This window comes from Paroedura picta, chromosome 12 (genome assembly GCF_049243985.1).
Source record: "Paroedura picta isolate Pp20150507F chromosome 12, Ppicta_v3.0, whole genome shotgun sequence".
Taxonomy (NCBI): domain Eukaryota; kingdom Metazoa; phylum Chordata; class Lepidosauria; order Squamata; family Gekkonidae; genus Paroedura; species Paroedura picta.
Window position 1 is genome coordinate 18,587,474 of NC_135380.1, and position 72,089 is coordinate 18,659,562.

Genomic DNA, 72,089 nt, shown 5'->3' on the forward strand with positions numbered 1-72,089 from the left:
GTTAAAGGAGACTCAAACTCCTATTGTGGCAAGTGATTTGGAGAACTGACTTTGGACATTAAAATTACTGGACTTCCTGTTACGACAGATTTGTGATAATGCAAATGCTCTCAAGGGTAATCATGTTTTTAATAACATGATGCAGCTTTATAGTCCACTGCCCTCCCACCTACTGCAAAGTCTTGTCCGGTGAATCACCATTATATTAAATTTTTCACAGTCAAGTTGGAATGGAAAGCAATGGTGACATAGACTCCCCACCCTCTCACCCCCACCACGGGTATCAGGTCTATCTCAAAACAGCCTGCTGGCAGTGATCTGCCCTTTGGTTTCTCGTAAACTGAAGTTACTTAGAATAGAACAGGAGAGAGATCTACCTTTCTTTTTCATTTGAGAATGTCAGCTGTGGTTATTCTGTTCTAAGTGAAAGATACTTGGCACAAGGTGAAATACAGCACATTCTCTTAAATTTTCAGGGGCTGAAATTTAGCACCAAAAATTAAGACATACGTCAATAAAGCCATGACTGACCCACACCCAGGGTATAGAAGTTACAGTGCTGGAACTGCATGGACAGAAATGGGTTCAAACCTTTTCCACTAAGCTATGTGTGACCTCTGGTAAAGTTATTGGCCTCAACTCCCTCACAGGGTTGTTGTGGGGATAAACTTGGGCCATTTCACACATTTAAAAAAATAGCATTATGCCAGTGTAATGTCATAACACTATAAAAAAATTACACTCTGGCCATTGGAAGAATAGTCTATGAATTAAGTAAAGCCCCCAAGTGCTAATTGGGGGAGATAATTGGTCTCACATTAAATTTTGTGACTTATTTTATTCTATGAGTTCTCCATTTCTACATTTGCCTGAGAGCAGCTGCAACCCCAGGATTTTCTTCAAGGAAACAGCCCTGCTAGCACAACTCACTGTCAATAAATCTGCCAATTAGCCCTGTGATGGTAACAAATTAATCCATGCAGCTTCATAAATGTATGTTTGGTCTCTTCAATACAAAACTCTCTATAATTCTGAAGGGGCCTGAAAAGTGATGAATGGTCCTTCGCTCTTTGCGAAAGAGGGTGTTTTTCAAGAGACATAAGCAGACCATTATTTTAACGGCGGCACCGCACACACTGTAAAATTAAACTCCTTAATAATCTATACCAGGGGTAGTCAACCTGTGGTCCTCCAGATGTCCATGGACTACAATTCCCTGGAGCCCCTGCCAGCTTTTGCTGGCAGGGGCTCCTGGGAATTGTAGTCCATGGACATCTGGAGGACCACAGGTTGACTACCCCTGATCTATACCATGGGGAGGTTGTTGAGAATAGATAAGGCTGTGCTACACAGAAGTATAAAACAAAGACTAGGCACCTAGTACTGCCTAAGAATTTTGTGCTTGGTATTAGGGGTGATGTCAAATTTTCTGTCCAAGCTAATGTTTTAATTCTATTTCTCCCTCGTGTAAATTCAACTGGTGATTCTTCATTTTTGTGTACTTTCCTATTTCCTTATGTCAGTTTTTTTTTCTCTCATAAAATGTCACAGCTCATATAAGCCTTATATTAGTTGGCCAGTATTGATTGCTTTATGTGTGTTGGGGGAGGGGCATGTCAACCAATCCTGCCATTTTGAAAGTGACAAATGATGTTTGAAAGCTATGGACACTTCCAGCTGTATCAACCATCCACCAATTTCTGTCTTTGTCTCCATCCTTTTGCTTGTCTGTTAACATGCTAAATAATCTGTCTATACTGTGAACATTTAAAGTCCTTTCCAACTTCAGCTGTTCTAACAGGATCGGAATTGCACATTAATTCGTGGTGATTTTAAAAGGATTTATTCAAAGTGCGATCTTTCATGTGCATGAGAAAGTGCACATTACACAAAAGCTCATGCCTTGAATGAATTTTTGTTGGTCTTAAAGGTGCCATTTTGTTGGCATTATTTAGGCTTAGCACGTCAATACCAGCACCTTGAATTGCTAAGTAATCTTCAAAATTAACCCCAAATCAACCCATACTTTATATGCTCACTTTAGTCAATAGTAACATATTTATTTGTATCATCATGTAAAGTGATAAATTCTCAGGCTAGACATGGATAAACTGTATGTGTTCCTGCGTGCTCAGTGTAAGTGTGGTGCATGTATATGTGGGAGGGGGGTTTACTTATATTATCTCCCATACCCCAAATGTGTCAAACTAGTACAGTGATGTCACTTTGAGACATTTGATCTAAGTGATGTCCCTCCTGCATCTCCCACCCCTAACATATAGAGAAATAGTGATGGACAGCAGAAGGTAGGAGGCCTTACTACTCAAGCCCCTTACAGAATTCTAGCAGGTTTGGGCATGAGAAGATTTCCAGAAATGTATTTCTCCATGCCATTCCAGTTATTTGCCCCTCTGCTTATGCTGTCTAACAGTAAAACTGATGGTCATGTTCCAAAAAGGTACCCAAAATGGGGCCCAGTCTATGAAGTCAGTTTCCATATCCTCAGTGAATTCCCTAAGTATACAAGACAATATTCGTTTGCAAATTACAAAATCCTCCACTACAGAAGAGGCCCAGCAAAAGGACTGAGCATGATTGTCGTTCTTAAAATATTGAGAACAATTGAGAGTTGGTTAACGATGGGAGGGGCGGAGGTGGAGGAACAGATGAAAATCGGTCTGCTCAGTCTTCTAAGAGTTTATAGTAGCCTGGCAGTTTCTTTCTGTCCATCTTCACGGGTCTTTAACTTGTCAGATCCCGTTAACAAATGTCCAGCATGCTCAAGGATGTTTAGATCCATGGGATTGTTTTATAACATTAAAATAAATAAGCTTCAAGTATGAATTTGGATCACAATCTTGATGTGACTGTGATTATACATGTCTTCTGGAAAAAAAAAATTCCACAGCATTTAAAATCAAACATGAGAAACGGATAAGATTTCCAGGAATGGAAATGTGTGTGTGTGTGATTTCTGAGCATTGTTAATCTTTCATCCTATCATCAAGCTTTGTAAAGCCCATCATTATCAGTTTTGCAAAGAAGGTTGTTAAAGGGGTCTGATAACAGGGAGGAAACCAGCACCTGGCCCTAACAACTTCCAAAAATACTTGGGCAATGTGTTAATGGGTGCCCTGACACTCATAGCCCTGGATTGGGGACCTCTGGTTTATTGGCTTTAGTGTGTTATGATAACTTCCCAGAAACATAGGAAAATATATCCTGGGTCACTTCCGAGCACCTCCACAATATGTTGTAACAGTTTGGAAGAGGGGAATTGTGATTGCTATTTAAAAATCAGGAAATGATAATGAACACAAATTAATGAGCCAGGCATGTGGCTTTGCATATCTTTTCATATCCAGTTAAAATTAGGGGGGGGGTAGTGTTTTGCTGACTTTGATTGGTTTTCTTTAAAAAAAATGGGGGGGGTGAACATTGCTGGCTTTAAATGTCTGTGTTATAAATAACTTATTTTAATTTATTTTGTAACTTACCTTGGGTTCCACTTTGGCCCTGGGATGGAGTACACATATTTGAATGTTTCAATGGATAAATGAGTTATCAAGGTGGCACAGGAAGCTATAGATTTTAGAGTGGTCCTGGGCAAGATGGCTTCCAGCTCTGGCTTAGGATGTACCTAGAAATTTGGAGCCTGAGAAGAGGTGGTTTCCTTAAAATCTATCAATCACCAGTTGCTGTTGGCATTGGAACCTCTCAGAGTTGCAGCTGCCCTGCCATGACCACCCCTGATGCCTTGCGTGCTAGGAATTTAGGGAAGGTGGCTCTCTTTACATCAAAGGCAGATGCTCTCTTGAGTGTGTTTCACAGAACTCTAGATTACAGCCATTATCTTAGTCCCATCAAATAGTACAATTACTTATCTCTTCGAATAGTGAGAAGATTTCCTCTTTGCCAGTCTCTTGGGGAAAATTTCCTGAGCCACTACACAAAAACACCCCCACGCTGTAACGCCAAAGCTCTTTGCATGTCAAAATATGTTGACTTTGTAAATTTAATGAGCATTTCCTTTCCTGGTGAGCATTTCCAGATGAGCATTTGAATGCTCCTCAGTTAGCAATGTTTATTTTGTTTTTCTTCTCTCATGAAATAATAATGTACAGTTATTATAATGCCTTTTATACCCAGTTTGTCATAGGGAAAGAAGGAAACACCTCTGTCTGGGCTTAAGAAAAAGCAAGCTGCTATGTTTTTAAAATGCCCTCCATTTTTCTGAAAATAATGAGTCACCGATAATCTCAACATTCATGTCATGCTCCCCTGTAGCCACAAAGTCTTCCATGCAGAAATAAGAAAAGGATGTACTCCCCAATAGTCAACTCAATTACAGAAAATCAGTGAAAGAAGAAAGGAAAGCTTTTTAAAAATTTTTAACAAAAAATACACTCAAGTCAGAAAATGCCTACAGCCAGAAATGTAATTCTTTGTAATAGAAACACATTTCAAATTGGTCACACAAAATGGATACAGAATAAAAAAGGCAAAAGGCAACCAACCCAAGTTATTTATTTATTTAGCACATGTTTATCCCATTTTTATCCAAGGATCTCTGGGCAGTTTTACCTTCCTCCATTTTACTCTCACAATCAACCTGTAAATAGTGTTGGTGGACAAAATCTGGCCATCTTTGGGAGGGTAGGGAAGTGGGAAAGGGAGGGAGGGTGACATTGCCAAGATCATTAGAACATTTCCGGGTGCAGTGGAAACGGTGCTACCAGAAATTCCTAGAGCAACCCTGAGATGACAGAGCCTTGTGGTATCTTTTTTCTCCTGCCAAAATTGGTGGGGGGTTCCCATGATGACAGCCCTACCTGTGAGATACTGTAGGTTAGACCAAGCTAGAAAGCCTAACCCAAGGTCACTCTGCAAGTTTCATGGCAAAATGGGAACTCTGAAATTTGGTATCCCAGATCGTTGCCCGGTGTTCTGTAGCTACTACTTTTGAACAGAACAATCATATGCAGAATGAGTTTATTTCAATAGGTTTAAGACTGGAGTAACGGCACAGGACTTTTCTATTAATTTCATGGCTTTGTGTGGGGAGAAAATGAAGCACATACTTAATTTGCTATGCCACTAGATTAGGATTCCCAGTTCTCTCCTCTCCAGAGCAGGGTTGGGGGTATTTACCAGGAGAAAGAGGAAGGCCCAAGCACCATCTTTGGAGTCACATGGGTAGTGATGTCATTGTGTGCAATGTTGACATGACATCTGGTATTTGGCCAGGATCTCTCTGGTAAAACCAGCTTCTATGATAGCTTTTTGCCCAAATACCAGTTCATTGCCTGGGCAGTACTTCCTCTTCCTCCATGACCCAGGCAATATGGCCTGGATCTCCTTCTTTATCCTGGTAAGTTCTCCTTCTGGTCAGCTGATCAGCAGCAGCTGGGGGTGCAGGGACTGAAGCAAGGGATCCTTTACCTCCACCAGGGGCCTGGCAACCTTACACTGGATCCTAAATGCTGTTGATTGTACCCAAAATTATTTCCCTTCTGGAAGATGTTTCAGGCACCGATTCAAAAAGTCCAGGTGCTGTAGGCTCAAATGGTGCACAGTGTGATAGCTTCTTGTTTGAAGAGAATGGTTAATCCAGCCTTTCCCTTGGGCCTCACCTGCTTTAAAAGAGTCTAAGACAAGATATATGTTCAGTAAATAATGGAAAACCATATTTCTCGACAAACTTCAATAACGGGCAATACGTTACATCTTTTTCCCCCATCCTGTTTTAAGCACTACCGTGCAATGTTGCTGACACCAAGCAGTTACCCTCAAGGAGCTAATGGCTAAAGTGGGCTATGAATTTACAGGGGTTGTTTTTTTTTTAACAAAATGCCATAGCTCCTTTTGGATGGAAAGCTGTGCCTGTCATATCTAAGTTATTGGCATGCCTTTGGCACTTTAGAAAAATAACAGGGCCTAGTTGCTGCTCCAGCACAATGGTGGAGGAATCGGGTGACAAGACAAGCAGGGACTGCCTGGCAGTGACCGAAATGGAGAGCTGCAAGTTGGGCATTGATGCGTCCAAATGATGAACCTCACAGCCAGCAGGATAACAGAGGACCGGACTAAATCTCAGATCCAGAGAGGTGCTAGCGGTAGATGTTTTTTGTAGAAATGGTCTAGGAGGCAGACCTCAGCAGAATTCCTCTCCAGAGAAGTGGTCCATTGATCACATTTTTAACCTGCCTATTCTTCAAAGAGCTTAGGATGCCCTATGCAGTGTTTCTCTCCCCTGTTTTAGCCTCACAGCAACAATGTCAGGTAGGTTTCCTCCCATAAGAGTGACTATTATGCCAGTTCAAGTGCTGGTTGGAGATTCCCTGGGATTACAATTGATCTCTTAGCAGCAGAGATCAGTTCCCCTGGAGAAAACAGCTACTTTGCAAGGGGGACTCTGTGGCATTATACCCCACTGAGGTCCCTTCCCTTCCCCAAACCCCACCCTCCTCAGGTTTCACCTCCAAGTCCTCCAGAAATTCCCCATCCCTACTCAAGGTCATCAGAAGGAATGCATTGCTAGAAGTTCCATGAATATCAAGAGGGCTTTTGCCCTTTGAAAAAACGAGTATGTGGGGCCTCAGTTCCTATCCATACTGCAGGGGAAGGGAACTTCATCTTCCCCAAACACCCAGCCCACTTTCCTGACCTGAGAAAGAAGCAATTTTTCATATTGGCCTTTTCTGTACACAGCTTACTTCTGATTTTCAGGGTAGCCAATTTGGTAGGGTTTTACTTTTTAACCACATGCCTGCACTCCACTCCTCTTTTTTCCCCTCTGATTTTCTCTTGGGAATCACTGACGATGTTTTCTGCAAACCAATGAGAAAAGCAGAGGGTTTGTGTGTGTGTGTGTGTGTGTGTGTGCCTGTGGTTCGTCTCTTCTTATTGGTCAGTTTCGTGTTGGGCATGTTGCCTTTAAATTTGTAAGTAGAGATTCTTCAAGCTGCGTTTACTGTCCGTAGCCATCTTAGCATAACGTTAGTTGATCTCTCTCGTTTTTACCACAGGATAAGTAAATTCAGACAGCACTATAATGTGACTTCCAGGTAGAAACATCACTGCCTGTCCCTGCTTTTTGCCCCTACTGAACCAAAGAGCTCCAGAATGGCCTGGTGCCTGGGAACATGAGCTGGTCCACTGTTCCTATAAAAATGGAAAGCCTAGGGGGGCAATGGGTGCATTTGCCTCCCTGAAACCCTAAATTTACTGGTGGAAAGACTGCTGTCAGTCAGATGATCTATAGTTACAATTAGCCTCCCCACCTCACCCCACCCTGAATTATTTCTGAGGACATTCTTGATTATAGCAGACATGCTATAGCAGAGGTACAGCATAATAGACAAAAAGAATTAGGCCTAATGCTAGAGGTTGTTGGTATTGATCTTGCCTCTGTGAGGAACTTTGGGAAATCGATCTGTCCGCTGAAAGGCTCCCTTTGCCTGCAGCAAGGAAATATTGGCCTACCTTTCAGGGTCATTATATGGATTACTGACAATGATTGTGATGTACTTTAGACACAGAAAGTACCATTAACATGTCAAGACTTACTACTGAATCACTTTTGACAAATCCATTGAAATTTCTACACCCTTTTCTGATTCAGCTCTCAGCTACTCTTTGTGTCTACTTTGAAGCTGGGGAATACAGGCCTAGCCTTTCCCAAATTAAATACTTCTCTCATGGCGCATAATTAATTTATGGAGCTAACCGAGACAAGGTGCAATGATGTCCTCTAGTTAAAATGGCTTTGAAAGGGGGATTAGTCAAATTGATGGACAGATTCCATCAATGGCTGTTAGATATAATAAGTATATTGAATCTCTTGGGCCAGAGAATGTATTTCTGAACATTGTTTACTGGTGAACAACAACAAAATGAAGCTTTTAACTCTGTGCAGTGCATGGATTTCTTATGGGGGTATCTAGTTGGCTTTGGTGGAAAACAGGATACTGGAAGAGATGGGCCATTGGTCTGATCAGGCATAGATGCTCTCATGCATTCAGTGTGGGAGAATCCTGAAGGTCACCCAAGCCAACTCCCTTCTGCCAACTCTGTTAGCTAGTTTCCAAAAACGTCTAGTTTCATCGAGATTATAACATGCCATAAAAAGCCAGGTGGAGCATCCAAAGTACAGTATGTTCTGAAGAACACCTTGGAATACATTTAGTAAAATTAATTTAGATGTCTTATAACAAGCGAGCAGAGTCATTTGCAAAGAAAATAAAGGTGCATTATTATGACTAAGAACCTAGATGTAGAATAAGCCAGGATCACCACCTATGTGACCTTGAAAAACAAGTCTTCCCCCATTTTTTACTTTTAAAAACTAATTTTAATTGAGTTTTGCCCTAGAGAGGTTGAAATGCCCTTGTCCCACACACACCTTTAATTGTATGCACCGATAAATAGTCCCCAAAATAAAGAAGTAAAATTAGATGAGCAGAAGGCAAAATAAAAACCGCTTCAATTTTGTGCCAGGGCTAAAAGAGCTGGGTAGAGGATATATTTGATAAATGGGCTAGGACACAAGCCAGGCACTACTTAAAGAATTGTTGCATCACATGGAACATTTAGCAGTCCCACCCTTTCAGCACACAGACTCCCAAGATGGCCTCCCATTCTACTACTGTGTTGATGTTTTCTACTTATCGGTGGTACCGATAGAACAGAAAATTAAAATCCGAAACCATCATGAAATCAGTAAAAGAGTCAAATTCCAGTAGCAGTGGAGCCCTTTAAAAAAGGACACACAAGCTATAATGGAGGTTTGTTTTTTGCAGCAGCACCCACAGCAAAGAGAAAGCAGTAAATTATAGCCACATAGTGAGTATGTGGTTTTCCAGACTGATAGAATATTGATACATAGGCCCTGACTCTAGGCATGTTTACTAAGAAGTAAGTCCTACTGAATCCTAATGAGCCTCTTGTGTAAGTCCTAATGAGCCTCTTGTGGCACAGAGTGGTAAGGCAGCCATCTGAAAGCTCTGCCCATGAGGCTGGGAGTTCGATCCCAGCAGCAGGCTCAAGGTTGACTCAGCCTTCCATCCTTCCGAGGTCGGTAAAATGAGTACCCAGCTTGCTGGGGGGTAAATAGTCATGACTGGGGAAGGCACTGGCAAACCACCCCGTATTGAGTCTGCCATGAAAACGCTGGAGGGCGTCACCCCAAGGGTCAGACATGACTCGGTGCTTGCACAGGGGATACCTTTTCCTTTAAATCCTACTGATTAGGGATGTCCTGGAATTATAGCTAATCTCCAGGCTACAGAGATCAGTCCCCCTGGAGAAAATGGATGCCACACTCTGCGGCATTGCACCCCACTGAGGTTCCTGTCCTCCAGAGACTCCATCCCCAAATCTCCACAAGTTTCCCAACTGGATCTGGCAACCCTAACTGAGTTAAATACATCTGATCTCGAGACTCCAGTAAAGGTATCTCAGATTACAGTAAATAAACACCAACCCTGTTTAGATGTCAGATCAGAGGAAAGCTAGAGAGTGTGGGCGGGGTGGAGGAGTTCAGAAAGAAGCAGAAAAAGCTACTGGGAGCTGGCTAACTTGAGCAGAGCTTTATCTCTTGACAGATTTGTTTCAGCAGTGGGTAAAGAGGGAGGGGGAAAAAATCAATCTTCTGAACATTAGCCAGTGGCATACATCTCTCCTGCCTTCAACATTGCCAGACCATCAGACTAATCAGTCATGCCAGGAAAATTCATTAAACCACCCCTTCATGATCTGCATGCAAAGAAATCAGAAGATGCTTTCAAATAACCTAACTGTTCTTTTTTTTTTCCTTCCCTAGGACAACCCCTGCTCTTCACTAAAAATGTAGGCCTATTTTGGTCTTTGGGAAGGTGATAGGGAAGTCTTATTTAAATTTTAAAAGGTAGTCAATGTGCATGCACACACTTTTAATGGAAGATAAATCTTCCAGTGGCAGATGTCCAGAAACATTTTCTTAATTCTAGAGCACATGTATATAAATGCACAGAAACACCGAATGCTATTCTGTGGCCTCCTTTACCTTTAGGTGAAAGGTTTTGGTGGTGCTGGTAGCAGTAGTCATGCAATGTTGGCCCTATAGCTCAGTCCTGGATAGTGTGACTACCAGTGAATCTTCATGATCAAAAAGACAATTCACTTGTTACAAAGTCCATGTGACAGACAACATAGCCAACCATGGATTTGGGGGCAAATGTGAGCCTGCAGTGTCATGCTGGAGATGTAATTCCTAGATACAATTCCAATCCAAATTGGGACTACAGCATGTGAAGTGACTTCATCCTACACTGTTTGCCTGAGCTACAAGAGGAGGGTGGTATGTAAATATAAGAAAATAAAATAAGATATATCTTGAAATAGTCCCAGGGAGCTTGCTACTTGGCCCAAAAGAGAAATATATATGTAGGTTTCTGTGCTAGATTGAACATGCAAACTGTCCCCCTTCTCTGCAAAACCAAGTTCAATTTAGAATCCTCAAGAGAAAAGAAAGAAGGAAAGTTAGTTGCCATAATGGTGGTAGGTGGAGGAGGGGGTTGCTACTGCATTCTATTAAAAAATGGCCAGGAAAGGTAGCAACAGTCAATGACAGAAGTGATGTTTCAGGGGGGATGGGTGAGGGCAGGGAAAGCTCAACTGGGGACAGCCCAGATTCTCTGCTTCCTGACTGCCCAGCCCTGACATGCCTCATTCTGCCCCAGGGCAAAAAAAGGGAACACGGATTTATCCGCATTCCCTTGCCGCGGGAGGAACAGCTTCATAAAGAGACCCATCCCCCAAATCCACCCTTGCATTAAATACTACCATTCTTGGAGGTGCTTTCCATACCTGGAGTTTGCCGGTAAAACATTGCAAGAGCCATTAATCACAGCGGAATGGATAATTACTTAGCAGAGCGCACTCACCAGATACTTTGAGCCAGATAATGCTAAAAAAAAAAATGTCAGCAATACCATTTAAGGACAGATCCAAAAGACATAAATCTTAACCTCCCCTCTGCTTCCCACACTCCCCTTTGCAAGTGTCCGACCCTGCTGAGCAGACAGACGGAGGCAGCCTGCTCCCTGGGAGCTCCCACAACAGGAGTCCCTGCTTTTTCCCCCTGCTTCCCAGCTGCAGGAAGGGAGAAAGGGACAATGGAGAGGAAGTCTGCCTACACATCAATTATGTTCTATAAAGGGAGAGGTTTGAGCCGGAGAAATAAAAAATCTCTGCACCCACAGATGCTGACTTGAATTGCGCATTACATAACCCAAACACATGATTATTTTCATGCCATTCCCCAGCGCATGTTCTAGAGCAGGGGTAGTCAACCTGTGGTCCTCCAGATGCCCATGGACTACAATTCCCATGAGCCCCTGCCAGCTTTTGCTGGCAGGGGCTCATGGGAATTGTAGTCCATGGGCATCTGGAGGACCACAGGTTGACTACCCCTGTTCTAGAGCATCATCTGTGCAGACGTAGAGCTTGTTTTTATACCCTGATTTTCACTACCCAAAAGAATCTCAAAGTGGCTTACAGTCCCCTTCCCTTCCCCTCTCCACAACGGACACCTGGTAGGGGTGAGAGAGTTCTGACAGAAGTGCTCTGAAAGAACAACTCTAAGTGTGACTGGCTCAAGTGTGACTGCATGTGGAGGAGTGGGGAATCAAATCCAGCCCTCCAGATTAGAGGCTGCCACTCTTAACCACTACACCAAGCGGGTTCATTGAGAAACCAAAGCTAATATATAAATTGTATTCATAAATATCTATACTTTCTGCTCCCAAATGTACTAAATCAACACACAGTTCCAAGTAGAGGCAGGAGTCCCCCACTAACATGCCCTTGTACCCCAGCCATCTCTCAGCTGGCCAGCAAGGCCTTACCTGGAGAAAGAGAAAGGACCAGGCCTCATAACTGGTGTCATGCCAGACGTGACATCATGGGTGATGGGGATGAGGGGGAAGTCTGTAGTAGGAGGTGGGGTAATCACCAAAAATTGCCACTCCCTCTTGATGAGCAGCTTGATATTGCCCATCGTGTTAAACTTCCTACATTGGATTGCCAAGTGACAGTTTTTTAAGCAGTGTTGGTTTTTTTTCTCCTTGAGAATCCAGAAAACATCCACATTGACACACGCCGGTCTTATCTCCTGTTCCGAAGTTCATGGTTTTCCTCATTGATGGCAAGCAGTTATCTCAACAGCTATCTTTCCTTTCTGCCTACTTAAACATAATGTTTGCTACTGTGAACATAACACCCAGGGCTTATATCTCACCCCCCCTCCGCTTTTTGCGGGGTGGGGTTATATATTTTGAACATCATCACTTTTACATTTCAAACCTTTGAAAGAAAAGCACTAGAAGAGCTTTTCATCCTCATGGGAAATTATTCTGCAAAATGTTCACACAGAGAAAAAAAATTATAATCTCTCTTCAAGTAGTCCTTACAGGTCTGGGTTGTGTTGTTTTTATCGCATGCTCAATATTTGGAACAGGTGTGCTTGAGTGAGGCAAACATCTTTCATTAAAACAAAATAACCTACATCTCTGCATGGTTCTTATAACCATTGGTAATAGGACATATATGGGGAGGGGAGTTATTCCCGTAGACCAGGGGTAGTCAAACTGCGGCCCTCCAGATGTCCATGGACCACAATTCCCAGAAGCCCCTGCCAGCAAATGCTGGCAGGGGCTTCTGGGAATTGTAGTCCATGGACATCTGGAGGGCCGCAGTTCGACTACCCCTGCCGTAGACCAAGAAGTGCTTTAAGACTTTTGCTTCATACTGCCCAATGTGGATTCATATGTGTTTATTTACCTCCTTTGTATTCTTGCACTCTTCCACCAAGAAATGTAGACCTAATTTATCTTATATTGTAGATATTGGTGTGGGTAGCAAAGCCCTTGCAGGGTTAACCAAGGCGCTGCATGAAAAAAAAGAAAAATCTTTCTCCCATTCTGTTTGATTTAAAGATCCTGGGTCTTCACTTACCTGGGATCACACTTGTTTGGTTTCCTGCTTATTAGACCATTTGTCATTAATTTTTCTCTTCACATATTATGAAGTTGGGTTCAAGGTCCCCAGGATGTGTCCTGCTGTCATATACCACCATTCCCAGTTGGGCTCACGGTGGTTTACGACAATAAAAAGATAAAAATACAATAAAAACCCCACAATTCCTTTAATTACAAACTATTACTGCTAAAAGGCAGCAGGCAAAAAACAAAAAACCCACTAGCTACTCAACTCCTCGTCCAGCCAGTTTTCTTGTTGTCTTACTAGTGAGTAAGGAGACAGATCAGTCAAAACAATAACCATAATAAACAAGATGGACATGATGGGCATGGGGGGATCACAGATCAAATCGCATGTATATGAGTTGCAGATTCTCTTTGGTTTCCAAACATGAAGTTATGGGATATTACAGCCATGACATGCATGAAGAAGAAGCTTTAATTTTGTCTCCACACTACTTTCCTGACTGGGGTCAACGATACGTGTGGATTTCCCCAACAAGTCAAATTGCACCAGATATGCTGTGAATTTCACTGTGAACATGCTCAATATTACTATATTAGAAAGAGGTGACCCGATGGGAACCAATTACCCAGATACGTAATGGGTAGCCATGGAAGCCTGCCAAAGCAGTGTGCATCAGGTTTCCCCCCAACTGAGCAAGTGCAAAAGCACAGCAGATTCAAACTGATTGGCAGCCACTAGCATCACTTGGGAGTATTTAGGGCCAAAGTAGACAATGCTGCATCCCTGGGAATGTCCTTGGGGGCCATTTCTGCTTGAGAACATGAGACAGAACAGGGGGCTCCTGTCTCCCTGTGCAAGCCATTGTCAAGAACCCAAAAAGCCCTGCAGCCTTTGCAAACAGGAAATTCCAGAGGTAAAACAGTAGCAGCCTCTCTAAGACATCCCCAGAGACATTGCAATGTCTATTTTGGCCTTTAGATGACCACTGAAGTGTAGGGTTTTATTGAAAAATGGCATTTATTGATGGCTGGTTTATAAGATTTGTGAGTGATCTAATTATCTCTTTAAACGACTGTCTGTCCAGAAGAGTGGCACAGTGCCAAACATGAGGGAGAAATAGAATTCTGTCCAGCTATGTGAGAATGCAGATGCATCAAAAGCTGGTAGCACTGGACTGCGGCTGGATAGGAAGGGCCCATGTGAGGAAGCGAATCTGCTCTCAATGGCTCACTCTGCCAGGAACCTGGGTGTGATCCTAGATGCTTCCCTCACAATGGAAGCCCAGGTCACAAAAGTAGCACAGTTGGCACTCTACCACCTCCGCCAAGCAAACTATGAGTGTCCTACCTGGCCCCCGGGACACCTAGCCACAGTGATCCATGTTATGGTCACTTCTAGACTGGACTTCTGTAACTCACTCTATGCAGGCCTGCCCCTGGCCTTGATCCGGAAACTGCAACTGGTCCAAAACGCAGCGGACAGGGCCCTCACAGCAACACCATGGAGGTTCCACATTTGGCCCATTCTCCATTAACTACAGTGGTTGCCAGTTGAATTCTGGATCAGGCTAAAGGTTCTGGTAATCACCTTTAAGGCCATACACGGTCAGGGCCCAGTGAACCCAAGGGACCACGTCCCTGCCAATTGGGTCCTTTATAAAGTTTATAACTCCAATATCTGGCCTTACATTTTATGGTACTAATGACCCAGCCCGACACAGTAACATTTGTGTCAGATCATAACTAATGAGGAAACCCCTGGATCAGGCAAATAACACAAGAGAGATGTAAAAGCTGCTTCTGCATGCCACTAGTCAGGCACTGTGAATCAGGCACATTGGCACAAGGGGGGATTGGAGACAACTTGGAAGCATCTTGTGACTGTTATATCAAGACAAGGTGGAAACTTGGGACTTAACCTTTACTGGTATTTGGGGGGGTAGGTATTCAGCCCCCCAAATGTACCTGAGGTTTCTCAGGAAAACTGGGGGAAATCCTGAAAAAATCTTGGATATATTTGGGAATTACTGGGTAGACCCAAAAACGGTAATCTGCTCCTCACTCTAAGCAAGCTCAGGCAGGTTCTCCTGTGCTTGGAAGAACATTGTGCTACATAGAGCACAGCAGCTTCTGGGATGGAATTCTTCTGCAGCCCAGTTTAAACTAGACTGCAGGACAAGCCAGCCCAGCCAGGGTCAGTTGTGCCCATGGGGAGGAGATTGTCCCCCACTGGCTCAGCTTTGTGCTGGCTTCTCCTGCAACCCAGTTTAAACTGGGCAGCAGGAGAAACCAAGTCAGCCCCAAGACCAGACTGACTTTATTTTAATCATTATTTTTCTTCTCGGGTCTATTGAACCTGAAAAAAATTCAGGATTTCAAAAATCTCCCAGATTTGAATACTGTACCATGGTCCAAGTTGTTTCACAGGGGACAGGATACCTGAGCTTTATAACGTATAGGAATGGGGAAAAAATATTCACAAACCTGCAATTTCAGTCTGAATATTCCCATTTGATTTTACTTTCCCTTGGGAGAAATGAGCCTTTCGGGCTCTGGTTTTCACATCATTTTCTCTTTCGTTTACTCATATTGTCCCCTTGAAAAATGAACTCATTTCAGCATTATTAGTTGTCTCACGCATGACACAAAAACAACAAGCAAATATAAAAGTTCAAATGAGGCATAAAAGAAACAAAGGATTCATCAATGACAGACAGAAACAGATTAAACTGACAACAGATGGAACTGAAAAGACTACTTTTTCGGTCACAAGTCATCTAAATATTATAGTCTTAATGTTTCTTTTTCCAACAGACAATGTACAGAATTGTCAAAGTCTTTAGCTTCTGCATTTCTCTACCGTAATTCTCTGTATACTTTCTCAGAACTTTCACTCCACAGATACAGTCCTTGCAGCTAACCCCAAGATTATCATTCTCTGTAGGTATCCTTTTTCCTTGCAGCTTCTTGCCATTGAAATGTCTCTCTGTGCGATATTTGATTCCCTTCATCTCTTATTACATTCAAGAACACCTCCTTAAGACCCATCTGTTTATCCTCTCTTCCCCTGCATGCCCCCCTTTATCCTCTCTTCCCCTGTATGCCCCGGCTTTCTATTCCTTAAAATGGCTTTAGATTATTGTATCCTAGTAGGTAATATCTGCATTATTCTTAATTATAGTGTTGTGTCTAATTGGTAATAATAATAGTGAACTTTTCTTTTGGACTTGTCATGTTTCTCTTTCCTGCTATCGAAAGACAGCCAGGCTCATGCTTGGGCATACTTCCAAGGAGCTGGCTATATCCAGTGGGCTCTCTCTCTCTTTCTCTCTCTGAGCAGAATCACATTGCTCTATGTCTGCTGATTCCAAAGGGGCATAGAAGAGTGTCACTGCGCTTAGGACTGTACTGTTAGAGTCAAAACATAAAGGATTCCGCAAAAGCTGGTTCTCTGGAACTTCCCATTGTTTTCAAGTAGAAATGGAAATTATGCAGAACCCTTTATTGCCCTGGGGCTGCATGCAAGCACAACACAGAAAGAGAGCAGTGCAAGGTGTCTAAGCCTTCCTTGTAGGGTTGTTGGGTTCTCTCTGGCCACTGGCAGGGAGTGGCAGAGTGAGGTTGCCAGTTCTGGGTTGGAGAACTCCTGGAGATTTGTGGTGTAGCCTCTGTTACGAGAAATACGCCTGTCTCCTGAATTTATGGTGGGGGAATTAGCAATTATAGGAGACTATAGAAGCAATGTGGGAGGGAATAACAAGTGAGATACTCCTCTTGTATATACAAAGAAAGTCTCTGGCAAGAAATCTTAAACAGAGGCAGGTCTAAAAATGAATAAAAAGGCAAAAGATTTATACGATCTGAAGAGAAACCAGAGTAATCAACATGGACCCCAACAGCATTCATACAATTTAATCTAGATCAGTTATATAGATGAAATAAAAAGATGATTGTGTATGAAAGAGGGAGAACTTGGGTCAAGTCTTATTTCACCATCCGATGCATCAAGGGGAAAGAAGCAGCCCGTCCAGCAAGCTAGGTCCCATACAAAGTAAAGCCCAGTACAAAAATGGAGAATGCTTGTCTCTGTTCGCTTTTTATAGCAGATTTGTGCCTTGGGGCTAGGGGCAGGGAGCCCTAAAACAAAGCCATAATGTGATCATGAAGGTAATATCAAATATCAAAGAAGTGATGTGTTAATGGGTGATTTTGTTAAAGGAATTCTAATGGGCCATTTGGAGTACCTCCAGAACCAGTGAAAGACTTTGGGTGAGTTCTTGGGAGTAACTTTATTTGCATTCTAGTTGGTAAGGGGTAACCAGTTGTGGAGGACTCTGTAAATGGGAATTTGATGTGCCAATTATTCAAGACAGAAGGAAGCTGCTAGAAACACCAAGAAAAGACATTAAGGTGAAACAATATAGAGTAGTTCATTAGATCTGTCATTGTTCAAGGTGTGGTCCAATACTTTTTTCAGTTGCGCTTTGGGCGGGGATGAACATCCTGCCCTGCCCTTCTGTGCAAATGATTGCATTATTCCTGCAACAGCCAGGAAACCTCTGGCTGAGAATCCTGGCTTTACATAGAATCTTCCAGTTGTCTGTTTTCTGCCACACAAAGTTTTATGGGCAGCCATACTTTCCTTGACCTGTGTTACTTATAGCGAACCAAAAATAAAGATGGAGGATAGCAGCCACTTTTCCTCCTCGTCAAAGGGCCTACCTGGGGCGTATCACCTAGAATGGCACAGGGACCTCAATGAAGTATAATACTATAGAATCCACCCTCCAAAGCACCCATTTTCCCCAAGGGAACTCTTGTGTGTAATTGGAAATAAATGGTAATTCTGGGGGATCCTGGAGGCTGGCATCCCCAATTCTTTGTGTGGCTTCTCTGGTTCAAGCAACACATGTTGCACTTTGATTAACCGTGGGAGGTTTGGGAAACCATCATAAAGAGAGGGTGGCACTCTCTCTTTTCCCCTCTAGAGCTAACCACAATCAAATGGGGAAGAGATCAAGAGTTAAACCCCTTCCTCACATACACACTCATTATTCAACCCCTATTCAAATCAGACCTCTGAACAGCTGTTTTCCTTTTTTTTAAGTCTGGGGAGATCCATGTATGGAGCATCAAAGCTGTTGCCTTACAGAAATGAGTCACCTGGGAGGAAGGAATTCCTTAGCTATGTTATACAGGGCTATTTAAAGTTTTAAAACATCAAAACTGGGCCCTTGATCGCATTGCTTATAGATGCAGATTTGTGCCAAGAGGAAGTGAGGTGTGTGGCTGGTGGACTTCCTTCTGCTGTCATAAAGGCACTGCGAAGGCAGCCAGAAAGAGGGAGGCATTTTCTTACATAGATGGCTTGTCGGCTTCCTTGGCACAATGCTCAGCACTCGGGAAGATGAAAAATGAACTGCACCACGCAAGCATTTCAGGCCCCGCAGATCGCATTCAATGCCCTGTCAGTTGAATGGATGAGAAAAGAACCTCATTACCACTCTGATTCCTCTGCTTTTCCAATAGTTTGATTGAACAGATGTGGTTTGCATCCCCTAGTTATAAAACAGTTTTCAAGAGTTGCTTCCCAGAGTGATTTCAGTGAAAGGAAACCAGTAATTTGGTGGCTGATTAATGGAGCATTGATCCAAGTGGATGAACTTGGTCCATTCCTTCTTTCATTTTTCTGCATCTGTCTGAACAATATTCTTCATGTCAGCTGGACTGTAGGTGTTTTTACACAAGGAAAGCAACATGCAGACAAGATGCTAATAATAATTCCTTTCACTATTTTGCTTTGCACCTTCCAATGCACTTTGTCATTATACATCACGGCTATGCTGCCTTCATTTTCTGTCTGGATGAACAAGGGCAGGACAAGGAGAAGCATACAGCAGATCATCTAGTTATGTGCTAGAAGAGGATAAAGTCTAGTTCCAAAATGCAAGTTAATTTTCATTCATTCCTTGTGTGGCTTCTCTGGTTCAAACAACACAGGTTGAGTTGTTATTAACCCTGGAAGGAGACCTCATCCTTTTGTACAACAAAACTGGGTCATATACCCAACTTGTCATGGGTACTGCATTGCCCACATAATGGCTGCCTCTAGCAGGCATGAGAGGGCATCTGCAGGTGGATTTGGTGGTGGCCAAACTCTTGACCAAGTCTCACTCAAGGCTGACACATTCAATTCCTGGGATAGTTAGGGCATGAGGAAAAAGCCAACTCAAATTCAGCTTCCAGAAACAGATGAAGGTAAAAGTGGTTTCCAAAGAACTGGGGGGGGGGCAGAGAGAGAAAGAAAACAGAACAGAAAGCACACACAAAATGAGAAGAAAAAACTGAAGGCACGGATGTGTGTGTGGAAATCAGGGGATAAATTAAAGTAGTATGAGACCAGAATTAAGGAAAACATACAGAAAAGTCCCTGCTGTTTGTTAAGAGTGCAATTCATTCTACCACCTCAGGGCTCTCTGTCCTCAACCTTAGTCAAGGATGTCCACACCTTAGTCAAGAAAAGGAAAACTAGAAATGTTTAGACAGTTACTATCCATACTTCAAAGCTACAAGAGATCAGAACAGGGTTTTTAGTGCCCAGGAGATGAAACAGCTTGATTCAACACAGATCCTCAATCTCTGCCAAGTGTCTGGATAGTAGACCACCTATGAATTTTTCATCTGCTATTTTGGGCTCCCAAAAGGGACAGCACCAATATAAACAATAGAAATAAATTCCGTCTCAGCCTCAGATTCCTTTCAAGTTCTGTGCCATGGTCCAGAAAATGCTGGGGAATACATTACCCGCATGTTTGTTATTCTCAGCTACACAAAGATCTTTTCGTGAGCACAGTTTGATCAGCCAAATCTAACCTGGCCTGTGGGTCAATATAAGCCATGCTGCAGCAGGACTGTTTGTCTGAACCCAGGTCTGCCAGGCACATGGACACATAGGCTTGATTCAGACACAACGTAGATTTCTTTCCATTATGGCTAGTTTGTAAAACCAGGATTCCACACATAGATAGGCAGTCATATTCTAGTTTGCCTTGAAATGCAGCGGGGTCATTATCATCTCTCTACAGTCTGGAAGGTATTGCTGGAGAACAAGGGATTAAACCATGGTTAAGCCAGGATGCCGGCACTGGAACATTAGATACACCTATAAGTAAGCCTGAGATTAATAAATCAATTTTGAATCCATATTTCTGGTTAAGGTTGACAACAGGCCTGGAGGGGAAATGTCCTTTCCCTTTAATCAAGGCTTATTATCTGGAAATGGAAAGTTGGAATTTTTTTTTACAATGTAAGAGGTAAATAACAACAGTCGGTAAATCGCATCCCATTCATCCTGTACATGAAGCTGCTTTATACTGAATCAGACCAGGTCAATATTGTCTATTCAGACTGGCAGTGGCTCTCCAGAGATTCAGGCAGTGGACTATCACGTTGCCATCCACTGGATACTTCCAAATAGGCAATTCCATGGATTGAACCCAGAACCTTCTACATGCCAAGCACATTTTCTACCTAAGCCAATAGGTTGGACTTCTTTTTCTTCCAGGAGATGACTCTGGCCAAGTGCCTAATACAGGATGGAAGAGGCCTTTCTCTCACACACCCAACAGCCAGCTCAGGCAGAGACCCATTATGCACGGGGGTTTTAGCGCACATTCGGGGTGGAATGGCGGCGACTAAAATCACGGATAACGCACGGAGCCGGCTGCAACCGGCTGCAGCTTCGGTGCATGCCGCCGAAAAAGCCGCGTCAGTGAAACGCGGAAGAAAGCGCAGCTTCCGGGTGAGCGGGGCGCAACCAGAAGCGGCGCCCGGATTGGCGCGTGCATAATCGGTTACTCTGGGTTTTGCCGCCGTCGCGCCCCGCCCTGCCCCGCCCCGCCCCGTGCATAACCGGTATGCGTCGCGTCTTCCCCCTCCGCGTTTTCCATGTGACCCGAAATCGCCGTTTCGGCGGCCGTGCATAATGGGCCATAGTGGCTCAGAGGGATGGAAGTGGGAGTGTTACCAGGTGGCAGAAAGCTTTCCTTCTGCTGGAATGAAACTCTTGTTTTGGGAACAGAAATGGCACACGTTAAAAAGCATTTTTTTTTAAAAAAAAAATCCTAAACAGTGTTTCAGATTGGGTAATAAAACCACAACACCTATTTTGGGAATCCACTGCTACACCCTATTTTGGGCATGGGAATCACATGCAGGGCCATCCTAAACTGAGCTACACCCTTCTAATTCCATCGGCATCATGAGGATTTGTATGTGTGAAGTGCCGTCAACCCCATGGGGTCTACATTAAAACCCCCATTAAGACTTTAAAAATACCAACATGATGGCAGAAAATCCCCACCCCTCCCCTTACTAATAAGGGAGATAATGGAGGAGAGCCATGTACACTTCCCAACTCCCCGGGGGTCTCCCTTGCTGGTCTCCTGTCCAAGGGCTTACCAGGATGGACCTTGCTTAGCTTCCACGATCTGAGGAGATCTGGCTATCACGTTCGAGTCTATGCCATGGATTTGGAAAGATGTAACTTGGGGCAACCTTAGCCAATGGGCAGCAGGCCCCATGCTTGGGGGGGGGAAACCTCCCAGTCTCAACCCCCTCCCCCACAGTAGAGGGATGAAGAAAAGCAGGCCCTGGACATTGCTGGCACCTGCCCAAAGAGCTGGGGACGTGCTCCTGCCCGCCTCACACCAGGTGAAAGCAGCCCCTTGCTCAGCCCTGGCAGGGGTGGCAGAGATTCTGTGGGCCCATCCTGGACTTTTGCTCAGGCTCCCACGAGTATGAAGGCACTGCTGGTGTAGCTCTGTTTCCAAGGGCTTAGCAAAATGGGAGGGAGGGGGCATCGGGCTGTGGACCAGGTACCCCCAGTTGACATTTTCGCCCCACACGTATTTTTTCCTCCAACTAGAAAGAATCTTTTCGCTATCAGTTTACACACACACACAGACACACACACACACACATTTTCAAAACCGAATTTCTGCTGAACCTGCTTTGAACCTGCTACTAATTGCCTCTCCCCACCCCACCCTCCAAAAAAAACCACTCTTGCTATAACATCATTTGCCAGATGAAAGTGTCAGTGCGGCTAACGGGGAGTTTGGCTGTTCACCTTTCCACCCCCGACCGCAAAAAAGAAGTGGTCGGAAGAGTCGGCCGCGAGGACGGGGGGGAGGGGCGGGGGTTAGGGCGCGCGTCCCTCTGTGCTCCGCGGCAATACGGTAATGGCGGGAGATTACGGTAAAGGGACGCGGCAAAGTCGCGGCTTCCCCTCGATCGCTCCCGGGGGTGGCGGGGGGCGTCGACGCGCTGGCGACCCGCCCTTCGCGGCCGTCGGGACGGAGCGAATCAGGGTAATTGTTGTGAGTCAGCCCAGTCTTAGGGAGTTTTTTTTTGGGGGGGGGGGGGTTGTTGGACGACGGTCCTTGGCGATGCGGAGCGTCCCATCATCCGTGGCCGGTGCGGTGCAGAGAGAGGACGGGTGTCGCCCTCGCGGGTCCCCTGCAACAGGCGCTCTCTCTGCGGCTTCCCCGCTGGAGTCGGCGGCTCAGAGAGGAACTCCTCCGGAGGACGCCGGCGGGATTTCGGCGGGTCTTGATTTCCCCCCCCCCCTCTTCCCCATTTGCTGGTAGGTTGCTTTGTACATGTGGGGTTTCTTTTCCTCCTCAATTTCTCACCTTGATCCTCTGGTCCCCCCCGAGCACCAGCGGCAGCCACCAACAGAAGATGTCCCAAAATGTACGTAATGGGTTTGTGAATTTATTGGTGCGTGTGTGCTTGTGTGCGATTAATTTAAATCCATGTTGCGCGGATTCATCTGTGGGCTTATTGAAAGGCGTTCCCGCTTCTGTCCCTGTCTCAGCAATGGGAAAGTTAATATTCCTAATTCCCACTTGGTGTAAAATGTTGAGATGGGGTCCGTTTTCTGTCCCCCCCCTCCCCTTCCTCTGGCTTATTTTCTCCTCCACCAATCACGCCGTTTGGAACCTGGCCTCAAACCCACCCCATCCAGACCCCGGGTTAGAGCGACAGGACAGAGAGGTTTCTGCTGAAAGCTGAGGCTGTAGTTCAAACTATCCGGGAGGAATCTGAAAGCTTGCTGCCCGCTGGAGTCTAGAGGGGGAGCGGGTTTCCCGAGGAGTCTAGGGGGGTCCTCGGAAAGCGAGCCGGTTTGTTGTGGCTTCCGCGGGCTTGGAAACACACACAAACACAAAAATGTCGACACTGGGTCCAAATGTCCACGGAATTGGGGAGGTACAGCCCGTGAGATTTCAACTCAAGGTCCAAAAGTATGCAAGATAAGCAAGAATGAGGGTCCGCTGCAGCAGTATTGGGTGAGCAGCCTACAATCTTCCTAGTTTGGCTAGGTTGGTTTCACACCTGTTGAGGGAGAGAAAGCCTAGTTTCAGTGAGACCCTAAACAGAGAGAATCTAGGAGGTTTTGAGACGTAGCTTCCAAAGAGGCAAGTGTCTTGATTGGTGTCGTGGTGAAAAACTGGTCATTGCTAATTAGAGGAAGCGATGTTGCTGGGTTGCCCCTGGATCGATATTTCATTTAGAATCCCTGCTCGCATTTTTTTAAAAAATGTTTCCATTGCTGTCCGCCTATAGGAAGCCTTCTGGCGTCTCCCTGCAGCACCTTCCTCCAGAATTGTAGCCTTTTGGGTTGACACTTCCCCCCATCCCTGGCTGTTTGGGCTTAAACGTAGCTGCTGCTCGAGGGCACGTGGCCGCCAGTTCAGTCCCTCGACTCAAGAAAGAGAAATCCCAGGTAGTGGAATCTGGTGAAGGGCTAGAGAGATGCTGCATGCCCTGAGCCTCAGGGGAGGGCGGCATATAAATACAGTAAATACAATAAATACAATAGATAAATGCTGGAACAGTCTGGGTGACCTGAATGCATGGGCTCATGCGGAGGGGGTTTGGATGCTTTCAACAAGTGTGAGGAAAAGATCTGTGAGCTGTACGTTCTCCCCTGCCATGTCTTGTTCGGAATGTCCAAATCTGAGCTTGTGCTTATGCACAAACTCCCATTCCCTTTGGAGAGATGATTTTTGTTTGTTTGTTTTGTTCCACAAGAGGAACAAAATGCATAAGATCTGTTTTGAGCCTTTGTGACAGTTATGGCGGGGGGGGGGGGGGGTGGTATGTGTCACAAATCACTTGTTTAGCCTACCTGAATTTTTTTTGCTGATAAACCTTCCATCTCTCCATTGCTGGGTATATCCTGAAGCATTTTCCCTTTCTGATACACAAGAACTAATTGGGGTTCCCCAATTCCGAGACAAGTCCAACCGCACATGTTGATGGTGTTTTTCGTGTGAGCTCAGTTACCTCAAGGGTGTGGAACGTGGGTGCAAGATGCTTGCCTAGAGAAAGGCCACATGTAGGTTGTACAGCAAATACTAATGCATGGCAAGAGAAACCCTGAATACTAGACCACAGTTTTAAATCACCTCTCAGTCTCTTTTTGAATTTAAGACCAATGTTGCCAATTTGCACATGCCAGGTCTTGTATTGCAAACCCCAGTAAGCTCCATGAGTGCAAATATTCATAGATTTGTTTTTAGCTGATAATCACTGATTCTTCTGTCTTCTGTAGACTGAGCAGGCAGACACAAAGGGTGGGGGGGATTCTAAAATATGCAACACTGCTCTTTTCATGCTGACCCTGAAGGGCAGAGAGCAGAAAAACAATTAACCAGAATCACCGACATTGTCTAGGGTTCAGGCAGTTTGTCAGTCAAAAAGCACAGACTTTCATGGACCAAAAAAAAAAACCAAACCAGACAGGATCTATTATGTGAACAGGGCTCCAGAAATCAACAGCGAATATTGTAAATATTTCAAAAAATCTTTGCTTTCCGAAAGATGCAGCTTCATATAGTTTTGAACTGTCTGTTTGTCATCTTTAGGAGAGAGCATCGATGGAGAGTTACCTTCCTCAACGTAAGCCCTAGTCCCTTTTGAGCCTATTGTTAGTAAGCTCACGTCCTGGGGCCAGCTGGCACACCACCGAAGTTCTCACGGCTCCTTGTTCCATATTTCAAGATCATGAAACATGTTACAGATGACTGTGTGAGATGCTCAGCTGAATGAAGTAATATCCATGCAGACTCCTGGTCTTCTATTTGTGAATGAGAGATTGGGTCCAAACAGTAACAGGCCCCAAATGAAGAGGAGCAAGGAATATACTTGTGTCAATCATATACCATCTTCTCCATGAGAAAAAAAAAATAAGTAAGCATACTTTGGATGACTCTGATAGCCTTTCTACAAACTCAGACCGTTCCCCTTGCATATTTGCAGATGTCATTGTATGGCTTTATGGCTATTTCTTTAAAAACCCAGCCGAAACGAAGAAATAAATCTCTGCTTCACTATTTAACACTGTTGCATCAAGCACCCAGCACAGTCTGGAGAACATCAAAGAGGACATGGGTCTATAAATGGAACAGTCGCCAATCATGCCATGGAAGAAGCGTGGATTTTCAGACGTATTCTTCAGTCTAGAGCCTCCTTCTTGAATCTGCATTTAGACAGCTGGACTCAGGTTCTCATTTTGCTTTTTGTCAGCAATGCAGGAATAAGATTTCTCGCGACATTAGCAAACGTTTGAGTTTGGCTCTTTCCAGAAGAGGACAGAGTGAAGCACAAACATTGGATGATCATTAACCAGCATCAAAAATGGGCTTGACCTCTGGGAACTCATCCGACTGCCTAAACTGTACCCAGACTGTGGATCCAGTGGACATTTCTAAGGCCATATTTCTGGGGGTCATCTTGGGGGGGCTGATCATTTTTGGAGTCCTGGGCAACATTCTGGTTATCCTTTCCGTAGCCTGCCATAGACATCTGCAGAGTGTGACTCATTACTGCATTATCAACTTGGCAGTGGCTGATCTCCTCTTGACTTCGACTGTTCTCCCTTTCTCTGCTATTTTTGAGATATTGGGCTACTGGGTGTTTGGAAGAATCTTCTGCAACATCTGGGCAGCTGTCGATGTTCTGTGCTGTACGGCTTCTATCATGAGTCTTTGTGTCATCTCGATAGACCGATACATTGGGGTGAGCTACCCACTAAGGTATCCGGCCATTGTGACTGAGAAGAGGGGTCTCCTTGCCCTACTGTCTGTTTGGGCCCTCTCTCTTGTGATCTCCATAGGGCCCCTCTTTGGATGGAAGCAACCAGCTCCAGACGATGAAAAAATCTGTCTGATCAACACTGATCCCGGTTACGTGTTGTTCTCCGCTCTTGGCTCGTTCTACCTCCCCCTGATCATCATACTGGTGATGTACTGCCGGGTGTACGTGGTGGCCAAAAGGGAAAGCAAAGGACTTTCTTGTGGCCTGAAAACTGAGAAGTCCCATTCAGAGGAAGTGACTCTCCGCATCCATCGCAAGAACACCACGGACTCCAGCAGATCTACCCCCAGCGCGAAGCACAAATCCCACTTCTCCGTCAGGCTCTTGAAGTTCTCCAGAGAGAAGAAAGCAGCCAAGACCCTGGGGATAGTTGTGGGATGCTTCATACTCTGCTGGCTTCCTTTCTTTTTAATCATGCCCATCGGTAAGTAAAGCCATGGCACCGGACAGCTATGGGGGGTGGGGTTGTGTTGCTATGGTGCGTATATGAGGAATCTAAGTATCTGGATGGGATTTTGCACTGACGTAAACAGGATGTGACTGATAGCATTGGTCAGCACTCTTTACTAACTCCTGGATGAGACAGAGAACTACTCACTGAACAAACTGAATGTGAAGGTGGCAGTGATGTTTGTTTAGCCATGTGTCTGCTTCCATCAGCAGCCGGATGATGGCCTGATTTTGACAGAAGGAGCTCACAAGAGGATCTAAGCCCTCCTCTGTCTCCGCTCCTCTGTCCACCCTACTCCCCTGTAGTCATTAGCCCCAGGTAGCTTTCTCAATCTAACTTGGTATTCCCATCCCTTCTGATCTTGAAGGACTTTGGTTAACCAACAGCAAGAGGAACACCCAACCTCCTCTGTGTACCCCATGTGATGAAAACATTTTGTATTCACCCCTTGTTTGAGAATTGATCCCAAATTAGACACGAATGGCTGCCTCCATCATATCCAGTTCAACTTTCAGAGCAAAAGATATAATTCTATATGTAACCAAGGAACCACGGTGGCACTTACTTCTGAGTAAACCTGTAGGTTTACTCAGGGCCAGGCTGCAACCTGTTGACTGCAGCCTGCTTACTATCTAAATAGCAGTCAAAGTGAAACAGTGGGAATCATCAATTTAAGCTAGATTTTCTGGTTTTCAAATGTTTGTCGTGTTAAACTTATGCAAATGAGGCAGGTACTGGTGTTTACACAGAAGTGAAGCTTCTTGATAATGTCAAGTTGGCTGATGTTTTCCATTGATACCAGTTGTTTCTGGATCATAAATGAAATGTAATAATGACCGTTTAAGATTTAAATGGCTTCCTTGCAGTTCGTCAAAAGACTAGCGCCTATTCTGCACACAATAGATAATGCACTTTCAATGCTCTTTAGAAGTAGATTTTCCTGTTCTGCACAGGAAAATCTAGCTGCCAAAGCACATTGAAAGTGCATTATCCTATGTGTGCAGAATGGGCCCAGGACTGTGATCCTGTCTACATTTGCATGGGTATAGTACTCAGTGTTTGAGTATATAAGAGCAGCGTATATTCTATACATTATATTGTTCTCAAACACATTATTTAGGTATAACTTAATTTTAAGACCATTTAAAACATGTATGGCTATCACCAGGATGGCTAAACAAGGATTTGTACAGGAATGTGTGAATGGTATCTATTGAAATTCACTGCATTGATGTAAGGTGAAGATATTCAATTTGTGATGCCTGGCATATGCTGGGTGCACTGGATACTTCAGATGCCAAACTATAAACATAGGTATGTGAACCAGTGAACTTGGTATAGTGGTCAATCTGATGTAGCCTCTAATCTGGAGAGCCGGGTTTGATTCCCCACTCCTCCACATGCAGCCAGCTGGGTGGCCTTGGGCTTGTCACAGTTCTGTTAGAGCTGTTCGCACAGAACAGTTTTGTTCAGAGTTCTCTTAGCCCCACCAACCTCACAGAGGAGAGGAAGGGCAGGTAATTGTAAACCACTCTGAGACTCCCTCGGGTAGTGAAAAGCAAGATATAAAAACCAATTCTTCTTCTTTTTCCAAGCTGAACTAACTTTGTTGTAATTGCTCTCTCCCTCTTTCTCGCTCTCTCTCTGTCTCTCTAGCAAGTTTATTAGCAAGTGGGATAGGGGAGAAAATAAACATCCACTGAGTTTGCCCCTTAACCCACCGCAGGATCTGTTGCTACGTTCATGGGTCAGTGGACTGGGTCTACGGCTGTGTGTAACGTCAAGGCTGATGGATATGGTGGCTTTCTCCTTTCCCCAAGTGGCTTCACGGTCCCTTGCTTCTGAACAAATTCTGTTTGACTTCTCATTTATTCAAGGCACATCTATTTAAGAGCAGACTCTGATAACTTTGGGAAACGTTTCTTTTGAATATATATTTAGATGTTCAGAGATATCCCGCTCGCATGTCTGCAGAATTTGAATCAGAGGTGCTAGTCATTGTCAGTAAATCCTTCAGAGGATACCTCTTTGTAGTTCCAAATAGGTAAAGGAAACCTTTAGGTGTCCCCTATGCAAGCATCGAGTCATGTCTGACCCTTGGGGTGACACCCTACAGCGTTTTCATGGCAGACTCAATACGGGGTGGTTTGCCAGTGCCTTCCCCAGTCATTACCGTTTACCCCCCAGCAAGCAAGCTGAGTACTCATTTTACCAACCTCGGAAGGATGGAAGGCTGAGTCAACCTTGAGTTGGCTGCTGGGATTGAACTCCCAGCCTCATGGGCAGAGCTTCAGACTGCATGTCTGCTGCCTTACCACCCTGCGCCACAGGAGGCTCTTGTAGTTCCAAATACTGATAGGTAAATAGGTTCCAGATACCTAGCACACAGCTTAACGGAGAAATGCTAATGCAGCTAGGAATGTTTCTGACATTTGGTGTCAAAGGAAACTGTATTGAAACGCATTGAACAAAACACTAGAGTATAAAAACTGGAGATGGGCAGGTCTAATTTTGGCTTTTCTTGGGAACACAGACGTGTTGAATAAGCATTTCAAACTGTTCTTCTTCTTATAATTGCTGACATGGGAGGTATCAAATAATGACTTTTAATACTAATGATAAGCCCTATCAAAACCAAATACATATTTCCACAAAGCCAACCATTGGCCAAGGCCGATGCACAATCTTTTCTCCTATTTAGGGAACATTCTGAATGAAAAATAGTTTGTAAATCTTGGATATTAGATTAAGTTCTTGTTCAGACTAGTGACAGCATTTGAATTGCCAGCAAACTCCAGTCATTAGGTGTGAGCCGTAGGAGTAAAGGAGAGAGAGGACAGAACTCTTTTAAAAGTTACTGAACAAAACACCAAGAATGATTGAATAAGGCTAGTCTCCAGTGGTCAAACCCAATTAATTTCAACTAGTGGTTAAAAGGGTTGTTCTTTGTCTTACTTTTTGGGAGGGAATTGCCAAGCCCTGTTGACTCCTCTGTTAATTATTTGCCCTCATCCAATTTCACTACACAGAATGTGATAAAATGGACAGTATTTATCACTAAGTGCAATTCTTTAGTGAGAGGTTTAGTTCAACCAGGAGACAACATAGCTATTTTCTGGATAATTTACTATGTTTTGATTAATATTTCATTGTTTGGCATCCCTAGAATATTCTTTCGCAATGGCTTTTCTGTTCATTTCAGCTTCTTCAACTGAGTATGACTTAAACATCTCTAGGAGCAAGGCTGATGCTACCAAATATGAAGGTTTTCGCCCCAAAGGTTTTCATTTTTTCTATATAAAAATGAGGAAAACTGAAGATATTCTCGAAACTTCTCTTACGCACAAGTTTAATCAAAATAGTAGTGCAATTAACCCTACTGGATTCCACAGCACAGAATTAATAGGGAATTACTCTTTTATTTAGTCTACAGGATGGTAACCTGAGCAAGCAATGAATGGGAGTAAAATTAATTGGATCCAACTCATGGGATGTTCTTCACCGCGAGACCCATTGGAATGAATGAGAGCCAGCGCTCCTGCTCATTTCAGTGTTTCAAAGGGTGTGCATAAGAACATAAGAGCATAAGTGTTTCAAAAGGATGTGCATAAGAACATCCCAATAGACTTGATTCAATTAGTTTTACTCCTCATCAGCAAACCAACATAAAAGATCTGCAATTTTTTTTTTGTTTAACCATTTCAGATTGAAAGATAGCCTTCAATGATCATTTTTAAAAAATCTAACCAGCGACCAGCAGGGAATCATTTACCTGTTGACTTCAGAAAGCCATAATCACATGGGATTCCTTCTCCCTTTAGTATCATCGGTATGTTTTGACAAATGGCTTGTGGACAACGATTGTTAGAGATGCCACAAAAGGTAAAAATCTTGGAAAGACTAGCCGTTCGTGTTCTTGGTGTTATGATGTTGGAATGCTGGTTGCCAAGAAGTCAGAAACAAATGCAAAAAGGATTAGAGAAAGACATAACATCCCACCCCCATCGGCAGAAGTGGAGCTGGCATGAAAGCGGTTGCTGAACAGTCCTTGGGCAAATGTTTCTGAAACTGTTCTCATCTTCAAACTGACCTCATGCCTTGCTTTGATCCCTTTTAAGGGCAGTTACCCAAGCTTTGCATCTTTCCATGACTTCTGGGTAATTTTAGAAACACATCATTAGTCTTCTGGTGCCTGTTTGTCCCCTTTACAATTAAGAAACCCATATTCAAAGTTGCAAACTCAGGGAAATGTACCTTATTAGAAACCAGGCTAATGATGGGTAATTTCTTCATGGACATCTCCCAACTAAAATTCAGAGACATTTGCTGGAGGAAAGAAATAACAATGAAACTATGTTTAGGGAACTCAAGCCTTTAATTTTCTTCCCCACATTTTCTTCCTTCCGTTTTCTCCCCGATATTTCTAACTACTGCTGTAGGGTTCTGTGCCTTTGTGCCTCTAAAGTCCCTTCAAGTCACAGCCAACTTAAGTGCCCCCCCAGCAAAGGACTTTTGAGACAAGCCAGAAGCAGAGGTGGTTTGCCATTACCTTCCTCTGCAGAGTTTTCCCTGGTGGTTTGCCTTCAAGTACTGACAGGGTTGCCAGCCTCCAGCTGGGACCTGGGAATTTCCCAGAATTACAACACATCTGCAGATGAAGGAGATCAATTATCCTGGGGGGGGGGATGGATGCTTTGGAGGGTGGGGTTTATGGCATTGCTGAATTGAGGATCCTCATATCTTAGTGCAAGTGCTCACTAGCCAGTTGGACTAAGGTGGCTGCCACTTGCTCCCAATCAGTGGGATCTGTGAGATCCCTTCTCTTGTTTCTTGACTTGTATATAGGAGACAGATGGGGAAATCATACACATCATGTTCACAGGTCCTCTTTTTCAGAGATTTGAAACCAGGTACCATCTAGACCCAGAGCACTATCTAAGTACAGCATAACATGTTTTTTAAAAGCATAGGTCTCCCGGCTTCTGCCATGGAAAGACTTGGAAATGCCGGAAAGGTTCACTAAGAGAACCACAGCCATAAAAGAGCTAAGATTCCCAAGTTTCCATGGGAATAGGCCAGAATGGAGATACTTTGGTATACTTTGCGCTTCATGTCTGTCTCTAAAAATGCTGCCTCTGGAATCCTGCACATGTGTCTATGTGCCTGGCTGCATCTCAGTTATATCAAGGGTTTCCAGTGAGATTTATGACAATGTTGATTATATATATATTCCATCTTTCTGACAACAAAGAACTAATTATTGGGGAAATTTAAGGAATACCTTGCAATGGCCAGCAACAGGTTCACTAAAGATCAGCCACTAGTATTATTTTCTGATAATGGGGGAGAATCCCATATATGATATATAGGATTCTCCCCCATTATCAGAAAATAACCTGTAAGCAACTAGAAATTAATCTTGTCTGTGTAGCCAACATACATTGGTGATGGACTGGAGTTTGACAACCTGAGCTGTAGCCTGGATGTTTTGTATGTCTTTTAGCTTCTGTTTGCTAATGACATTACAGCTCACATCCTCTGAATCCTTTTAACCCCATAGGGATTTGACAGAATAGCTCGATAGACCTTGTTGGAAAAAACAAGGTCAGCATGGTTCATTATTTATAGACGTATCAGTCACTTGATTAAATTTTCCAGTTGACTTCTGTCCACATAGGCTGTATCACAAATATTCCAAATAGGATGTCTTTGCACGTTGTCCTGTAGGTAGACCAATGGAATGCACACTTCAGAGGACATTTTCTTATGGCTTAGGAATAGCATAATGACGATAAGAAGAGCAAAGAGGAAGAGGACGAGCAGACTGGCAAAATACTCACCGGAGCCAGTTGCAAGAATGGAATAGGCCCAAGTAAAATAGTTTGTTTTCCCAGTTATCACGGGTATTTATGGTTCCAGTCATTTCAGATTCTAGAACACTAAACTGGGATTTCAGATTCCAATACCAATGCCATACGTTGTTTGTTCAGTTTGATCTCTCCCTAGAAGCTACAATGATGAGACTGAGGCTGTTGTGCCTTGGGCATATTATAAGAAAGTAAGACTCAACGGGCAATAATGCTAGGAAAAGTTGAAGGCAACAGGAGAAGCAGAAGACCCAACATGAGGTGGATTGACTCAATAAAAGAAGCCATGGCTATCAGCAAGGCTGTTAATAATAGGATGTTTTGGAGGTCATTAATTCCATAAGTTGGAAGCATCTTGACAGCACTTAACACATACACATAGTTTTATCTTTATTTTGATATGCTTTTTTCCCCATATCCAGAACAGAACTCTGAAGAGAAATATCCTAAAAGAATGAATATCCTTTGAAATGAGAGCGGTCTCATTTCAGAACTTTTCATGTATTAACATTGTTAAGGGGTGGATGGATTTTCCCACATTCCATTTCTTCTTTCAAACTTCCTCTCTCTTGCAGGTTCCTCCTCCTCTTTCAAACTTCCTCCTCCTTAATTGAGATTTAATGAGAGGATTTCTAAATGTGTAGTTTAGAGGAGGATTAAATAGGAATGAGAGAACTATGTTCATTACCCAGAGCTCTTTGAGGAAAGGATAGACTAAAATTCCATATGTGCGTGTGTATGTGTGTTTATGTATGTTTCCAACTTTTATCCTGCCACGTCTCAAAAAGTCACATACACAAACATTAGCCCAAAGCCCACATGTGCATGTGGAATGAATTGTACAATTTCTTCTATTATGTTCTGATCATGCTTATATAAAAATGAAATTCCAGGGGCTCCAAAGTATAATAATCTAGAAAGCTGGAGTTTGCAAATGACCTAGAAAGGCTGAAAGGCTTATCATACAAGTGCAAAGCAGGCCCTGTATCCATGTTGATCTCAGCAGTTGTAGTCAGAGTACTTTTTACTTTAAGGAGTTAGTAACTTCCTTTACCTCTTTTTCATGCTAGGGTGAACTGTAGCAAGCTTTGGAGTTCCCAAAAGATGTCCAATTTATGTTCAGGGTAAAAGGTGAAGGAGAGCACCATATCCCCTGCCCTGAGCTTCTTAGAGAAATGTTAGCAGCTTGAATACCCGCAGTTCTCTAGTTTTGTAGATGTTGTTCATGATAAGGTCTGAATCTTGGGTTATGTACTGTTTAAGTGGGAGCTTTAGAACATTAGATTGTAGGTAAATTTGAGCTGTGTGTAGTCTGACCACTGTACATGTCAGTCCCAATGATTTCATTGGTGTAGATTTAAAATTAGAGTTCCACTCATGTAATTCAGTGCTTCACTTTGGCGAGATGGTCTCCATTGTTTTGGAGTTGACGTCTGTATTACAGTGATGGCGACTGATTAAAGACAAGGATGACTGTTACTTTATGTATGGGTACCTTGTTGCTTTACTCCATTACGCAACATGTGATTTTTCCTCTGTACTTGTGAACTGCCTCTGCTGAAAAGTAATTGGAGATAACTTGAAAGCTCTTGCTGTGGTGCTTGAATATTGATCAGCTAATTTGCGCGTACAATTCCGCTGTTCAGTGCTCCAGCCATTGAATGAGGAAGATGCATGCGTGAACCAATGCTTATAAAAGGGCTCATAAATTTGCAGAACAAAAACTCAATGTCTATTTTAATGTCTGTTATTGCAGTGGCTTCATTAAGGGATGTGGGAGTAATGAGAAAGAGCCAACTGCAATTCAGGACTAAGATGGTGCAATCATTCATTTCTGAATGTTTGCGTCTAGCTGATTCTACTAATTGAACTATTTTTTTTCTAAACAGAAGTAGGGCAAGTCATTTTTAGCATGTCATTTTTTTAGGATGAGAGAGGATTTTAAGGAATGAAAACCACTACCAAGAGTCAGGGGTTTAATGTAGCCAGACAGAGAGGAATATGGGCCAAGGTACATGATGAACTTGTAGAATCAGAAAAAAAAATGTCTTACGGAATGACCTTGTGAGAAACTATTTGTAATGCTGCTGGTGCTAACATAGCATGATCATGCTTTTTTGTTCTGTAGATCCCAGAGATTCTCAACGTGGCACCCTGGGTCATCATGTCACCTGGCAACACCATTTTTTTAGGTATGGGCATGAACTGGTTCATGAGCTAAAACTCAGCACAAACCTGGCCCAGTGTAGAGCCCCTGAACCAAACTTTTGTCCGGTCTTTTCAGACCATTTAAAACTAATGGCTGAGTAGCGTGGTCCACCTGTTAGATTTAAATGGCTCCCAGCCATTCCAGCTTAACAACTGATGGGCATACCTGTCCTGCTGTTAGGCTGAAATGAGCCATTCCACCAGGTAGTTTTGTTTTCCCCTCCTTCCAAGAGAAGGGAAACAGACCAGTGAAATGGCTGCCAGCCATCTAAACCTAACATTCAACCCATCACTTTCTCTCCCAGTTCAAAGCAAAAAGGATGGGTTAAATGGCTGACAGCCATTTAACTCGTTCTGGGTGATCCCTCCTTCTCCCACTTTAATAATAACCCCCTTTTAATAGTAATCATTTTATCCACTTCATCTTTCCCCAATATAATAAAAGGCACATGCGTGAGGAATGGTCACTCCCTATCTGATTGGCCATCCATGGACCTAGGCCCCCAATAGGGAATGTACACTCTCCCATGGATGGCAATGGTGGGTCTGCCCTGATCCCAGCCTCCTCCCCCATCCTTCTGCCAGTGGGTGGACAAGTCAGCCCACTGTGCTGGCCCACCTCCGAAAGGTAAGCTAGCCAGAGAGACTCTTGGAGGCTGTTTTCTAGTGTTCCCAGTATTTTAAAAAGGAAATAGCCACTGTACTGGGGTCCCTGCTTGGAATGAGCATTAGACAGCTGTTAATGGCTTGTTTTTACATTGTTACATGGTTGTAATGGTAAGCTGCCTCCAGCAGAACTCTGAAGGGGAAGCATAGAAATATCCTAAATAAATAAACTTAGTGCAGGGAAAGTAGTTTAACCAATCAAAATAATTAGAAGGAAATCAGAGACTCTCTCTTTTCCTTTATTTTTTCTCTATGTCAAGGGCTTGAGAGAATGGAGTCAATCAGTTATACTGCAAAGGAGAGGGTTAACTACTCTCTCCCCCTACATCATAGTTTTGATCCAGATTAAAGGTAAAGGTAAAGGTATCCCCTGTGCAAGCACCGAGTCATGTCTGACCCTTGGGGTGACGCCCTCTAGCGTTTTCATGGCAGACTCAATACGGGGTGGTTTGCCAGTGCCTTCCCCAGTCATTACCGTTTTACCCCCCAGCAAGCTGGGTACTCATTTTACCGACCTCGGAAGGATGGAAGGCTGAGTCAACCTTGAGCCGGCTGCTGGGATTGAACTCCCAGCCTTATGTGCAAAGCTTTCAGACGGCTGCCTTACCACTCTGCGCCACAAGAGGCTCTTTTTGATCCAGATTAAACCCCCCATAAAACTACTGTTTTCTAAAATCCCATAATGGAAGATTGGATCATGGTGGCTCTCCCACCATCTAATTGATTTTTTTTGTTGTAATACTGATGAGGCGTTAGATTCAAGAAGCTTTTCTGTTGATGACAAAGAAGACCCCTTGACCATTCGGAAAGTTTATGCTGGGGATTATGTGGCCTGACTCTAGCTGGGTCCAACCCTCACCTTACTGTTCCTTTGCTAGAATTACATATGAAAAGTTAACCTCACTTGAAAGTACTATAGAAATGCTAAGTAGTTATTATCTGGCAGATCTATATATAGTTAAATCAATGCATGTGAGTCAGATAAGAGCCTGCTTTGCCTCCAATCTTTGCACATAGGAAACCTTAGGAGACTCGAATAGCAGTTCTGAATGTAGAAAACCTTAGAGGACCTGGATGATGCAACTTTCAGATGTGCTGTTTATTTGCAGATTTCAAACAGACATTGGAACAAAAGTGTCAGCGCCTGACATGGTTTATCATTTGTAAACAAGATGACTGGAGGAGGTATGCCAGCAACTGGACATTTGTCTAAAATCAGCCATGAGCACACAGTTCCATCACTTTTTCAACTTGAAGCAGATAAAAACCCTGAATATTTCATAGGGCAATGTTTTCAGTGCAAGGAGAGAGAGAGAGAGAGAGAGAGAGAGAGGATAATGCACTTTCAATGTGTTTGAGCAGCTGGATTTTCCTGTGCGGAACAGGAAAATCTACTTCTAAAGTGCATTGAAAGTGCATTATCTAATGTGTGCAGAACAGGACAGAGAGTTTCAGGGGAAAGAGTTGAAATATCCTTTGAGAGATCATCCAAAGGTTTTCCCTTTTTTTCGCACCGTTTTTTCCTAACTCCTTGGCAATTGTGTTGGCTTTCTCACTTCTCTCTGCACCCCCCCCTCTTTAAATATGTTTCTTTATGGCTGGTTACATGAATAGTGCACAAAGCTCCATCTTTTCCACCACCCCTCTTTTGTAGGCCCTGTATTACCCTGAAAGATATTCCATGGTGATTTCACCTGTTAGAATGTTAAAAGAGAAGTGGCACTTTTTTCCTTCACAAAGGCTAATAGGAGCCCACATTTTCATATTACCACTCTCCCTTTTTCTGTTCTTCTCTGTCTGCCATTGACAGTATATGCAGCCTCTTCCTTTTCCTTCTCTTCCCTTACTCAAACAACATATTTTTACCTGTGTCTCTCCCTTTTAGACTCTCCCCCACCAATTCATTCACCTGCCCATCTTTTCTTGTTCTCCACCCCCATCTTCAATTTTCCTTTGTGAGACGCTGAGATTCCTAGCCATTAGCATTATGGGAAATGCCCCGCCATGTGTTTAAATATTTAAATATGCAGAACTTAAATATGCTGTTTAAAGAATAAATAGCTTTGCCGAGAATTGAAACAACTTTGTAAAGAGAGAGACAAGAGAGAAAGAGTCCCAACAGTCTTAATTGACTAACTCAGCCTTTTTCAACCTCTTGACTATGAAGAAAGACCCCAAAATATTTTTTAGGCTTTATTGAGGCCTGGAAATGGTGACATGCCCTTCCAGAAATGTGGGCACAGAAGTAAGATGCAGAAGCCAGCCAATCAATCAATTATTTACCATTTCCATTGTGGAGAAAGAGACCAGGCCTGTAGAGCAACATGGGAAAAGGGCTCCAGTGATGTTTGGTGTTATCAGCAGCCGTCCGGACTTCTGAGAAAGGCTGTGCAACACCTGGGAGATCTCATATAACTCCAGGGTTCCCCAGAATCCCTGGACTAACTGTTCCTATTTATTATTAATTAATATTATCATTTGTTAGGTTTATAACCACCTCTCTCCACATCTGAATGCAAACAGGGAGGAAGTGTGCTCAAAAGACCAGAAAGTCTCCGACTGATCCAATCAGGATACAGGGAGATTATTTTTAAAGTATCAGGAAGTTCCGGATCTAAATATGCTAACTACAGTTCTCTGATGCCCCTGTAGGATATTCTTCATATATGCTGTTGAATCATGCACCCTACAGATCTTGTGTATTCTAACACCATATCCTTGGGTTTCATATTTTACCAATCTGGGGCTTCCCCAGGCTTGTAGAAAAACAGTCCCTATTTACATTAGCCCATTTTGCAACATTTTTGATCCACATTCTGAAAGCATAGATGAGAATTTGATATCATATATTTATAGAACTTCCATATTTCTTTTAAAAAATGATATTCTGAGCCACTATTTTATGTTTCGGTAGTGAGAGGAGGTTTTCGGCAAGGGAGTCAAAACAAGCAAGTTCTAAATTCCCACTCTTGGTTCAAGTGAAAAGCAACATACTAATTTTTTTAAGGGTCTTGGTTGTAACTTTTCATGAGACATAGTAATTACGCTCTTCTTATTATTATTGTCAAAATAGCATGACCACGAGTGCACATACCCTTTTGTTCGAATTAAAGGCATTTGTGTTTTTAGACTGCCTAGCAAACAGGCCTATTTCATCATCTATAACAACACAGACTGTGCAGAGTCCAAGCTATTCAGAGATGTAAGCACTTACATCTGGACTGCAACATGGTGGGTAAGGGCGAGAATTGCCCTACTTCCCAAACAGTCTGCTCTTAAGAAAAGCAAACCCTAGAAAACACACTGGGGCATCCATTCCTAGAAGTAACAGTCTTTTTCCAAACGAATTTCCAGTTGGGCTTTTGCATCTCTGACAGCTGAGTTTTATTAAGAGTTATTATTAACACAGTTCAATCTGTTCTTACCCGCCCCCAAACAGAAATGCGCTCCATTTGGTTATTAGTACATCAGTTCCTTCATTTTCTTCAGGGGGTTGATGGATGCTGACAACTCCCCTCCTTCCCCAAAAGCGGAGGGGATGGATTTTTGTTTGTTTGTTTCTTGCAGCTCAAAGAGTTTGTGGATTTTGCTACACTCGAGGTGACAGCTGCAACGTTTCCGTCTGCCTCCCGCTGATTAAGTGCCAATTCGGCAGCAGAGGCAGCCCTTGATTCCTCTGTAAATATATTACACAGAAGCTGTGATTATGGCTTATTCAATAATCAGCCCTTGTCCCACGGAGAGAGGAGTTAAAATGACAAAAGAGTGACACGCGAAGCAGCAGCCACCATGGAGATTCCATCTCACAGAGCAGCATGTCCACTGGAGGCGAGTTGATGGCAACCAGTGGCCCATTTGAGTAGCCTCGGGGCCTTCCTCTACTGCAGGGGAAGCAAACGCTGGCAGGGGCTCATGGGAATTGTAGTCCATGGACATCTGGAGGACCACAGGTTGACTACCCCTGGTGATGGGGAACAGCACCTCTACCACTCTTGTGTCGCATAAAGCCTGCCACAGGCCTGGGATTGTACATATAGGGCCTACGGGGAATGCCTTTTCCCTTATATCTTGATGAGAGAAGCAGGGGTGGCCAACTGTGCCTCTCCAGATGTCCATGGGCTACAATTCCCATTAGCAAATGTTGGCAGGGGCTTATGGGTATTGTAGTCCATAGACACTTGAGGTGCCGCAGTTTGGCCACCCCTGGACTAGTGTCTTACTTTTATTTTTTATAAGGTGAAAGCTGGAAATTCAGAAAACCTGCTTAAATTATCACCTTATACCCAACTGATTTGCATTGATATATAGGGTGCTTTTGAAAAAAAATAATAAGTGGACGTTGTGATGACAACGCTGAGGATGATACAGAACCCTCTCTTGAAAACCCTCATTATTACACTTCCTTTGGTTTACTACAGTATTTTCTATGGTGAACTTCTCACCTTCCAGATGGCAAAAATTAAAAATATGCAATGGCCGTGCAGGGGACAGCAATTTGCAGCGCTCTCTCAAGTATTACAATTTTTCATTGAGAAAAAGAAAGATATTTTTACTTTCAATTTCATAGTATTATTTTATATGCTAAGTCATAAGTGATACATTTTATGTTTTTAAATCGGTAAAAAGAAGCATGGGGTTCTTTGACATGATGAAGGGGCGAGCTAGCCTATTGCAGAGGCACGGCGATGGGTTAGAAGCATGGGGTTAGACCCATCGTCGTGCCTCTGTAATAGGCTAGCTCGCCCCTTCGTCACGTCCAGGAATGCGTTGTTGTTAGTAGAAGTATGGGGTTGGCAGACAAGTAAAAACTGCATATATTTTAATTTTCCCCCCCAAACTTCTGTCCCCCCACCCATGGCTTTAAAATTTCCAAAACGTTTTTCATTCCAAACTTTTTCTTTCTAAGGGCGAAAACCAAAATCTAATGTTTCTGCTCTCCCCAGTAATTCCTTTATGTCGTGTTTCCAAAATCAGCATTAGAAATTCAGAGGCAGTAAGCTAGCAGGTAGCTGCACCTCCGGGGGGCATGAAATATGGTGAATTAAGATGACTTTTTCTTTGCAGAAGAGACACGTCTTAATGGCTTGCATGACAGGTGACTCATAAATGAGAGCCACAGAGAATTCGAGCCATTTCGTTACGAAAAGTAAAACTCTGAACTTTCTCCCCTGTCTGTTCAATTGAATGCATGACAGCAGTTGGCTCAACTTTGAATAATAACACTCTCAAGATATCTGTCACTAAAAAGAGCCTCCTTATCCAGATGTTGACAAGATAGACAGGTGATGATGCAGAAACAGGGCAGAAAATTTCACATGAGAGTCGCTAACACTCTCCCATTTAAATGGGAATAGGAAGCTGACCAGAATCCACAGGCACAGCCTTCATTTATTTCAGAATACACAAGAATCTTCTTTGTGTGTTTTTCATGGGAGAATGTATGTCAAGAGAAAGCAAATGATTTCATGGAATCAAGGTAATCTTAGAATCAGTTCCCACTTTATATTTCAACAAAACAGAGAGAAACAGACCTATCCACTGGCAATATGATAAATATACTCGTAAAATACAGAAAAATGTCCTATTTTTGTCGTTTTCCTTGTTTCTTTATTCTTTAGGACTTCTGTCAAAATGGAATCCAGGTAATCTCCGTTTTCAGTTCTTTCATCAGTGACTTATATATATTAATAGTATAATACTGGCTACAGGCTCAAATAGGACATTTTCCTTTATTTTACGAATATATTTATCATATTGCCAGTGGATAGGTCTGTTTCTCTCTGTTTGGTTTAATTATTAGACCATTCCACTTTATATTTCAGCAGACATGGGAGTTGCTCCTATCCCTCCATAGATATGCTATAAAAATTAGAAATGCAAGACACTGGACTTCCCAATATTTGGATGCCGGCTGAAACTACATTATGATTTTCGGGTTGCTGGTTCCAGTTTTTCTATTCATCATCCCCTGTACACCTGCTACCTGGAATGTCATTAAGGCATTACAAATACCCAATTCTATGCATTATTACACATTGACCTAAATGTTGCCTTTGAGGCCAATTAAGAGATGCCAGGTGTCGCTGTACAAGTACCTGTCTTTTCCCCCTTCTCAGACCTAAACCTAAACATTTTCAAGCAATGGAGTACAAGCACTACAAATTTCTGTAACCAAAATACTCTGTGTCCTTTAGCCTTCTAACTAGTCTTATATGTCAAATATTGCATTTGGAATCCTGTTTATTCTTTGTTATATAAGAGCTTTGCATGATACATTGGCCAATGTCAATACTTGTCCCTGCTGAATCCTTTCCAATTATCAAATAGGTTGCACAACAGAGATGTTGTTCCCTCCTTGTTTTAATATATAACATGCAAGAGACAGCAAAATAGCCTGATGTCCTCTCCCCATGTAATTTATTCTGGTGACATGGTGAATTCTTAAAAAGAGCTTTAAACAGGTGATCAAATTCTTGTTGCGATGGAAGGTTAAACACTTAACTGTTCTGAAGCCCCAGTGGTGGGGCTTTATAATCAAAGTAAACAATGTAAAAGGATTAATTCCTGATTTCTTCTCTTGCACACCAGGAATTCAGCCTGGCCCAGCACTCATCCAGTCGCAGAGCTAATTTCTGGTTCCAGACGACATCAGAGCCAGCCCAGAGTGGTCCTGGGCTTGGCATGACTTAGGCCCATAGTCAGCCCATGGCAAGGGAATGTGGACATCTGAGGGCCTGCATGGCACCAAGCCCGGGACTGCCCTGGGCCAGTGCTGACATTGTCCAGAAGCAGGATGTAGCCTCACAACCAAATCAGTGTTGAGCCGGGCCAGATTCCTGGTGCGGAAAAGGGCCTTGCCAAATATCCCCGAATGAAATCATCACCAGTGGCAGGAAGATCCCTTCTGCAGCTGTACATGAGCATTTCAAGATCGGGGCAATGGGTTCTAACCACGGTGTTGCGTGATTTACTGTGATTGTAAGTCACCGTAACTCTGCTCAGATTTCCCTTTATGTGCCAAGATTTCAGCACAGAATATGACATTGGTTGGTAGGTGGGAATTCCTTAGGACAGGGGTAGTCAACCTGTCGTCCTCCAGATGTCCATGGGCTACAATTCCCATGAGCCCCTGCCAGCAAACACTGGCAGGGTCTCATGGGAATTGTAGTCCATGGACATCTGGAGGACCACAGGTTGACTACCCCTGCCTTAGGATACATATAACATACAGAAAAAGATCCCGTAGTTTCCAAAGATGTTCACTACCGTATTTATTCCAGCAAGATCTCTTCCCTTACATCCATGTCTGGGGGAAAAACAAGGGATTCATGGCCTGTGCATCAGCCATCAGAGACCCTCAGAAACCGGGGGCCGCTCTCTCTGAGGCTCAGCAGGACAGAGAGTTGAGCCCCAGCATGCACACTCACCCCCACAGCACCAGACACATTCAGCTCAGAACTGGGGAAGAGGGAAAGTTTACACTTGCAGTCATGCCAGGCCTTGTTGGGACTTGGAATGCCTCAACATGGTATCGCAATCCAAATGTACCAACCTAAGTTCCACGGGGCCTGTAAAACAGCACTCTTCCCTCAGGCTTATGGTTGAGGCCAGAACAAGCTAACAAGCTAACGTAGCCAATGAAATCTGGGGGCCTGCCTCCATTCATCTCCAGGTTACTCCCATCGTTAAAATGAAAGATGAAATGATACAACTAAGAGGCAGATTGATCAATTAATAGGAAAACGGAGCATCCCAAGGTTTTGTTGCTGTTTTCATTGTGATTTTATAGCATGATGCATGTGAAATGTACGTTGTGAACTTCCCCAAGCCTGCTGGCAGGGAGGGGCAGTCTGTAAAACCAATAAATACAAAAATAAAACTCATTCCTCCTCCTCCTCAAGGGAAGGATAAAATTGGTGGCAAAAACAAGTTTTGGGTGGATCACCAAATGAGTAGATGCCTGGCTAAGATCCCAAACTTTAGCACTCGATTGGTATAGGTTCATCAAGTTATACTATTTTCTCTCGCCTTGGAAATATTATCATCGTGGTATGCCACAAACACTCCTATAATGGCAGGCCTTTGAGAAAGCAAATAAGTCAGCGGTGAACGAAGAGATATGGACAAATAACTTCTAGTACAATAATTGCACGAGAGCCTTTGCCACGCCTTGTGATCTGACACTAGCCAAACATGACCCATGAGGAACAAACTAATGCCACTGATACAACTGCAGTTTTGGGTGGGAGATGTCAGTCGCGAACTCAGACTAGATGCTGTATATATTAGCCATAAGCTAATGTGGAGTTAACTAGTACTCTTACACCATCTGGACTGGAGAATTGATTCCTTCCTTGGGAAACACTGGGATGGATCCTAAAAACGTTTCCACCAGAGACAGAGGAATGCCCTTTAGAACAGAGGTAGTCAACCTGTGGTCCACCAGATGTTCATGGACTACAATTCCCATGAGCCCCTGCCAGCAAACACAGGCAGGGGCTCATGGGAATTGTAGTCCATGAACATCTGGAAGACCACAGGTTGACTACCTCTGCTTTTGAACACTGAAAAGCTATTCCAGGGAACATACACAGGCAAAAAATTCAAAGCTGCGTGAAGGATAAGGATTAGGCAAGATTGAAAAGAAAATTTTTGGGGGAAAAGAAAAGTCCTATTTCTTTTTAAAGAATGACAACATTTGTGATAACAGGTTATTATTGGTTAAGGAAACAAATGGCAGTTAATATACTCCAAAACGGGAATCTGTTCAAATTTTACCCAGCTCTGCTCTCAAAAAGATTCCTGAGAGAATTTCCCAAGATTCATAAACTTAAGTACGCAGGGGGAAAATAGCTTTTAGCCTCTGTGACTGTGGGCATAGCCAGGTACTTGGTGCTGTAATTAATCTGGAGAAGTGGGCTTGATTCCCCACTCCTACTCCACATTTAGCCAGCTGGGGGCCCCTGGATCAGTCACTGTTCTCTCAGAACCCTCTCAACCCCACAGGCCTCACCGGGGAGAGGCAGGGAAGGCGATTTTAAGCCACTTTGAGGCTCCTTCAGGTAATAAAAAGCAGGGTACGAAAAAAAAAAACAGCTTTGAAGGGGCCATTATTTAAGGGAAATGTTTGTTATAAGTGGCTTCAATATACCGTCTAATCATAATGGCTAACATGTACCAAATAAATAACAAGATTTGAATCCAGTAGCACCTTTAAGACCAACAAAGATTTATTCAAGGTGCAAAATTTCATGTGCAGGCACACTTCCTCCTAAGTTATAGATTTTGAACACTGACAGTTCAGAGATACTAGAATCAAGAGGATACCTGGGTTTTGTGAAAGTGCTTTGATGTCTCTGGGGGTTAAGATGAAACCTGTGATTGTTCATACATTTCTTTGACATTCCACTGGAAATATGGCAGCCCTGTCTAGTGAGGAAAGCAGATTACTGCTCCACAGGTTATAAACATTCCCACCATAAAGCGATTCCATACTACCCGATTAATAAGAAAGCTACCCCATAATCGCAGATTATCAGGGATTTATAGCTAAGTCCCATATGGTAGCACATTGCTGACTTTTGCTGTGCAACTAATGTAGCGAGTCAGCCTCTCATGCTCTATCATCAGAGAAAAGATATTTTTGAGGCAGAGGAACCCAACAAGAAGGATCTGACAGCTAATGCACAGAGATCTAACAACTCTGCTCACATGCACCCATCATGGAGCATTGTCCAATAGCGTGCCAGCCGTAACTGGAAGCAGCCAACCAATGCGTACAGAAGCTGGCAAACCACCTGATGTCAACCTGACTTCCCCCAACCAAAGAACAAGGGAAACAGCAGAGGAAGCATTGGACCTTCCATGATACGGAGAATTGTTGCCTGCCCATTAACTGCTACAGTTCTTAGAACTCCACTGGTGGAATTCAAATCTCTCCTGAAAATGCATATCCTTCGGACAGGCCAACACAGAGAGAAGGAAGAATGGCTTCTGTAACCTCATACATGCATTTCCATAACTCATTTGGGAAAGGGAATCCCCACAGGAAGGCCTGAGCCTTTCTTAGCCAGCAATTCAGGTTCCCAAGGAATAATTATGTCCCAAGTTGCTTCGGTTTGCAAGGCAGAAGAGATGTAGATACTGGGACAAAAACCAGACACACAGCTGTACATTCACAGAAGCTATTCTCCCTAATAGCTGGTTCATGTGGAAAGCAGAAGTGAAGGGTTCAAATCCCACTTGGGTCAAACTATTTGGCACAAGTCTGATTGTCGTGGTAGCCCATGATAACAACATATACAACCCACCAGGCGATTTCAGCTCCAGAAAATGGGAAGGATGGCTGAAGTCCCTTCTCTTCCCGCATCTTGGTCCCAGCATGATTGGAAACTTTGTTTTCTAGACATGACCCCTGGCAATGAAATAGATCAGAGCTGGGTCAGCCCAAAGTTTCATGTCTAACCTCGTCCATAAGGGGGAACTGGAACAAGGGAAAGCTCATCTTCTAGCTGACAGTAAGCTGATAAGGGGGAGGGAGAGTCGGACTAGAATCAAAACATCAACACTGCAAGCTATTCCTCTAACCCAGGCTTTCTCAACCAGGGGTTGGTGAAACCCTGGGGTTTCTTTGGCGGCCCTGGAAGGGTTTCCCAAATTGGCTGGAGTTAATTTGTTTTTTGATTTGTTAAACTTTTATTGAGTGACAGAAGTCATGTTGACCTCCCCACCCTCCCAAAATGGCCAATTATAAGCCTGGAGGGAGTGGAAAGGGGAGGGGCCCTAGGGGGCATGTACACAACTATGCTTCCCAACCATGTTCTGCATAATTAGCCACTGCTGGGTTTTCTCGAAACCTGAATAATCTTGCAGGGGTTTCTCAATGGTAAAAAAATTGAGAAAGGCTGCTCTTACCAAATAGCTGGGAAACCAAGAAAATAGACACACCAAAGACCATTCAGAATCTTCCTTTGGCCCTGGAGTTGTATGGTGCTGTGGTTAAGAGCATTGGACTCGTATCTGGAAGACCCCGGTTCAGATCTCCACTCACCCCATGGAAGCTTGGGTCAGTCATACACTCTACGTCAGGAGTAGTCAACCTGTGGTCCTCCAGATGTTCATGGACTACAATCCCCATGAGCCCCTGCCAGCAAACACTGGCAGGGGCTCATGGGAATTGTAGTCCATGGATATCTGGAGGGCCACAGGTTGATTACCCCTGCTCTACGTCACACTCTAACCTCCTCACATTCTAACCTCCTCCACAGAAGAAAGTTGAACCCAGGGACACCTTTAAGACCAATACAGTTTTATTCAAGGTACATGATTTCATGGAATGCAAACTGCTTCAGATACCATGCCCACCAAAGTTTACACCTTGAATAAAACTTTGTTGGTCTTCCAGGTGCCAGTGGATTCAAACTTTGTTCTGTTGCTACAGACCCACACGATGACCCACTTGAATCTGTCTCCTCAGAGTGAAGGGTTCGGGAGTATAAAACGGAGGAGAGAGAACAGTGTAAGCGGCTTTGGGTCCCGATTGGGGAAGAAGGCAGGGCTTGAATTAATTAAATGAACGAATCAGACATACCTACCGAGGTAGAAAAAGACAGCTTATTGTGGGTTAGCATCTCTGAGGTGCCCAGTTCAAGTCTGGAAAGAATGCTGGACATGCCAGATGTTTGAATTATTAGGCTCAATCACTGGGAATGGGATCTCATGTTGATTAACTACCTCAGAGTCTAAGCATTTTGCTGGAGTGTTTGGCCAGCAGAAGCAATGACTGCGGTGGCGGGTAGCAGGGGTGTAAGCTATGGAGGCAATCAGGGCTCAAAATCCCTGGTATTTTCCAGAGGGGGCAGCTTGGTAGCTACAGGAAGCTGCTTGAACTGTACAGACTCTTCCTCTCCATTCACACAGAGGCTGCCAACTCTGCTTTCTTTCTCTGGGACTTTGGGATATTTACTTGCTACACAGGAGCACCCCTCCACTGCCTGACCTTGTTTTTTTTTTTCCTTGCGATCTTTGTACATTCTGCTTAAAGCCCCTACTTTCAACCTGTGGATTATTGAAACAGACAACGTACTGGAAGCCAAAGTGAATTTGGTATCCTGGGACTTGCAGCTTTAGCAAAAAGGAAATGTAGGGGAAAGGGATGTTTCTGTCTCTTGCTATGTGTGTTGGGGGGAACACATGCTTGAATAATGGAAGTTAAGGTGATTTTGGTATCCTGAGACTTGCAGCTTTAGAGAAAAGGAAATGGAAGTTATGGGAGTCGCCATTTTATTTTTGTCTCTGTGCATCTGTACATGAGGGGAGAGGAGATAAAGCTGGTTCCCCAAATATAGAAGGTGAGGTGATTCGGCAGTCCTGGACTCCACTTCATCCAGACAAATGCTCCTATACTTTCAGGTCTGGGTATCAAAGCAGCTAGTATTTACTGTGGATTCTGAGATGCAGGTGGAGATTTCTACTGAGATCCAGCATGCAAGTGGTGCAGTTGTCAGAGGGTTGGTCTAACACTGGGGAGACCAGAGTGCCAATCCCCGCATGGCCACAAAACACATTGTGGGACAGCCACAGACTCCCAAACTAACCTGCTTTCCTGAATGGCTGTGTGGAAAGAGGGATTTCCTTTCACCCACAAATGAAATATTAATTCAAGTGAAGGAATTCATGACATTTTTCCTTACACAGAGTCCTCTTTCTTTGACTGAGGTTCAGATTATTATGAGTGGGGAAAATATGTATTTAAAACCCACAGGATTGATATAATTGGCATAAATGTTCATATTTAAATAATATAGATATGAAATGTGATCCTGGACCAGGTTTATCCTCGGGGGGAGGCTTTGAGACATCTGTGCCGTTGGCTCATAGTTACATCAATAAATGTTTCTCTGGCCTCTGTTTCCTTGACATACACCACCATGATATTGTGGCAATGCTGCACTGATGTTCAGCCAGTATATATCTGAAAGGGCTCCTTTCCACACGTTGCATACATATCCTTGGCCCCTTGTGTGGGGGATGCTGCTAGCAATCATTGAAGAAGGAAGTGTGGTCACTCCAACAGCCAGAAAGCTACGTTGGGGTGGGGAGCATTTGCATCTGTCATAGTGTGAGCCATGCATTGGCCTTGCATCCCCACCTGGCAGATGGAAGGATCCAGTTTTTGCCATGAGGCTGAATACCTGTAAGGGTGCTGAGCAACGGTGACGTTTGTTTATTCGTAAAACTGCTTGTTCATTGCTCCTTGAGAGGGGCCTTCTCAAAAACAGGAGATTTCAACATCGCATAACAACAGTCCAAAAAGATTACACCAATAGCTTAGCATTCGGGACTTCTTCTCTCCCCCCATTGGGCCCTAAGTGTGGGAGACTTGCCATTACTATTTTTAACAGAGTTGGACGGCATATCAGAATTCCATTGAAAGTTTGCTAGAAGTCATAGCAAAGTTGAATTACTGGGGATTGTTTTTGTTGTTGTTGTTGTTGTTGTTGTTATCCACAACTATGTTGAGCTTAATACATTGCTTCCTGGTTCAATTCTTTTTTACCGCTTGTGCAAGATGGATCAGGAAGGAAAGTGAGAGGAAACACAAGACAGACTGAAGTCTGACTTTCAACAGCATTAGCATCACCCATCTAAAAAGGTTACAGTATCCTAGAGGAGGAGTTTTAGGGTTAGAAGAAATTCCTATTAGGCTCTCACCTTACTGTTGCTAACCTTCATTATCAGCAGCAGCATAAGAACCACAATTTTATATTTTCACTAGGGGCCAAGCCTGTTGCATTCAGGAATACAATGGGCACTAGATTTCTTTTTTGGGGGGAGAGAACTCTACAGATGGCCTCCCCATCCGCCCATGACCTGGAAAGGTTGCATGCAGCTGTTAGGGAACTCGCTAGCAGGGGCAGCTCTCATGCAGCAGGAATCTGCAGCCTCCAAGCCTCAGAGGGAAGTGGAAGTAGGAGGGGGTGGCCAGGGCTGGGGAATGGAAGGCAATTGGCTGGCCGCTGGACAGACAGCCAAGCCGGTTGGAGGAGGAGGCACTCAGGGGTGGGACAGCCACCCTGAGTGGGTCTTAAGCACGCTCCTCCTCCAAGCCCTTACCAGAAATATATTATGTGGAACAGATATTACTAGATCTCTTAAAGATGATCATCATGCAAGCATGAAATAAATACATTCAGGGCCAGCTGCACAACAATGCAGTCGTAAGAGTAACCTAAAAGCAAAATAGCAACAGCAAGAGAATTGGTCATATAAAACCCTTGTGACCTACTTTACTGATTTGGCATGTTTATTTACCTCCTTTCTGCCATTGCATTTAAGACAGTTTAGAACTCAGAAGAACTATCTGCTGAACAATACAAAAGGAAAAGTGGACAGGAGGGGCTAAGGGATTCAGGTACTGACTCTTGGGAAAACTTCCAAGATGATCAAATGGAACTGATGATACAGTTCTGGGAGAAGCGGGGTCAAAGGAAGTTGCTCCCAGAGAGGCCACCAGAGTGTCATAGAATCATAGAGTTGGAAGGGGCCATACAGGCCATCTAGTCCAACCCTCTGCTCAACGCAGGATCAGCCCAAAGCATCCTAAAGCATCCAAGAAAAGTGTGTATCCAACCTTTGCTTGAAGACTGCCAGTGTCCTCACCGGCTCAGCTGCTTCAGACACACCCAGCGGGAATGACTTCTGAGGGAAGTAGTTTTGGATGAGAGGAGCCAAATGGCTGATGGGCCCAAGGCAGGTTTCTGAGAGGATCCCTGCATGATTAGAGCAGCAATCTCCAGCATGGTAATTAGTGGGACTGGCGGGGGTAGGGGATTCATACAGTTCCCAGTGCTTACTCGGGATCTTTGGGATGAAATCGATAGGAGACAGAGCAGGGGGAGGGGGAATAGGGAGCTCTGGATTGTTTCTTACTAGCTAACTGACAAAACTCAGAGATGCTTCTGAGCAAGCATTAGAGCAGGGGTAGTCAAACTGCGGCCCTCCAGAAGTCCATGGACTACAATTCCCAGGAGCCCCTGCAAGCGTTCGCTGGCAGGGGCTCCTGGGAATTGTAGTCCATGAACATCTGGAGGGCCGCAGTTTGACTACCCCTGCATTAGAGTCATGCACCCTCAGGTTAGCCTTAGACCAGGTTTCCCTCTGTCTCTGGGCTTGGCAGTCTCTTTCTTTGCAAAGTGGGAATCATCTCCACAAAGCAAACAGCTGACCCCAGCTTTGTCCACCTTCCTGGAGTAGAATGTGCATCAGAAACACTCAGGAGGCTTCCCGTTCAAAGCAGCTGCTTCCATGGTTGCAGGACGACGGGCTCAGAAATTCCCAACGTTTGGGCAGATCTTCTAACATTGTGTGATGGAGTTCTGCCAGAATGACAATTGCTCTCCAGATGATGATCAGTCCCCCTGGAGGAAGTGGCAGCTTTGGAAGGCGGACGGTTGGCACCCTTATGTGAGGATAGCAATGGAAGTCCCATGAATGATGCCCTGAGCAGCTGAAGGACATGCAGAATAAGATGGCAGTGGGGGGGGGGGCATGGACTGAAGCCTTATTGTATAGAGAGCCCTTTATTCACACTGCTCATGTTAACAGATGGACCCCTGGACAGAATAAGAAAATAATGTGTAGCTTCAGTTTTGAAACAGCCACACTCAAACATCCTGAGTGTTGAAGCAACAAATTCTCAGCAAGAGGTCAGTGTAGGGGTCTGGATGAGCTTTTTATAAACCAAACAGCTGCCCTCAGAATTCAATGGGATATTAAAATCCTTGGAAGCAATTCAGCTCCATCTCTCTCTCTCATTTGCTGACTATATGATGGAGCAGTCCCAAGGACCAGCTGTTTACTGCTGACTCTCTGCTGTTGCATAAACAAACTGGGCAGAATAGCCCCTCCCTTAGGATTGGGTGTTTAAGTCAACCTGGTGAATATATCTCAGCGTCGACAAGAGGCGATGACAGCAAGATCATTTTTTCTCAGAAACTAAGATTGCCTAGAAGTCACTACAGCTGCATGGCTCTTGGAACTACTCTTGATGGAAGGTGCACATCTTTTGAAAACTTGTGTTGCAGCCTGTAAAAACGCAGAGATTTTCCTCTTCCAAAACAGAGCTTCAGAAAGAAACAAAGAACAGAGCCCCATTGCAACAGAAGGAGGGATTGCAGCATCTCTGCCCCTCACTTGGTGTAGTGGTGAAGCGTGCCAGTTTGGTGTAGTAGGGTTCAGAGAGGCGGCCTCTAATCTAGAGAGCTGGGTCTGATTCTCCGCACTCCTCCATGTGGGGTGGCATAGGGTTTATCAAAATTCTGTTAGAGCAGTTCTCACAGTGCAGTTCTGTCAGAATTCTTTCAGCCTCACCTACTTCACAGGGTGCCTATTATGGGGAAAGGGAAGGCAGTTGTAAGCCACTTTGAGACATTGTGTTACTGTATGCAAGCTGGACTCCATTGCTATTAAGGGAAGGCAAAGGCAAACCTGCTTGTGATTTTTTGCATTGTGAGCCCTTGGAAGGGGGACGATGTTTCACACCAAAGCTATTTTGCCTCTGGCCATGATTCTTCTGCATCAGGCGGTAGCTGCAGAAACTGGAAGTCTATTTTGGCTTTCAGCCACCTTGCGCTTCTCCTTTTAATTACTTTGGTGGGAGAGAGCCTCACAATTCAATCACAGTTGGAGTTACAGACTGCCTCGAAGCGCCGACTGCAGACTCAGGCGAGGACTGTGACAGTGCTACGGCTTTCAATAAAGAATGGGAAGAGCTGCAGCTCAGGAGAAAAGTGTAGAATGGGTGTGGGCAAAAGCCCTTCTTCAACTGCTGTCCACACTTTGCCCTGTCCCCAGGGACAGAGACTCCAAAGCACAGGTTAAACTAGGTTCTATTATTGCCTGATCTGCAAAATTATCTCAAACACTTCCCACCCTACTCCTAGCAACCTCGGATGGCTGTCAACCGTTGGGTAAATCCAGCACGGCTGCAAACTCAACCAACGTCATCAGTGTTCTTGTTTATTTAAAACGGTTCCAAGAGGTGCATCCCTCCACACCAAAGAGCAGGTAAGGGTTCAGCTGATGCTGCCCTGCACCAAGAGACTTCCCTTCCCAATTGTCCCCCCCCCAGCCAACTGCACATCCAATGAACAGCTGGAAAAATCCCCCTTCATCCTTAGATGCCTCAGAGAGGTTGCCTCAGACAGGTTGCTCCATTCCTGCCATTCCTAATTAGAACCTAACCAATCCCTAAGGATCGGTCTTAATGCAATAAAATTGACTCTGTCAAACAACATGGAGCAAGGGGAAAAAGGCACCTTAATCCGAAGGACGCCCTCAAAATCTCCCCTTGGCCCCAACGGCTGCCAGCTACCCCCTTGACATTAAAAGGGTGGATGGGGGGCACGGAGCCTGTGGTCAGTAGGTGGAACAGGCATCAAAGGCCATGCCTTATTTCCCTCTGATTTGCTAAGGACTAGTCACATGACACCCTATCTCAGTCCTGACCCACTCTTTATTGGAATGGTGGCAAAAATTCCTTCTGCTACTTTTATGGTGAGGAATGGATTCTTGCCTGAGATTGGGCTAATAGGGTTGCCCGCTCTAAGATGGGAAATTCATGGAGATTTTGAGGGTAGAGCCCGAAGAGGGCAGAGTTTGGGGAAGGGAGGGCCTTCAATTGGGTAGAATGCCATAGAGCACAGCTTCCAGAGTGGCCATTTCTTTCCAGGTCATCTGATTTCTTTCACCTGGGAATCAGCTGGAATAGTGGGGGCTCTCTAGCTACCACTCGGAGGTTGGCAACCCTATAGACCTGGAGTAGTCAACCTGTGGTCCTCCAGATGTCAATGGACTACAATTCCCATGAGCCCCTGACAGCGTTTGCTGGCAGGGGCTCATGGGAATTGTAGTCCACGGACATCTGGAGGACCACAGGTTGACTACCTCTGCTATAGACTCCTGTGACGTAGTAGGGGGCATCCCATATACTTCCTGTTGGTGCAATAATCAGTTTATTTCATAGTTTTGATAATGTTTTTTTCATGTAAACCACTGTGAGGATTTCTATGGCTGGAAGGTATACTACATTAGTAATTTACTACTATTTAGTATGGGAAATCCATTTCACTAACCACCTTGATATTCCATGGAGATGTTGCAGTGAAAGAATGCTGATCTATTATCCATTAAGATCAGTGTGAATGCATGTAAGTGGTCATTTGGGAAGAGAAGACCACCAGAAATCATCCCATAATGTTGGAACCGACAGGCTGAATATCCGGGTACAAAGAACTGAAGTATTTGTGTTTGTGTTATCAGTTTCAGCAATACAGACTTCTAAAATGGCTTGATTTACTTGAAAATATCACCTGCATTTTAAAATTGCTTATCAAGTTCTCATCTTTCCCAAGATAACTGATGTGAGTCAACTAATATGTGAGTCAGCTAATATACCTGGCATGTTTGATGCCTATATATTTATCCATTTTCCCTTCAAATTCTGGTTGTTTCTTCTTTCTGTTTTGAAAACAGTCTTTCATTCAAGCCAACCCAAAATGCAGTGCCATAATGCTGCTAAATATGTGGTCTGTGGCAAGCACATATGGTCTATGAAACATTGCTGAAATTAAATATCAGCATAGAGCAAAATGGCAGCCAAACAGAGTTGGAGAGTCCATTAAAATTACTGTCATACTTGTTCAGACAATAATCAGGTGAAATTCTATCGGGTCTGCCAATTTATTCATAACAGTCTGTCCGGTCTTTCTCCAAGGAATTCAGACTAGTGCTTTAGCTTTATAACACTCCTGTGAAGTATTAAATGAGTCTGAAAGATCATGTCTAGGGATATTACCGAATTTCACTAACACACAGCTTGATTTTAAAATCCCAGTTTCTGATATGAATTCTCCCCACTCAGGATGAAAGTGCAGTGTCAGCATTTTAAGTTTTTTTTATTTAACTAGGAGTTTTCGTAAGATAGCTCATTTTTGCTCATAATAAATGGAATTTAGAAAATGAGTCTGGATTTTCTTTATGTACTTCGTATGCTTTAAATTTGGATTTGTAAACCACAAAACAAAAGTGGAATATATCTAAAGGAATACCTACTAGTGTTGCTAACCTCCAGAATTACCACTAATCTGCCAACTACAGATCCATTCCCAACTCTTCAAGAATTTCCCAATCCAGAGTTGCTAGCCCTGATACATGCAAAGAACTCCAGTTGGATCAAATCCATTGTGCTCTAAACCATCTTGTTCCCCTGGGACAGCTTTGTTGCTGTCGATACTGGATGATTAAAACATTGGAAGAACCCTGATCAGACCTATAGTCAATAGCTCTACAAGCAGAGACCAGAAGCTAAAGATTTCTCTTGTTGCAATTAGTATTCAGTGGGATTCTGATGACTATTCAAAAAACAAATCTTGGTACCTATTTTGTATTTCCCCCAGTTCTCTCTTATCATTTGCTCATTTCATGTGGCTCCTTAATCTCCAAGTAATGCTCCATCTCTCCTTCCATTGCAGGGTCCTTCTTTCCTGCCAGCAAGCCCTCGGACACGGTTTTTAAAATTGCATTTTGGCTTGGGTACCTGAACAGCTGCATCAACCCCATCATCTACCCGTGTTCAAGTCAAGAGTTCCAGAAAGCATTCCAAAACGTCCTCAGAGCCCAGTGTCTCCAACGGAAGCACTCGGCCAATAAGTACTCTCTCAGCTTCAACCTCAGCCATCCAAGCAACCATGTGGCGGAGCCTCCAAAGGACATCGTTCGCATTCCTGTAGGGTCCGGAGAAACCTTCTACAAGATTTCCAAATCGGAGGGGGTCTGCGAGTGGAAGCTTTTTTCAGCCATGAAAAGCATGTCGACCAAAAGCAGCACCAACTCTAAAGACAAGTCCAGCTGTGCTACGGCCAAAGTAAAGAGCAAAGGCTTCCTGCAGGTGTGCTGTTGTGCAGGCGCATCAGGAAACGCCCCCCAAGAGGACAGGAAGGTGCCCGCCATTAAAATACATACCATCTCCATTAATGATAATGGGGAAGATGTCTAAAAGAACTCTTGTCATTTTGATGGTGGTGGCAGAGGTATACAGAGAACGGTTGAGTTCTGCGCAATTTGAGGAGGAAGTGACTAGTTTTGGGGGGAATACAGAAGGGAAGCACCAACCACGGGCATCTGCTGATGCTATGGCAGTAGCACGTGGCCCGTGAGCTTTGATCGAATCCTCTGAAGGTGGAAATGACTAGGAGAACTTGGTCCAAGGTGTTTTCAGTCCCACTGGAATCCATGGGAACTGGGAATGAACCCATTCAGGACCAGACTCTAGGAAATGCTCCTGACTATCTAAAAACCTTTCTGTGATGCATTGTATTTCATTTTGAATTGCTTAGCAATTCTATTTTAAAAATTCAGCTGAAGAAAACAGCATTGTAATATATGCTACAACAGAGAATGATTAATATATGTTATTGATTTCAGCCAAGGTACTTTAGGGATGGATGTATATTTGTGTCATGGAGTAATTTTGTATTTTAAAAGTGCAAATTTGAGTAGGCAGCAGGGTAAGTTTGAGCAAAATGTGACTTCTTTTGACTTGTTTTTTTTTCCGTTAATGGCATGATTTGGGTCTTGTGAACCTAAGAGTACCATGAGTACAACCTGAACCTGATAGGGAACATAGAACTACAACACCAGCCCAGATTCTGAACTTATAAGCCTCTTTAGAGCGACATAAGGAAAGCTCACATAACTCTGAGCCAGGCCATTATTGCATCTAGGTTAGTATTGTCTACTCTGACTTGCAGTAGCTTTCCAAGTTCCCACCAACAAGCTGTTCCCAGTCTTGCTCCCATAGCTCCTTCCAACTACAGATGCTGGAGACCGAACCTCGGACCTTGCATGTGCAAAGCATGTGCGCTACCACCTATGGCCTCAACAGTTCAGAATCTGAATGCCCACTTCCCTCCCTTTTTATGAACATCATGCTCACTCGGAAAAGCTATGACTGAATGTGCGGGACCACATCAAACCCATGGACAGAACCAATCACATTTTATTTCACACCCAGTCAGCACCTTTCCTCCACCTGAGGAGGCAGATCAGGTGAGAGTCAGCCACCTGATCAGGACAGCCCACCTAATAATGGTGTTCACATTCAGCCACCACTATGGAATATTGCCACAGAGAAGCAGCTTCCTCATGACTTGATGTGCCTATGAAGGCAGCTCATTCTCTGTTCTCTATTGTTTTATAGCAGGGGTAGTCAAACTGCGGCCCTCCAGATGTCCATGGACTACAATTCCCATGAGCCCCTGCCAGCGAATGCTGGCAGGGGCTCATGGGAATTGTAGTCCATGGACATCTGGAGGGCCGCAGTTTGACTACCCCTGCTTTATAGGGACCATGCGTGAAACCCAGAAGTGTTCAAAAATAGCTGTGTGTCATTTTGAGGCCTAATATGTGTTACTCTTCTTAGCCTGTCCTGCCGTACATTTATTCTTGAAGTACAATGTGTATGCAAAATACTTAATGGCAAAATAGTGTATGTTTGAAGGAATAACAGTGGCATGAAACCATCCCCTTATGGGACATTTTGCAGCCTCTTACGCTCCCATGTAATTTTGCTGTGAAAGACTAACTCAGCTATTCCGTTGGAACTCTAGATAGATGTTGCTGCTGCATTCCAGATTTGTAGTAAATCACATCTGATGACCCTTCAGTGACCCTCCCCACCATGAAAGCCTCAGTTTTATTTGGGTGATCTGCAGCTTTTGTTTTGTCCCCCACCCCAGAACTGGCATCTACCAAAACTACACAAATCCCTGGATAGGTTGGGAAGGGGAAGGGGGGTTTCAATGTTTTACATTATAGGATGTTTGCTATCTTCACATAATGCAGATTTATGGGTTATATAGTATTTAGGCTGCAGCAAAGTATAGAATCATAGAATCATAGAGTTGGAAGGGGCCATACAGGCCATCTAGTCCAACCCCCTGCTCAACGCAGGATCAGCCCAAAGCATCCTAAAGCATCCAAGAAAAGTGTGTATCCAACCTTTGTTTGAAGCAGGGGTAGTCAAACTGCGGCCCTCCAGATGTCCATGGACTACAATTCCCAAGAGCCCCCTGCCAGCGAATGCTGGCAGGGGGCTCCTGGGAATTGTAGTCCATGGACATCTGGAGGGCCGCAGTTTGACTACCCCTGGTTTGAAGACTGCCAGTGAGGGGGAGCTCACCACCTCCTTAGGCAGCCTATTCCACTGCTGAACTACTCTGTCTGTGAAATTTTTTTCCTGATATCTAGCCTATATGGTTGTACTTGTAGTTTAAACCAATTACTGTGCGTCCTTTCCTCTGCAGCCAATGGGAACAGCATCCTGCCCTCCTCCAAGTGACAACCTTTCAAATACTTAAAGAGGGCTATCATGTCTATCAAAGTATGCTATGTTTTGCAGCTTAAATGAGGAATTTAGCTGAATCCTTCAGACAACACGATTCTAAGTCTCATCTGCAAGTGAATAGTAGAGGGAAATGACAGCTTAAACCTGTGGTAGTCTACAGCTATGTAGACTGACCATGAGTAAAAAGCATGAGAAGAGTAAGGGTGTGCAAAACAATGATATAATTGGAGGTTGGGTGCATTGAAGTAAAAAAAATTGGATTTCCTGATATACCCAAAGCCCAATACCAGTATGGTTTTGCCCTTGGTAAATATTTGGAAAGGCTGAATTTTTTTTTGCTCCACGAGTCCATGGTATTTTTTTCAGGTATTTTTAAAGTTTGGATTAGCTCAATGCACACCCATGGAAAAGAATCAGGAAGAGTTATTTGGGAATCTCCACAAATCTTTCTGTGCTTTTATCAAGAAGCGATCATTTTCAGAATGCAACATCATCCTGCTTCAGTCCTCATTTAATATCAAGAACAGATTTGGTTCACCTACCTGCAAAGAATCCTGGGAACTGTAGTCTAATGAGTTTCCCAGCCCCACCCCTTCTTACATAACTATAGTTCCTGCAGAAAGGGAAGTACTATTAAACCCATTTAAATCTGTTGCATGGCTATGTCCGGAAAGAATTATTTCAATTGACTTTAGATGAATTAAATTGCTTTACTAGGGATTAACAAAATATAAATCCTATGCAACAAGGATGAAGAAACTCATCTCTCAGCTGCTGACGTCAACAAAAGTGATTTCCATTAATATAAAACAAATTTTATAAAAAAAATCATGAACAGTGCTCCCTCATTTAGCCCAGATTACCTGAATTTGGATTATTGAAGCAGCCAAATGAACAGGCGTGAAACATTCATGATGTCCCGTTGAACAGCCCATCATGGCAGTCTCAAGTGCTGAAAGATTTCATGTTGAGTGCCACACAAGCAGGAACTTCCTTAATTGTTTAATACTGGGTTTTTCTGCATGGGTTCTTTCTGTTGTTTCTGGCCCTTTACTGCTATAGTTCATCCCACAATTTCAACACACAATTGTGTGCCCATAGTTGTCACTTCTTTTTTCTTTTGGCTATTCCCTACTTTTTTTTCCTGGTCATTTGCAACCTGATCTTTCAGGAAGCTGGTTTTGAGTAGGCTTTTCCCTTGTGCATCATGTCTCTATCAGTCTTCTTTGACCCACTCCCACCAGCCTCCAGCCCACTCATTCAGAAATCAGACTGCCATCATCATCACTAAACAGCTCCCTCACTTCCCACTCCCACAAATATTTTTTCTTACTTTTTCTTAAAGTGGATTCAAATATGTAGATAGCATTGTAGTGATAGTTTAAACACATTATCTAAAATCCAGTTTTTATTTTTTGGTGGGGGTGGCAGAGATGTAACATTTTCCTTAAATCTTGGCAAGGGCTGGACAGGCCTAGAGACTTACTATTTTTAATCAAAGCTTGGAATCTAGAGAACCTCCTTAAACTATCATTACCAGACATTATCAATATCAATATGCACCCCCACACAAACACAAAAATGGAGTTCCTGTGGCACCACCAATGGTGACAGCCCCTTCCCTTGAAAAACCTCATTATCTAAGCCTCCTTCAGAAGAAACTAAACTGCCTCCATAACTGAAAATACAGAGGGATGACAGATGTGCAGAAGAACTGGGCTCATACTGATTCCAGTGCTTGTAGAGCAACTGCCAAGAATAAATTGAGTAAATTGAGCATGCAGAATAGCCCATTCGCTCCACTCACGATGCACGGGGAAACTTCTGCTCATGTAGCACGATGAGATCAATGACCGTACCATCAAGTGATGACTGGTCGGGAATGAATGAGCCACTGTAGATCAAATGCCATTGACGATATTTCCATAATACCAATGAAGTTGGCAGGTATAAAGTTAGACCGTTGGTCCACCTAACTCCATCTAATCAGCCTGGCCATAGACCTTCAGAATCTCACCCAGCGAAAGGTCTTTCACAGTACTTGTAACTTGGAATCATTTTAACCAGAGCTGCCAGGGACTGACCTTATACACAAAAGACATGTGTTCAATATGCTGAGTACCCCCCTTATACAACACTTGTCAGTGAAGTGAATTCACACGTTCAGCTGCAAGATGTTGGGTGCATAAGAGTCAAGTGATGTGCAGATGTGTGTAAGGCTGAACCAACTCTCTTGGTGTATCTATTAGAGCGTGTGTGTGTGTGTGTGTGCATGTTGGGGTCAGGACAATTGTGTATGTATGTTTTCATCTATAGATCTGAGATTGCCAAAGTTTGCTTTCTGGAAAACGTATCATTAAAAGCTTTTTTTAGATCTGACTGTCTCACATCAGTTCCTATAACATCAGCACAAATACCTTTTTCCCCCAGCTCCGTTAAAGACACCCGGAGCCTTGGTCTGCATTGTGACTGTCATTTCCCCTTCTATTGCAATAGCCTCCAAGGGGTCATAGTGATTCTACTTCAAACACTGAGGGACTAAATGCATCCACAGCAAATGTGAGGCTTGCAAGGTAACAGTTGACCTTTAAAGACAGCTTGGAAATGATTGTGATTTAGCTATTCTCTTCCATTTAAACTTTTCTAGAGATATTTGCTCGCCTCAGGCTAAGAAACAGACAAAAATACATGATTGGTTTTATAGACACTCTGTCCACCCATCACATACGAGGCACAGAAATCATGCTGTAGGCAGGAAAGGACTGTCTAGCAGTGGAAACAGGTGGGGCTACTGAACACGAACATGACTTCAAGAAGAAAAACAATCACACGCTGTTGTTCATTGGACTAATCCTTAAATCTCCAAGATGTTACCTTGATGACCAATGCGAATGGCCATTGAATGGATTAGATTTTCAAGGTAATCTAATGTAAAACAATGTTTGCAGTTAAACCTCTTGAAATACACGTTAGCCTGACACAGGGCCATAGCCAAGCTTCCTCATGACACAGGAAGAACATTTCTCTCCCAGCCAATTTCCATGGAGAGAGGGCCAAGGATATCAAGGTCAAGGGGAATATGGTGGCCAAGCTGGAAGAGCTGGTCATTGGGGCATTAAGATATCACTTTCTCCCTTTTAAGCATCAACACGCGAACACATGAAGCTGCCTTATACTGAATTAAGGTCAGTATTGTCTGCTCAGAGTGGCAAGAGCTGTTTGGGGTCTCCTGCAGAGGTCTTTCACATCACTTACTACCTGATTATTTGAACTGGAGATGTCAGGGATTAAATCTGGGACTTTCTGCATGCAAAGTTGATGCTGTGCCACTGGTCCACAGCACTCCTCATCCTGTCATGCTCATTAGCAGGGGGAGTCAAACTTCGGCCTTCCAGATGTCCATGGACTACAATTCCCATGAGCCCCTGCCAGCATTCGCTGGCAGCGGCTCATGGGAATTGTAGTTCATGGACATCTGGAGGGCTGCAGTTTGACTACCCCTGCTCATAATCATAGTGGTTTAGGGGGGTACTTTCAAATGAGCACATTGTCTTACAATCAATTCTCATCCTTTAAATTAGAAGAGTTGTTTTTATTTTATACCACACTTTTCTCTACCCGAAGGAGTCTCAGAGCAGCTTACAATTGCCTTCCCTTCCCTCTCCCTGCAATAGACACCCTGTAAGGCAGGCAGAGCCGAGAAAGCTCCAAGAGAACTGTGACTGGCCCAGGGTCACTCATCGGGCTGTATGTGGAAGAGAGGGAAGTCAAACCCGGTTCTCCAGATTAGAGACTGCCATTCTTAATCACTATACCATGCAGACTCATTAAAAGCCTGATTTTTTAAAAACGTTATTTAAAAAACAAAAAGAACCCTGCAAAACAGTGCTTCATGTGGAGTAGTACACCCACTGGCTGCACCCTGGTTATGATATTGTTGAAATGCTGTATGTGGCAACTCAACATTACATTTTAAAGACCGGACTTACAATTCTCCTCATGGAGGTAACTTGACTGTATCTTTGCAGTATCTGAGCTAAGACAGTTCCAGCCCAGGGCTGGCCTTGTTCACTCAGAATCAAGTCCACAGATTACAGAAGGATTTACTTTCAAGTACATACGACTGGATTATTACAGCTGTAATTAGATTTTTTCTGACTGGAACATCATCTCTTTATATAGGAGCTCTATATAGGAGTTCTAACAGTGTCTATCTGTAGACTTTTCACGTAATACATTCAGGAAATGTATACTTGTAGTTTTTTGCATGACTATACCGGAACTTCTTGACTGGAAATTTTCCAAAAGGCTAGAAGAATATCTTTAGTCCAAAGAGTAGCCCTTTCATTCTATGCTCTTCATGATGTTGGGCAAAAGCCAGATCCCATTGGCTATCGGTATTTGTAGGTATTCCCCAATAGCAATACCAGTACTGGTATTCAGATTTGGCAATCTCAAGGAATACCAACTATTTTCAGCTCCACTATACCCTACAGGGCCATTAAAATCAAAGGCAAATCTAGCCTGAGCCTGTTCAGTTGTCTGGTGTGGGCGGGAATATGAGGTTGAGGCACTAAATTTGTGTAGCTGGTGGAATGTCCACTTTAAAAGCCAGCATGGTGTGGTGGTGTGGACTTCTCCGCATGAAGCGAGCTGGGTGACTTTGGGCCAGTCAGAGCTATTTCAGCCTCAGAGCTCTCTCAGCCTCACCTCCTTCACATGGCATGTGTTGTGGAGCAAGGAAGGGTAAGCCACTTTGAGCCTCCTTCAGGTAGTGAAAGTGAAATATCAAAAAAAAAATCTGCTTTTTGTTTTCAAGCACGTTTTCTGCTCCCTTTTTTGTTGCTATTGCTTCTGATTACATTATAGACCATATTGATACCATGTCTCTGTTTTATACTACATCAGTTTTATGCAACTTATACTACACTGTGTCCAAAAAAATGAATTCATCATATCACATTTGTGTAACCCTAACATCCTTTCTGTCCTGGACGTTGAAAATCCTGAAATGTTTGGACATATATAGCAAGCATATTTGCTGAGCAAGATCAAAAAGCACGGTGCTTCAGGCATTAATCCTAAAAACTACACAGGCAGCAGCTAAAGTGAAATGTTATCAGGGAGATGTCACTACATTTAGACAGCCTAAAAATAGGGGGGGGATTGCAGGCCTGTCTGGACATTCCATGAGGTGTGACAACCAAGGTCAGATCGCTTTGGGGTCTTGGCCTTGAAGAAGGATTTTTATATGTCTCTGCATGTGCATGTGGACTGGTAGCAAAACAAACTTCCCAAACAGCCTTCAGAAATACTAAAGTAGGGCACCATTAAAGTATCATGAGAAGATCAAGTTGATCTAGATTCAGATCCCTACACATGTATGTATAATAATTCCTATACACAGACATACACACATACTTCTGATCCATTGTATCCCCAGCATAGAGTTGCTAATCTCCCCTTGGGGCTGGATATCTCCTCGATTTATAACACATCTCCAGATGATAAACATCAGTTCCCCTGGAGAAAATGGCTACTTTGGAGGGTGGACTCTATTGCATAATACCCTGCTGAAGTTTTTCCCTTCCACAAACCCCACCCTGTCCAAGGCTTCACCCCCAGACGTATAGGAATTTCTTATCTCAAAGCTAGCAACCTGACCCCACAAGGGGTCCTCCAAAAAGTTCAGAGCAATGTATGTGATTCTTCTTCTGTTTTATCCTCACCATCATCTTCTGAGATAGGTTAGGATGTCAATGTGAGAGGGAGATATCCTGTGGAATGTAAGGTTCCACAGTAAATTTCATTTTTGGAGGAACAGAGGGGTTAAAATATAATTCAAAGACTTTGTAAATATACTTGACGTTGTGGAATTGTATGTTTTAGTAACAATTAAATCCAGAATGGGATACTGAGAATATTTATGCTAGAAGAACTCTTTCATGACTTAAGAACTGAGCCTGCTCAAATCCCACCAATCAATTATATCCACAATAATACATTCCTTATTTCCATGAGGGCCACGGTGGAGATGACAGAATGTGCTAGACCAGGGGTAGTCAAACTGCGGCCCTCCAGATGTCCATGGACTACAATTCCCAGAATCCCCTGCCAGCATTCGCTGGCAGGGGCTTCTGGGAATTGTAGTCCATGGGCATCTGGAGGGCCGCAGTTTGACTACCCCTGTGCTAGACTCTTAACTTTCAGTGTTGTTTCAAAGCAAGTTTCTTGTCCCTGTTAAAATGTGTGGACCATGCTTCCTGAAATCTCCAGTCACAGAGGACTTCTACATACCATCACTCCATGAAGTTTTTTGGCCTTCCCAAAGCAAGGAGCCGGCAATCACTTCTATGCTAAGTAAACAAAAATATGTAAATACGCATGATTTTATTCACCACAAAAATCATGCATATTTAATAAGTTTTTAAAAGCCTGTTTACAATGAACATAAAGGGGCCAGGAAAGGAACATTAAATGCAGCCATGAGTCACAATCATACTTCAGTAGTCGAATTCATCACTTGCAGTCAAAAGTTCCCTGGAATCTCGAGTAAAAACAAAATCCTGGCTAGTGCAAATGTGAAAATGTAGGAAGAGGAGAAAATGGTTCAATGGTCCAATAGTCTGTCTATGTGGTTACTCCTCTGGAATGTATCATACAAGGGAAAGCTAGTTCTGTTCCAGGGCAGAACAGTGGAGTGGGGGGGGGAAGGCACCTCCATTTCCTGGGCTGCCTAGTTCATGCCCTCAGAATGGGTCTCCACATCTCTTCAGTGTTCTCCCTACACATGACTGAGGTTCCTCCACAGTGCACTAGCTTCCCTGCCAGAGGAGCAGATATGGAAAATTGCCTCTTACATCAGTGGTCCCCAACCTTTTTATTACTGGGGACCGGTCAACGCTTGACAATATTACTGAGGCCCGGTGGGGGGGTAGTCTTTTGCCGAGGGACATCGCTGCCGCCTGAGCCCCTGCTCCGCTTGCTTTCCCACCGGCACCCTGTCTTCCTGCCATCCACTGGGGGGCGCTGACAGCAGCAGCTATGCAGTGCCATGCCGAGGGGGAGCCCCAGTCATGGCGGCCACTGGAGAGCACCAAAGGTGAGCCAGCGGCAGAGTGGCAGGGCAGCCCCAGAGGCAGCAGCTGGGGAGGAGGACGAGCAGGAGCCACAGCCATGTACCGACTGATCCACGGACTGGTACTGGTCTCCGGACCGGGGGTTGGGGGCCACTGCCTTACATTACAGTATTTTGAAAACACTGCAGTGGTGCATTGAGATAAAAGGCAACAATTTTATACTGTTTTGTGCACAAGGAAATATCTGAGACGGAGCAATAATATCTGAGATATATGGAAATTCCCCAGCGGAAAAATCTATGCCCACCCTAATGTTATTTTTAGCTCATGCGTTAATACAAGAGCAACTTTTTAAATAATGGCATTGCATACCATTTCCCCAAGAAGCTATGTCAAAAATCTGTCTCCAGCTCTCTAACCCCATAGCCAAAATAATGGCATTAATTTCCTTGGCAAACCTTTTTAAGAAGAACTGGCAAGAGATTCTCAGGGTTATAGAACTTGGGTCTCGGTTGCAATTTCCGATAGCCATCTCAGATCCAATAATCTGTTTTAGAGAATAAATAACAGAGCTACTCATGACCTTTGCAAATTTCCTGAAAACTCAATTTTGCAGGTTGAGAAACTTCTGTAATTGATGGGGATTCCAATCAAATTGGCATAACAGGATCTGGTTAATGGATTTCAGCTCCCTCTGTCTGACCACTAATACTGCAGAATCACCAGCAGAAATTCTTAGGATGTTTTTGCATCCGAGTACAATGAGCCTTTGAAATCTGAAACATGCAGGTCACATAATGCGCATCTGCAGGGTATCCCAGTTCCACATATGTCCATGTGGCTGAAATGGTGAATCCTGGCATAAACACTGTCGCATAACTGGAGTAAAGGTAAAGGTATCCCCTGTGCAAGCACTGGGTCATGTCTGACCCTTGGGGTGACGCCCTCTAGCGTTTTCATGGTAGACTCAATACGGGGTGGTTTGCCAGTGCCTTCCCCAGTCATTACTGTTTATCCCCCAGCAAGCTGGGTACTCATTTTACTGACCTCGGAAGGATGGAAGGCTGAGTCAACCTTGAGCTGGCTGCTGGGATTGAACTCCCAGCCTCCTGGGCAGGGCTTTCAGACAACATTTCTGCTGCGTTACCACTCTGCGCCACAAGAGGCTCTTATATAATTGGAGTACAGGACTCAATAAACACAGGGATGTTTTCTCATCCCTACTGTTTATTTAAACCCTAACCCCTTATTTCTGTTCTGCTTCTTTCTTGTATGGATCAATCCCAAGATTCTTTATTTTCATGATGTTTTCTGCTTCTTCACATCTTGGGACAGCAAATTCTAGAAGTTCCTTCCCCTTTCTCTGTCCCCCGAGCAATTTTTGTAAATCCCTATCATGCCCCCCTCTGCCACCTTCCTTGTAAATAGGAAAGTCTCAGATTCTTTAACCTTTCTTCATCAGGCTCCAACCACTAAATCATCTTGGCTGCCATCTCCTGTATGTACTTTTTCCGGCTCTGCAATGTCCTTTTTGAGACAGGGTGACCAGAACTGCATACAGTAGTCCTAATAAGGCCACACCAAAGATCTATACATAGATCTGTATAAGATGCATAAACAATACCAATAAATCTACAAAGCCATTAGCAAAAAATGGAAAGCCAAAACTAGTGCCAAAAATATAAATTAATCTTTAAAAGAAAGAAAGAGGGAGAATATTAATCTCTAGTGTAATGCTGGCCTGAGGGGTCCTACAATGTACACTCTATTTTCTCCTTGACGGCGATAGTTTCCATAATTCCAGCTAAAGGCTTGCTTACTCTTGTTGTTAGGATTTATCAAACCAGACATGCTCAGGGAGTTCCATGTTTGGATCTCCCAACAATTTCAGAAACTTAATTCTCAGGTTGTGGGGGTTCCAAACTTGGAATTCTGAGTGCACATCTGGTTTGACAGACCCCAGCTTGGGGGCCCTGGGGAAGACGTAAATGTAGTGCAGTGCTTGGTTAGGCTCTGAAAACACCAGACTAGATGTGGCAGAAAATCCTGTCCTTTGTCAGTAGAGATCAAGGAGGAAATGAACTCTCTTCTTTCGGCAGAGAAACAACGAAGGCATGAAACGTAGCAAGAGCCTGGCTGTGACAAAGCAATATTGTTAGTTGCATGAATGTATTTACTGCATTAACTGCATGCCAGGTTGTAAGAGACTCAAAGAAGGAACTCACCCAAGGGAAAGCTTGCTCTCCAGCAGCCATTCAAGCCCCAACAAGAGAAGGCCTGTCTACATTGTAGGTACAGGGGAAGGCACAAACAGACTGAACATCCTGGCCTGGCTCATCTGTGTCTTCCAGTGATGTCATTTCACTCCGATGTAGGGTAGGCACATGACTGAAGCACATTCCCATAAGTTCCATTCTTGTGTTCAGGCATGTCACCCAAGCCAGCAACCTATCTGTGTAAGGTTGGTACGCTTAATGCTTATAAGGTTAGTATATTTGGCCACTCAGCCGTTCTCTGGAGAGAAATCCTATCAATCCATGTATCATGTACACAGGGCTAGTGTGACCACAATAAGATTCATAGGTTTGAAAGGCTGTGGTAAAGGGCACAGGGACTAAAAGAGAGGGTTTTCCCATTGTCTGCCATTCATGGCCAGCTCCAGGTTTTGGGGACCCCCAAGCAGAATTCTCAGCCCCCTTCTACCCATCACCAGACCCTGGTCACACCATCCTTATGCCTCCCACCTGCCTATGTGTCCTTCCCCTGCCTGCTTGGGAGCCCTACCGTTCCCCATGCTCACAACTGCCCACACCACCCATAACCCCTTGCCTGGTGGCACCAGCAAGTGCATGCAGCCAGGAATATGGGTGGTAGAGCCCTAGCAAGTTTTTGTGTGGGGAGTGTTGGCAGCAATGGTCCCTCCTACAAGTCATGACTGTGCCACACCTCACAGTATGCTGACAGCAGCACTGCTTCTACAGCATCTTTGTACCTGGAGAAGCCAGGAACAGAACCTGGGACCTTCTGCATGCAAAGCGCATGATGAAAAACAAGAAGGGCACAAAAACCCAACCTGAGAAAAGAAGTCAGGAAACTGAAGACTGAGCAGCAAATATATATTAAAATTAAAATGCAAGTATGCATTATTAAGTGCACATCAAGAAGATCAAAACCAACATGAAAACATAAGACACAGCCTGTGCAGTATTGCACATACAGTCTCAATGGTTGCATGTGGTTTGATAGAGACAAATGAACACGTCTTATTGTACTTCCATTATAATGCTATTAGATGTAATCTAATTCAACCAATATTTGGCAACTTTCCAAGGTTCCCCCCCCCAAAAAAAGAAAAGATCAAGGTTCCGCTCCAAGATGAAAATAAGCAAATAACTGTCCTTACAGTCAAATTCTGCGCCGCTGCTATGAAACTGCATAGTATCTATGTACATCAGAAGGCACCATATAATTAAATTTGAATATTGTAATATAGTCAATGGTCTATTTACTGCTTGCTTTAAATATTGATCTTTTAAAGTTCTAAAGTTTTACTGAAGGCTGATATCTAAGCTCTTTTTTCTCTAATACCTTCCCTTATTATAAACTGCCATTGTTTATAAGTATATCTGAAATTTTGGTCTAAACAACCATAAAATAAATATTGACTGAATGACTGACTGATCGACTGACCAGGTGCAGCCATTGAGACCATATCTGCAATATGGCAGAGACTGTCATATTTTTTAATCTTCTTAATGTGCACTTAATAATAAATATTTGTATTTCAATGATAATATATATTTGCTGCTCAGTCTTCAGGTTCCCCATATATTATCAAATTGGGTTTGTGTTCCCTTTTTGTTTCTCATCATGTGTATAATATAGCCAGGAGATCCTAAAATTGTCCGGTTGCAAAGAGATGTTTGGAGGTGATTGGCCATTGCCTGTCCTGCATCATGACCTTGGCTTTCCTTGGAGGTCACCCATCTCAGTTCTAACCAGGGCTGACCCTGTTTGGCTGCCAACACTGGACAGGATGAGGCATGCCTGGGCTATCCAGGTCAGGCTAGAGTATCTAAATCAATAACTAAATATTAATCTCGCATTAACTTGTTCCATTTTGTAAGCGTTTCCTAAAGTACCTTCAGCATCCCTCTAAAAAATGTCTATGTGGCCATAGGTGTGTCAAGATGATGGAGCACTGACAAGAAGATGGGGAAGGGGAGGAGGTGCCACAAAGCCCCATTCAAGAGACAATGAATAAATGGATTTCCTCCCCCTCACATTTGCTAACATAATCCACTGCTTTCTAAATAGACTTCTGAACAACTTCTAACGGTATTAATCAAAGACTATTATGAGAAGCCCAGTCATTGGGAGACTGTTTAGATTCCATTACGTCCTTTGGTCTCTAGAGGAAATTGAATCACTGTACTCTTGCTGAGGAGATGAAGCATTTGCAGTTCAGGTTAAGTGAAACATCAGAAGACGCTGCAAGTATTTCATTGTGGGGAAAAACAGAGACACCTAAACCAATTAAGCATGACGGTGGCCTCACCGGGCCACTGCCGGTTTCTTGAGGTGGGGCAGCAAGTGCATGCACAACACCAGGGATGGAAGACCCTGCCATGCCTTGCAGTGGTGGCAGCAAGGGGCAGGGATACAGTGGTCCCACCACAAGATGGTGGATTAGCAGGTGATGTAGAAATGCCATGTTCAGTTCTGCAGCACCATGAAACCGAATGGGGCATTTTGTGTCCCTATGGGGACACCATAGGTGGGGGAATCCATGGGCCTGGCCCGGTCAGGCTTCTGATGGCCATCGTGGCAAGAAAGGGAATGTGGAAAAATCAGGGGCTTTACACACCGGGATCTTTGTAGCAAATTGGTCACTGAATGAAAAATCGCCATTCAAAATAGTGGAATTCGTCGTTATGCATACCTGCCTTTGTAGTGGAATCCAGTTGCGTTTTGTAGCGTTTCCCACAGGCTTCCGGTCTTGGCAGAAATCGCTAGAAAGGAAGCGCTATTGCCGAGCTCGTCCCGCCCCTGGCCGTCAAGCAGCCAATGGGCAGCCGTTAGCATGCTCCCAAACAGCCCCTTTCCCTTTAAGAAAGGTTTTTTTAAAAAAAAAAAACAGACCCATTGCAACGAATCTGTGTTAATTCGTTGCAACGGAGAGACCCATCCAGCTGCCTGGTGTGTTTGAGCTGTCGTTTGATCGTTGCCACGCTCCCTCCGAGTGAAAAAGAAAATCCCCCCCCCCTCTCACGGGCCCGATTTTCGGCTGAATGAATGTGTAAAAAATAAAGTGACTGCATAGTAGTGTGCTTAGTGACTGAAGTGTGCTTAGTGACTGAAGGGGAGGGACTGAAGCCGGGGAAGCCTCTAAACTGAAAGAGGCTCACTGGTGCGTTTATCCCCGCTCGCTCGGAGAAAAAAAAATGGCGATCGCTTCGCCGGAAGATCAGAGAAGAGAGCCAGGGGGAGGGACTTTGTAGAAACCGCAACAATGTTAATGCACAGGTCTTTTTCGCTAGTGTTGCAGATTGGTTGCAGGACTGTATCGCTTTCCGGAGGGTGAATCCACTTTTGGGGATTTCCCTGAAAGCGCTACAAGGAAGCGCTTTTTGCAGATTGGTTTCAGGTGTGTGGCAGATTGTCGACGACGTTGTGCAAAACAGCAAATCAGTAGCGTTTTCAATTGGCAACCATTGTGCTATTTTGAAGGCGTGCAAAAAGCCCCTCAGCATTCCCTAGTCATGGGCCATCAGAGGCCCTAAAGCGGGCCAGGGCTAGTTGGGGGCCTGGACAGTGCCAGCATACTGCATAAGTCGGGGTTTTGCAGGTACTGGCCTCCCGTTCCCTGTCCATGAATATTTGGTCCTAGAGAGCTACTGAACATTGAAGATTGAAGCTGTTAAATCCTTGGACACTGGCATAGATTTGAGCTCTTTATTAAGACCCTAGCATGGTAGAAGAAGTACTGAACTGGAGCAAAAAAAAAAAACCCTGCCCAAAACCCCCAAATTATATACATGAGCAAACAATGGATCTTCCTGCCAGTACTCACTATCAGTTAGTTTCAGTTTAAACCAACCGGATTCGGCTGACGGGATCTGGCCGTGCATTGGTCAATTATGCTGTAAGCCACAGTCCTGCCTGGACCTCAAGCTCAGTCCTCAGCAGGTCTACAGACACAACAGAAGCCTTGTCCTACAAAGTGCTAAGAAATCAAACCCTCTGAAAAGTTGCTGACCATCAACGCTTGGCATACTGTCACATTTAAACCACCTCTGTCATATCTTAACAGCGCATCTGAGGAAGTCATCTCTGATGCTCTCCATGTGCTGATTGCAGACTAACATACTGTTCCACCATGAAACCTGAAGCTCTGAACAAGCCCTGCTTTAAACAGCAAGGTTCTTTGGGGGTGGGGAAGTATTGATCTTCCTGACTACTAATCCAAGGGAGCCACACATCACCCCCTGGAAATTCACTGTGCTGCTGGTGTTCCAGAGAGAATGGGACTCCACTGATATCTGGGGGGGGGGGCTACAGCGGCAGCAGCTGTCTGAAGAAAAGCTGCATTCATGAATCCAGCCAGCACATCCACACTTCCTGAGAGCAAAAGATAGCAGCTAATAAGCACGAAGCAAAGCCTGTAAACTGGTGGCTGACTACTGCTGGGCATTCAGCCGCACTGAGTAGATTGTTTGCCAAGAACGAACGGGTGTGTGCTATCATTCAACGCTTCACCCTTTTTGCAGACAAATGCTGTTTTCGGCCACCGAGATACAGCCGTTCTGCACTCGCAGCCCTTCTTTATGGCCACCGGAGAACTTTGGAATCAAAACTCCCTCAGCATTTTTTTTTTACTGCGTTGCATTTCCTTCTGTGAACTTCTGTTGTTCTTGCAGAGGCTAAATCTGTGTATTCGACAGTGAGCAAGAGATTCCCCAAACTGTGTTTGATGTTTTATGAAGTGTAGGGGGAGGGGTTTTTCATCTTTCCGGGTCGCTTTCCACACCATTTCTGTTGGCAGGATCAGACCAGGAAAGAACCAAAAAGCCGGGTTTGTGGTGGTGAAACAGAGTCAGAATGGCATGTCTGCTGGAGTGTCAAAGAAGGCCTGGGAATAGCGATCCCCAACCTGTGGGCCGTGGACCACATGTGGTCCTTCGACTAATTGGAGGTGGGTCCTGAAGGACGCCTTCTCTCCCCCCCCCCGGCTCTTTACTGCATCCCCCCCAGCCCTTTACA

General features: G+C 43.9%; 1 protein-coding gene across 7 annotated transcripts; it reads left to right on the forward strand.

The window, feature by feature from the left end:
- Nucleotides 1-22,293: 22,293 nt before the first annotated feature.
- On the forward strand, nt 22,294-56,617 carry ADRA1A (adrenoceptor alpha 1A). Of its 7 annotated transcripts, XM_077305803.1 has the most exons (5): nt 22,294-22,632; nt 24,920-26,574; nt 34,597-34,660; nt 36,452-36,527; nt 54,875-54,983. In XM_077305803.1, exons 2-4 carry the CDS (start codon nt 25,692-25,694, stop codon nt 36,507-36,509), a joined length of 1,005 nt encoding a protein of 334 aa, XP_077161918.1. In that variant the 5' UTR covers nt 22,294-22,632; nt 24,920-25,691; the 3' UTR covers nt 36,510-36,527; nt 54,875-54,983. The 7 variants fall into 7 exon arrangements, 6 of the variants coding, with proteins under 6 accessions (XP_077161918.1, XP_077161917.1, XP_077161919.1 ...); XM_077305804.1 differs by lacking the exon at nt 36,452-36,527 and having other exon boundaries at nt 22,296-22,632; nt 54,875-55,070; XR_013225856.1 differs by lacking the exons at nt 34,597-34,660; nt 36,452-36,527 and adding an exon at nt 53,664-53,780 and having other exon boundaries at nt 22,299-22,632; nt 54,875-55,012.
- The last annotated feature ends 15,472 nt before the right edge of the window (nt 56,618-72,089 follow it).

Coding starts and splice junctions, on each gene's coding strand:
- ADRA1A (XM_077305800.1), top strand. CDS start 25,692: ATGGGCTTGACCTCTGGGAACTCATCCGACTGCCTAAACTGTACCCAG. Junction 26,575..54,874: donor CTTTTTAATCATGCCCATCG/GTAAGTAAAGCC, acceptor CTTCCATTGCAG/GGTCCTTCTTTCCTGCCAGC.